The 72,089-nt window shown below is 43.5% G+C and overlaps 1 protein-coding gene across 1 annotated transcript; it reads left to right on the forward strand.

Annotated features, from left to right (window-relative positions):
* Nucleotides 1-14,169: 14,169 nt before the first annotated feature.
* On the forward strand, nucleotides 14,170-35,360 carry LOC137422202 (follistatin-A-like). Its single transcript, XM_068108963.2, has 3 exons — nucleotides 14,170-14,386; nucleotides 31,246-31,467; nucleotides 35,119-35,360. The coding sequence occupies exons 1-3, from the start codon at nucleotides 14,170-14,172 to the stop codon at nucleotides 35,358-35,360; spliced, it is 681 nt and encodes a 226-aa protein (XP_067965064.2).
* The last annotated feature ends 36,729 nt before the right edge of the window (nucleotides 35,361-72,089 follow it).

Genomic DNA, 72,089 nt, shown 5'->3' on the forward strand with positions numbered 1-72,089 from the left:
ATCATCCCCATCATTACACCACCACCACCACCACAGATCGCATCATCCCCATGATTACACCACCACCACCACCACCACAGATCGCATCATCCCCATCATTACACCACCACCACCACCACAGATCGCATCATCCCCATGATTAAACCACCACCACCACCACCACCACAGATCGCATCATCCCCATCATTACACCACCACCACCACCACAGATCGCATCATCCCCATCCTTGCACCACCACCACCAGCACCACCGATCATATCATCCCCATCATTACACCACAACCTCAACCACCTTCCTTGATGTCCTTTATCGCCCACCTCGCCCACCCCTCTTTCCTCCCTCCTAACTCTTTCCCCTCCTCTCCGTCCACTCCCCCCGATTCTGCGTTCCCGCGCACTTTATCTGCGTCGCCACCACCACCACGTCTCGGAGATCGGAGATGCATCTTCTTCCCTCCGTGGTGGAAATGCCTTGTCTTGGTCTCTTGGACTCCTCACCTTTCACGTCCCTCCTCCTCCTCTACCTCTCCGTTGTGTTCTTGTACCCAAGTCCTACCGCAGGTAAACAGTGTTCACGCCACTCCTGGGTGCAACGAGGTGGCTAAACTTTAAATTGATTGCGTTCCGCACATTGATCGATACCGGTACAAATACCTTGATCTGTTCGTATTTCTAATAGGGCTAAAGCTTTAATGACGGAGTTGATCTCTGACGTCACATTGAGAGCATCAGCATGATGTCCACCTGTACTTTAAGAACACAGCAGATCGCGTGTTAAAAAGTTACCACAAGCACTCTGTGCACTCGTCCGTGCATCAGGGGAATCCGTGCACTCGTCCGTGCGCCTCGGGACTCCGTGCGTCTCGGGACTCCGTGCACTCGTCCGTGCGTCTCGGGACTCCGTGCACTCGTCCGTACGTCTCGGGACTCCGTGCACTCGTCTGTGCGTCTCGGGACTCCGTGCACTCGTCCGTGCGTCTCGGGACTCCGTGCACTCGTCCGTGCGTCTCGGGACTCAGTGCACTCGTACGTACATCTCGGTACTCCGTGCACTCGTCTGTACGTCTCGGGACTCCGTGAACTCGTCCGTGCGTCTCGGGACTCAGGGCACTCTTCCGTGCGTCTCGGGACTCCGTGAACTCGTCCGTGCGTCTCGGGAGTCCGTGCACTCGTACGTACATCTCGGGACTCAGTGCACTCGTCCGTGCGTCTCGGGACTCCGTGAACTCGTTCATGCGTCTCGGGACTCCGTGCATTCGTCCGTGCGTCTCGGGACTCCGTGCATTCGGTTTTGTTCCGATCGTAGTTGTTGTTCAAACTCTTTGCTTTGACGGTCTCCTCGCTGTTCATCACTTGCATGTCTGAGTACAAAAGCAATTAGCACCCCCGGATCGCAGGCTCTTTAACCCTTTCCATAAGTCGTTCATTATACAACCATTTCCACCAACACACGTCCAATTAGTGTTTGTTCATTGAATGCTGGGAGTCTGGGACATCCCAACACTCGCGGTAATGCTGCATTGTGTCCGTGCATTGTGATAAGGGATGCAGGTGGAAATGGAAAATAACTTGAACGCACGATGTCTGCTCGCTCTGTCTGCTCGCTCTGTCTGTCTGCTCTCTCTGTCTGCTCTCTCTGTCTGCTGGCTCTGTCTATCCTATCTGTCTGCTCTCTCTGTCTGCTCGCTCTGTCTGCTCTCGCTGTCTGCTCGCTCTGTCTGCTCTCTCTGTCTGCTCGCTCTGTCTGCTCGCTCTGTCTGCTCTCTGTCTACTCGCTCTGTCGGCTTGCTCTGCTCGCTCTGTCTGCTCTCTCTGTCTGCTCTCTCTGTCTGCTCGCTCTGTCTGCTCGCTCTGTCTGCTCGCTCTATCTGCTCTCTCTGTCTGCTCGCTCTGTCTGCTCTCTCTGTCTACTCGCTCTGTCTGCTCGCTCTGTCTGCCCTCTGTCTGCTCTCTCTGTCTGCTCTCTCTGTCTGCTCGCTCTGTCTGCTCGCTCTATCTGCTCGCTCTGTCTGCTCGCTCTGTCTGCTCTCTCTGTCTGCTCGCTCTGTCTGCCCTCTGTCTGCTCTCTCTGTCTGCCTGCTCTGTCTGCTGGCTCTGTCTATCCTCTCTGTCTGCTCTCTCTGTCTGCTTGCTCTGCCTGACCGCTCTGTCTGACCGCTCTGTCTGCTCGCTCTGTCTGCTCGCTCTGTCTGATTGCTCTGTCTGCTCTCTCTGTCTGCTGTCTCTGTCTGTTCTCTCTGTCTGTTCTCTCTGTCTGCTCGCTCTGTCTGCTCTCTCTGTCTGCTCGCTCTGTCTGCTCTCTCTGTCTGCTCGCTCTGTCTGCTCTCTGTCTGCTCACTCTGTCTGCTCTCTCTGTCTGCTCTCTCTGTCTGCTCGCTCTGTCTACTCGCTCTGTCTACTCGCTCTGTCTGCTCACTCTGTCTGCTCACTCTGTCTGCTCTGTCTGCTCTCTCTGTCTGCTCACTCTGTCTGCTCTCTCTGTCTGCTCTCTCTGTCTGCTCGCTCTGCCTGACCGCTCTGCACACATTATACATGCCCGCTGTCCATGCCCGTTCTCTGTATCCTCTTTGCATGTCTGTTCTCCGCCCATTCTCAACACCTGCTCTTTGAGCCCACGGTCCATGCTCGTTCTCTGAACCCACTCTTTGTACCTTTCTCCTTGATCCACTCTCCGTGCTCACATTATGTGCTTGCTCGCTTGTCTCTCTCCATTGACCAATGTTATATCTCTATCAGGTGGATATTATATCTCCCTCGGGCGGATGCGACGTCTCCGTCGGGTGGATGCGAAGTCTCCGTCGGGTGGATGCGACATCTCCATCGGGCGGATGCGACATCTCCATCAGGTGGATACGATATCTCCATCAGGCGGATACGATATCTCCATCAGGTGGATACGATATCTCCATCAGATGGATACGATATCTCCATCAGGTGGATACGATATCTCAATCAGGCGGATGAGATATCTCCATCAGGTGGACACGATATCTCCATCAGGTGGATATGATATCTCCATCAGATTGATGCAATATCTCCGTCAGGTGGATACGATATCTCCATCAGGTGGATATGATATCTCCATCAGGTGGATACGATATTTCCATCAGGTGGATACGATATTTCCATCAGGTGGATACGATATCTCCATCAGGTGGATACGATATCTCCATCAGGTGGATATGATATCTCCATCAGGTGGATACGATATCTCCATCAGGTGGATAGGATATCTCCATCAGGTGGATAGGATATTTCCATCAGGCGGATACGATATCTCCATCAGGTGGATATGATATCTCCATCTGGTGGATACGATCTAAAGGTGGTTCATCAGGTGGATACGATATCTCCATCAGGTGGATACGATATCTCCATCAGGCGGATGAGATATCTCCATCAGGTGGACACGATATCTCCATCAGGTGGATGTGATATCTCCATCTGATTGATGCAATATCTCCATCAGGTGGATACGATATTTTCATCAGGTGGATATGATATCTCCATCAGGTGGATACGATATTTCCATCAGGTGGATACGATATCTCCATCAGGTGGATACGATATCTCCATCAGGCGGATGAGATATCTCCATCAGGTAGACATGATATCTCCATCAGGTGGATTCGATATCTCCATCAGGTGGATACGATATCTCCATCAGGCGGATGAGATATCTCCATCAGGTGGATATGATATCTCCATCAGGTGGATATGATATCTCCATCAGATTGATGCAATATCTCCATCAGGTGGATACGATATTTCCATCAGGCGGATACGATATCTCCATCAGGTGGATACGATATCTCCATCAGGTGGATATGATATCTCCATCAGGCGGATGAGATATCTCCATCAGGTGGACACGATATCTCCATCAGGTGGATATGATATCTCCATCAGATTGATGCAATATCTCCATCAGGTGGATACGATATCTCCATCAGGTGGATACGATATCTCCATCAGGCAGATACGATATTTCCATCAGGCGGATGCGATATCTCCATCAGATTGATGCAATATCTCCATCAGGTGGATACGATATCTCCATCAGGTGGATACGATATCTCCATCAGGTGGATACGATATTTCCATCAGGCGGATGCGATATCTCCATCAGATTGATGCAATATCTCCATCAGGTGGATAAGATATCTCCATCAGGTGGATAAGATATCTCCATCAGGTGCATAAGATATCTCCATCAGGTGCATAAGATATCTCCATCAGGTGGATACGATATCTCCATCAGGCAGATACGATATTTCCATCAGGTGGATACGATATCTCCATCAGGTGGATACGATATCTCCATCAGGTGGATACGATATCTCCATCAGGCGGATGCGATATCTCCATCAGGCGGATGAGATATCTCCATCACGTGGATACGATATTTCCATCAGGCGGATACGATATCTCCATCAGGTGGATCCGATATTTCCATCAGGCGGATACGATATCTGCATTAAGTGGAAATAATGTCTCCACAAGACCGGCATTCCTGTGTTAAATAGCATCACACACCTCCTTTTGCTTTAATACAAACATTGAGCAATGATCGATGGCTCAAGTCACAGAATATCCTCCCTGTCCCCTTTCCTTGCTTGTGGAGTCTGTTCTCCAGTAAATTAAATGCATTACTTTTTTGTTTTCAGAAATATACATGACTTTTCTCTCCACCTTCCTGTAAATGGTTGAACCACATCGAACTGCAGTTAGGGCAAGACAGCCATGGCATGCCCATCCCATCCCCATCCTCACCCCAACCTCTTGGACAATGCAATTCCACAGTAATCTCCGCATCCTCGCATCCTCACATACTCCAACCCTAGTACAACCAGAAAAACCTTAAACATTCTTTTTCACTTTTCTGCTCTGAAATTAAATGATTTGCTGACTGCACTCTGAAATAATGTTCGCAAATAAATGTAATAGTTACTTTAATATTTAATTGCATTCTTATTGAAAGATCACATACAGGCCTTTTCCATCCCTATGCCAGCATGACAGTTTATCATAAACAAACAGGACAAATTTGTTCAAGCCAAGCAGCATCCTTGGAGTGAGACGGAACACTTGTGCAAATGACTTGGTCTTTTTAAAAGCACTGCGGAAGGGTTCACACCCACAAACCCGAACGATTAATTGTGGTGTAACTGCAGGTTGCTCAACTACTTGTTATAGAATGAGGAACTCATAAAAGTTTACTTGGTGTCCTCTCTTCCACATGAAGATTCCAATAAGTCACATGAAGAATAGTGACATACCCACATCAGTAACCTTCGATGTATGGGAGGAGTGGGTGGGGGGTTTGTACCAGCACAAACCTGGTGAGTACGTGTGGGGAGGGGGTTCAGGGAGTGCGTAATGTATGGATGATTGTCATATTTATTGCCATTACTAGCATGGATCGGCTCGCTGCGTTCGCTCGCCTCTCAACACGTCGCTGCAGGGGCATAGGCTTGTTTTAACTGAGTATAATGACTGAACGTGTGTTGCTGTGTTATTATGATTTACATCAATCATAATACAAACATTTTTTTGGCTCAAATGTATTTGTAATATTGGGGATATTATTTATTTATTTGTAATTTATTTGTAATCTAAAAAGGTCCAAGTGGTCTCAAGCTCTAAATGGTCAAGGGTCCAAGCTATCTAATCTGTCTGAAAGGTGTAAGGGGTCTAAATAGTGTTCATGTCTAAGGGGTCAAAAAGGACCTAAGGGGTGTAACGGTCTAAAGGGTATAAAAGGTCTAAAGGGTGAAGGAATCTAATGGTGTCTAAAGTATTGAATGGGTCTTAAAGGTAAAAAGGGGTCTTGTGGATCTTGGGGTGTAATGGGGCTGAAGGGTCTTATTGGTCTTAGGGGACTTAAATGTCTGTTGGGTCTTATTTACCCAAATAAGGGGTCTGTTGGGTCTTCAAGGGTCTTTTGGTTATTTGGGGTATTTTGGGTATTCTGGGTCTTTTGGGTCTTTATGGCCTCCAGAGTTCTTAAGGGTCTTCATGGTCTTTGGGTGTTTGGGTGTATTTTGGGTCTTTGGGTGTTCGGGGTATTTTGGGGTCTTTGGGTGTTCGGGGTCTTTAAGGGTATTTTGGATATTTCAGGTCTTTGGGTTATTTTGGGTCTTCGGTGTCTGTTGGATCCTCTGGGGTATCTAAGGGTCTTCAGGGTATTTTGGGTCATGAGGGTCTTTGGGTTCTTATATGTCTTTATGGTTCTTGGTGGTCTTAAGTGTCTTGGGGGATCTTAAAGGGTCTTCAAAGTCTAATCACTAATGTGTCTCAGCAGTCTAAGACTCCAAAAGGTCGAAATGTGCATTACAATAGTACACAAATAATAGATTACGTAATTAATGGGCAGGATGCAACTGAGTTCAAATAGTACATAATTAATAGACGTATAGTCACATGGCTTCACGGACGGACGGACGGACCGCGTTTTTCCTTTTTACAATGTACAGTATATAGATATTTGTAGTATTTTGGCCAAATATTTTTCTGTAATTTTTGTATTTTATTTCAATTAAAACATTGATTCTGATATTCAAAAAAATAATTCATTTATTTTACTAGTACACCTATGGGAGCGGCCGGAAGGGTAATGTTATTATCCTCTCTGGGGTATATAGATTACAGTAGATCTAGGCTCAGGTTTGTTCGTCTGTGGGACACACAGGAAGCATGTAGTGCCTCAAGAATGTGGGGTTTTCTCCCTTTCAGTTCAATGTTAAACAGTAATAGCGACTGTTAAAAAGGTAATCATTCGTGTTTGTTGTTTATAATAAAAACCGCTTTGGGAGGCGGATATTTTTAATATTAATTTTGTTTTGTAAAACATGAATATTATGCTATCACAATTAGTGTATTTATTACCTCTGCCACCAAAGGTAGGCAGAAGTTATGTTTTCACCCCTGTCTGCCTGTTTGTGTTTGGTACTTGCGAAAATTGAGGATTTTTCAAGTATGTTGGTTGGTCGTGTTTGTTATTACTTGGCAAATTACATTTTGCCGTGTTGATTGGTTCTATTTGTTTGTTTGTCTGTCCGCTAGCCTATAATCGCCTATAGGTCACAATTTTAAACCGATCCTCACGACACTTCACCAAATGGTAGAGTTGGTTATAAGGAAGAAGTCTATTTATTTTTATGTCAAAAAGTCAACATCGGCCAAAGGTCAACAACTTTGCCGAATTTCCAAAATTGTCATTTTTTATCCGATTGCCTTGAAATTTGAAGAGGAATTGCAAATCAAGTCACTGAATTCAACCACCCATTATTTTTGAGGTCAACATATGCCAAAAGGTCAACATAGGCCAAATTTCTAAAATTGTCAATTTTCATCCGATTGACTTGAAATTTGAAGAGATTTGCAAATTTGGTCACTGAATTCAACTACGAATTATTTGTGAGTTCATCATATGCCAAAAGGTCAATGTAGGCCAAATTTCTACTTATTATTTTAAGGTCAAATTTGTTTCAATGATATTGTAAGTATCGTGCTCTGCACAACGTTTTCTTGTTTGTTTGTCTGTCCACTCACCTACAGACTAAACTGCTCAGCCGATTGTTCTGAAACTTTCGCGGATTGTAGGGTACCGTCCCTGCGAGGGCCCGCGACAAAGTTTCGTAAAAATTCGTCGACGTGTTATGACGTGAAGTTGCAAAAAACGTAAAACATGTTTTGGATGATAACTCTGGAACCGGAAGTCATATCGACTACTGGTCGACGCCAAAATGCTCTTCATTCAATTTCCGACAACTTTCTGATTTGAATGTTTGACATAAAACCAACAAATTTCCTAAGCATGTGGACTTTGGTAGAGTTGGTCATAAGGAAGAAGCCTATTGATTTTGAAGTCAATATGTCAACATAGGCCAAAGGTCACCAACTTTGTCAAAATTCTAAAGTCCTCAATTTTCATCCGACTAACTTGAAATTTGAAGAGGATTTGCATAGTAGGTCATTGAATTGAACTACTACTTATTCTTGAGGTCAACATCGGCCAAAGTTTAACAACTTAGGTGTAATTTCTAATATCCTCAATTTTCATCCAATTGACTTGAAATTTGAACATGATTTGCATATCAGGTCACTGAATTCAACCAACAATTATTTTTGGGACATAAAGGTCAAACGGTCAACATATGGTTAGTTTCTAAAATCGTCAATTTTCATGAGATTGACTTTAAATTTGAAGATGATTGTCATATTTGGTCTTTTAATTCAACCACCAATTATCTTTAAGGTCAACTAAGTTTTAGGGATTTTGCAAGTATTGTGCTCTGCATGATGTCTTTCTTGTTTGTTTGTCTGTCTGTGAACAGGATGTATCAAAAAGTTGTGGACGGATTCGGACGAAATTTGGTGTAGAGGTTGGTTGCAGACAAAGTGATTAGATTTTGGTGAATATCCGGATACCAGAATTTATTAAGTGATTCTTTGCCATTGAGACAGGGCCAAAAACGATATATAGCACTATATCTTGAAAGGTTATTGACGGATTTGGACAAAACTTAGTGGACAAGTGGGGTGTCTAACAAGGACGAATTGATTTGATTTTTGTGAAGATCTGAATCCGGATCCGGATCCGAGAATTTTTTTTATTTTAAAAGTGGTTCTTCACCATTGAGAGACAGGGTCAAAAACGATATGTAGCACGATATCTCAAAAAGTTATGGATGAGTTATGACAAAACTTGCTGGATGATTGGTTAGGTGACAAGAAAAAGCCGATTACATTTTGTTTCAGGTCGAGATGTCGATCCGGTCTCTCAGTGCGACATAAAACATAAACTGTTCATCCTGGCGAATGTATGCGCTCGACCAAGTGCCCGTTCTTGTTACCTTTGTTATTGGAAGTGGTCTTGAAAAAACACCATGGTAAGCTACACTTCAACACAGATTTCACCCAAGGCGAAAATCACCCTGGGGAGGGCGGCAATTTAAGTCGCTGCAACATCCATCGTGTGACACTTTGACCTCCTGGCAAGTTTGATTGAGTTTGGATAAGTAGCAATCGAATCAATCCTGGTCCGACAGATAGACACCAAATTGCGTATTTTAGTATGAAGTCTGATCCTATTAACATAACCTGCCATTTACTCTTCTATATACCGACCCCATTCTTGCATTGATTGTACGCTAACGTAACATTCACATCCATATTGAAAACCATGGCCAAGTGTGACCTCTGGCGCTTCCTGGCTTGATCTGCATCAACGTTTTGAGGACATGCACAGTCTGTAAGTTGGAGCTGGTTATTGAAGCTCATCAAGCCCAGGTAACCATCACTTCCTGCTTTCTATCTATTGAAGGTGTCCCCGGCTTGGGACTAGCGGTGGTGGGTTTAACACTTTGATCACAGGAACCCTCCCCTCTCCATCTGCAGCAACTGTCATGGCATTGCAATCAAGTGAAGAGTTTCTTCGTTCCTTTTTTGAACATCATATCCATACTACTTGACCTAAAATGTGTATTCTAAATCCAGCTCAGAATTTTTACCTTGATCCTTCCATCACTTCAATTTTTAGCAACCAGCCTGGTGAGCTACTGTAGCATGGGTTCTCTCTTTTAAGTCTATAGGATGACCAACCTGATCTTAATCATTCTCTTGTCGCACTATTGCTCAAAAGCATTGATGCTTCTGATCTTCAGCCTAATCACAGAAACTCCAATAATGTTGAGATCTTTATATTTCACAGAATCCCAGATGCAGATGTGATGTTGGGACTCCAGCCCATATGGAAGAGCAGTACTTCATTGAGCTTTTTGTCCCCCGTCGCACCGCGGAGCGAAAGGGGGACTATGGTTTTCCCCTCCGTCCGTGTGTGCGTGCGTGCGTGCGTAAGCGAAGGACCAACTTCTAATCTGGTGTGTGCATGTATCTAGGCATATGGAAGAACCCTATTTAAAATTATGTCGCCACGTCAAAATCCAAGATGGCCGCCGCCATGTATGTCTGAACCTTGTGAGTGAAATATCTTGAAAAATAAGCGAAGTCCCAACTTCTAATCTGGTGTGTGGGTGTATCTACGCATGAGGAAGAACGCTATTGAAAATTGGGTCGCCAGAGTCAAAATCCAAGATGGCCACCACCATATATATGTCTGAACCTTGTGAGCGAAATATGTTGAAAAATAAACGAACTACTAACTTCTAATCTGGTGTGTGGGTGTATCTTCGCATAAGGAAGAACGCTATTGAAAATTGGGTCGCCACGTCAAAATCCAAGATGGCCACCTTGCGTCTTCCACTTTGTCAACTCGCATCACTTCACCGACGGGGGACCTCGGCGTAACGCTTGTTTGTTACTATTGTACAGGAAGTTAATTGCCCACACAATTTAATAACTTTCTTTTTTCACTATTTAAACTATTTTGTGGATGCAACAATGGCTGCTCGTTAAGAAGTGATGAAATCATGTTTTCTCTTATTTGTTTGTCCATGTTGCAGCTGTAATCTATCTGATGTATCAGATTATGCAGATTTATGCTGCTTATGCTCCTAAAAACAAAACTTCATGGTATAACTTCATGGGAAAACTTTATGATTTATGTTTGTTTCTTCATGATATTCCCATTTACATATCGACAGCAACAGAAAAACTACAATATGAGATATGCGCCCTTAAAAAATCACTAGGACTATTCCACACCTGCCCACAGTAAACAAACATGTTACAATCAATCTCAAGTGGTTCTGTAATCACTTATAGTAATGTACGAATAGAAGGCTTTGGACCCCGACTTTGAAAGGAATACAAACAAGTTGAGCTACATTCAAAACACACCGCCCCATGGCAAATCAATAAATAAATAAAATATCCTCCAGCGCGCAACATTGCTGGGGACCTTCAACCTCAACTTTTCTCTCTGTCACCCTCTATCTCTCTCTTGTGATCTTTAATTTTTCACGTGACCTGTATTTGAGATCAAATGTAACAGTGAGTTGACATCTAGCGTGGATGGAGCCATATCCATCGACAAATTTGTGTCAAATTCAATTTTTTAAATACATCAATGAGGTTTCCAGGCCATCCCTGCATAGACAGTGCTAGAGCGGTCTGTGAATGTTAGCCCTATGCAATGGGAGGCAGGGTTCTGCAATCACGTGTGTGTGTGTGTGTGTGTGTGTATGTGTGTGTGTGTGTGTGTGTGTGTGTGTGTGTCGTTGGTTGTTATCTCCAAATGCGGGTTTCAGAAGGTGGAACGGAGCCCTCCCAGATCTTGATGTGTCCATCTTCGTGTGTCTGTCTTGTATATGAACAAAATGATTTTTACAGGACACATGACCTTTGACCCATTGTGCCTAAAATTGAATCATTTCATCATCAACATCATCATCATCATCATCATTAGGTTTATTGAGAATGACAAACACTGGACAAGGCAGTACAAATACTGATTTTTGTCAAGTTTACAATAATAAAATAATATTATTATATGGCTTGGACAGACAATGGTGTACTGGACCACAATGACCTACTCCTTACAGGAACCTCTGATATGCATGTCACATTACCAGATGTTGGTGTTTTTTTTTTGTGTACCAAGTCTAGGCTCGTATAAGAGCTAACACAGAACATATAATAAAGGGAGTGGGAGACAAGAGAGGGAGAGAGAGAGGGAAGCACAACAACAGCAGGGGACAGGGACATCGGGAGATCTGTGGAAGGGAGAGGGCTGGGGCTAGAGCGGGGTACACGAGATAAACAAGATGGACACTACAGTGATTTTCAAGAAGGAAAATGGGGAATATGAAGGAGGTGGGTTTGGGTTGGATTAACAGGGTTAGAAAAGATCAAGGTTTTGGATGGGAGAAGATAAGAGATGGTGGTGAACAGCTGTTTTGAAAACCTGGGGGGAGGAGTGGGATTGAAGAGTTATCTTAATTTGCTTATCTTTCTCTTTTGATAAAATAAGAATTTTATTTCATCTTTGTATTACTGTACATTCTATTGTGGTGCCAAATTTGTTTGAAATATTTTCAGTAGTTCACGAGTTTATTATTGCACACATTATGCATGTGTGTGTATATATATGAATGCTCTCCCAGAGAAGAAGGGAAGTCGGAAGTGAAATGCAAGAACAGAGGTGGATGAGATGGATGAGCCGTTGCAACAGGAGGAGGTCGTGGGGATGGTACAGTAAGGGAAGCATGGCTTGGGGTGGATGAAGCATGAGCGATGGGGAAACGCATGTGTGAAAGAGAGGAGGAAGATGGTTGAGAGGGAGGTGAGAAGAAAGGAGGAGGAGGGGAGATATGTGAAAGCAGTCAGACAGGCACAGCAAGGTGCTTGGACTAGGTGGGAATGTGTGCGGGTGACGACATTGAAGTGGCAAGAGATTTGGAGGATGGAGCCAATATTGTTGAGTTTCCTGTTGTGGGCAACGTATGATGTGCTTCCATCACCAGTAAACTTGAGATTGTGGGGGTTGTTGCAGGAGGAGAGATGTTCTTTGTGTGGAGGTTTGGGAACGGTGCAGCATGCACTGAGTGCATGTTCAGTCGCATTGGCAGCAAGAAGATACAAGTGGCGGCATGATCAGGTGCTGGCGGTGGTGGTGCAGATGGTGCAACAAGAGGTGCTGAGATCGAGAGAGAGAGAGAGAGAGAAGAGTGGAGAAGGAGACCGATGGGGGAGAGGAGTTGTTTGTCAAAGAGGGACAAGTGGTAAGAGGTAGAAAGAGGAGGAGGAGGAGGTGGAAAGCAAGAGGGCTGTCAGATGCTTGTGATTGGCAGGTGGTGGCAGATCTAAAGCCACAATTGGTATTCCCAGAGGAGATCTGTGTGACAAGGTTGCGGCCTGACATTGTCATCTGGTCAGGTGCAACAAGACAGGTCATCTTAGGGGAATTGTCTGTACCTTGGGAAGACAACATGGAGGAGGTGCATGAGAGGAAGAGAGGAAAGTACAGTGAGCTGGAGGCAGAGTGCCGGGAGAAGGGTTGGCGAGTTTCTTGTCAGCCATTTGAGGTGGGGTGTAGAGGGTATATTGGCAATTCCTTTTCTGCATTTCTTGCTCGGCTTGGAGTGTGTGGAACAGAAAGAAGGAGGATGTGTGCAAAGTTGCCCAAGTTGCCTTGAAAGGCTCACTTTGGATATGGAGGAGGTTTATGGAGGCACGTCGAACCGTGTTGGTTGTGCTTGTGGGTGGTGGTTCATTTCAGCTTCAAGGGGTAGTGACTAAGCGTGGAAGAGAAATGGAGATGTGTGAATAGTGTGTGTGTGTGTGTGTGTGTGTGTGTGTGTGTGTGTGTGTGTGTGTTGCAGGAGTGGGTGTGTGTGTTGCAGGAGTGGGTGTGTGTGTTGCAGGAGTGGGTGTGTGTTGCAGCGGTGAGTGTGGTTTTGCATGAATGTGTTTTTGTTTGAGTGGTGCATGTTGTAAGGGTGGTGGTCGGTTGTTTTTTTTTGTTTTTTTGGGTGTGTGAGTGAGTGGATGAGGGGCTGTGTATTCTGGGAGTGGACACGGTTTTGTTGTTGTAGTCTGTGTTCTCACTGGCTGGAGGTGGGGTATGTACGCATCTGGGTGTAGAGGCGTATGTGCCCCTGCTGGCCCACCTTAGCTGACTGTATCGAGGTTGAAGGGCCAAAACGGGATGATGCTGAGGAGATCGACTGAGGACCCGGTCAGTGAGGCACACTTGTGATCAGGTGTGTTTTGAAATTATATATATATATATACACACACATACACACACACATTGAACAAGGCAGCAATGTACAGTTCGAGTCCCATCACAACACTTCCTACGCAACCTGTTAGCAACTAGTGTCATCACAACATGAACACATTGTTTCTGACCCACTGATCACCAGTTAGGAGGTTTGCAGTCAGAATATATATATATATATATATATATATATATATATATATATATATATATATATATATATATATATATATATATATATATATATATATATCTATATCTCTATATATATATATATATATATATATATATATTATATATATATATATATATATATATATATATTATATATATATATATATATATCTATCCACTAAACCATAAATTTATGCAACATAATCAAATCAAATTATTGTTGAATTCTTGCCTCCATCATTTCACTTTCCAGTAGTGTTTCCTGTTAGCAACTCTCAAATATTTATTCTTTAAATGGTCTCCCAATAATGTCACCATCCCCTGCCACCCAAGCGGGCAATTGCTGGCTGCAGAAGGCAGCCAATGGCCGATGTCGGGGTCTTCTGCAGAGTGGGGTTAGTCGCGAAGAGTGCTGTCGTCATGGCCGTCCTGGAGATGCTTGGACGTCCCAGGAGGTGTCATCTGGACTGCTCTTCCGCTGGCTCGTCTTCAGCAAAGGTGCTCCTGACTGTATACCCTGCCGAGGTGAGACCATTTTATCCCTGAAACAATTTACTGTGCGCAATCACCAGCGAAGTAAAGTCACCTGGTACCTTGATTTTAGGGCTATGTTTTAAAGTGCTGTTGGACCCCGACATTCAAGGGGGATACGTTCCTGGAAAAAGCTGCGAATGTTGAAACTGCGAATGTGGGGGCATTGTTTTAATGGGGAGAGGAGGATAGGTTCCCACCAGTTCCTGATTCATAGGGGAACATTTTAAAAGTTTCGAAATTTTTGGACAGCGAATGCACAGGATTACAGTTTTATAAACAAGTGAATAAAAAAAATTAATGCTAAATTAAAAAGGCAATGTAGGGATGAGAAACTACAGTCTAAAAAAGGTCCTAAACAAGATAGGGATGATGTTGGTTTAGAGAGTAGCTAAGAGTATTGCCATCACATATCAATCCCTACATCACTGCCTCATTTACACTTCAGTTATTGCTTCAAGCTTCTACAAACTCCACTGGTTACACCAGTACTTGATTACTCCTGTAGTGCAGCCACATACTGAGACTCTACAAATAACAAATTAGCAGCCCAAGTACAATGTTATAATATCAGTACATGATCACCAACTTCTTACAAACTGCATGAACATCTCTAATAACAGCATTCTATAATTATCTGCATTTGTGATCAGTTACTCTAAGTTGATAAAAAAGAAAATTGGGAAAGACAACTGAAGCTGCAAGGAGTCCCTGAAATTATATAGCAGCTATTATACCTATGCAGAAATGAAATGTAGGAGATTCTAATACTTTTATCTTGGCCTAGCCCTAGACAATAGTCTGGAGGCAGTGATGTTGGGATTGTTATGTGATGGCAATACTGTTAGCTACTCTCTAAACCAACAGCATCCCTATCTTGTTTAGGACCTTTTTTAGACTGTAGTTTGTCATCCCTACATTGCCTTTTTAATTTTGCATAAATTTTTTTATTCACTTGTTTCTCCAATTTTTTTACAATGTGGAATAACACAATGGTATAGTACTCGGACGATACCCAATCTTGGAGCAAAAGTTCCAAGATATCTTAGTCAGCAAAGTCAAAAACTGCATATGTTCCTATTGTTGCGGGTCCCGGGTTCGTCGACGTACTAAGGGGGGTTTATGCCCTGCTCCCCCTCAAACTCCGGGTCCACTGAGGCCACCGTCCACGACTAAGTTTGTGGTTGACGGATTCCTAAGCAATTCCGATCGCCAATTGCCCAGCTACGCGTCAAAGAGTTTACTGGTCAATATTCCCAAATACCTTCAAGACACGTGACCGGAGAAACCGGGGATCGAACCCTCGCTTTCACACACATTATTCAATTGCGTGCCGAGCGGATTTGCACGGTGTGGAAAGCGGCGTTACCTCACGAGATTTATGGACCTGAATCTAGCCAAATTCGGTCTCAGATGATGCTAGGCCAATGGAGAAAGGACGTACCGAACAGGTTGGAAAGTAACCAAATGTACAGCCTTTTATTTACAAGGCACAGAGAATAGACAAAAGATACAGCTTAACAATTCTTACCTATCATAAACCCCACAGGCATATCATAAACCCCCTATCATATCATAAATTTACCAATTACCTTCTTATTCTTTGATGAGTATAAATCATTATTGGGATTATAATCACTCATATCATAAGAATCTATATCTTCTTTAAGATCATTATAAATATCATCAGTTTTTATCTCTAATATAAAACTATCAGTATCCATATACAATAAACATGCTTCATTTTCCTGACTTGTTTTCCAAATATATAAATGAATGATTTTTTACCCATTTGGGAAAACAAGATAAAATTTAACAAACATAAAAATCTTCCAAATTCATTAAGATGTCTAATAGTTGGTTCAAGCGGATGTGGAAAAACCTGTTTGCTTTTAAAGATGCGTCTTACCCCCAAATTTTAAGATTATGATAATTTAATAATTTTCACAAAGTCAAGTTTTCAAGCCGAGTATCAACTACTATCACAAGGTTTTAATGCGGCTCTTCAAAAAGAAGATATAATAGGTCTATTTAAACTTCAAAACAAAGTAAATGATTATAATATTGAAGATATAATACAACTATTTTGTGATATAAAAAATAAATCAAAACATAAACCCATAACTTGTATTCTCAGTGATAATACGAATGATATACCTACACCCCAAGATTTAGATAAATCAAAAAGGAACCTTGTTATCTTTGATGATTGTGTTAATGAGAGAAACCAAATGGTTATGGCTACTACACTGGTTATGGTTGTGGCTACTACACAAGAGGGAGACATTCTTCTTGTAATTGTATTTATCTCAGTCAATCATACTTTCAACTCCCTCGTCACTCAATAAGAAACAATGCCAATACTTTTATTTTATTCAAGTTAAATTCAATAGATGTAAATAATATTTGGAGAGACAATTGTTCTACATTATGTAGTAAAAAGGAATTTGAGGCTTGTATGAAACACATGACTGGAAAATATAAATATTGTTGCAGTGGTTCAAAAATCCCACTCCTTGACAACAATTTTGTTGTGTGATTCCCCTCGGTTAATACCGGACAATCACGAATACCTTCAAGGTGCACACGTCAAGGTGCACACGTGACCGAAGACGGCGGTCGAAATTGTCGCTTTCACAAACTTTATTCAACTGTGTGCCGAGGGGATTTGCACTGTGTGGAAAGCAGCATTACCTCACGAGATTTATGGACCTGAATCTAGCCAAATTCGGTCTCGGATGATGCTAGGCCAATGGAGAAAAGACATATCCGAACAGGTTGGAAAGTAACCAAATGTACAGCCTTTTTATTTTGAAGGCACAGAGAATAGACAAAAGATACAGCTTAACAATTCTTACCTATCATAAACCCCACAGGCACCTTCACACTCACTCTCACACAGGGGAAAAAACACTGGTTATTATCGTACCGATGTACGTGCTTGGATTGCCTCACTGGGGGCCACGTGGTCTGGTGTGCGCAGCTCGCAGTTCAATACCCGATCCGGACGTACAGCCTGAATAAGGTAAGGTCCGAAGAACGAACCGCCGCCTCGAAGTTGGCACGGACGAACTTCAGCACAGGTAGATGAACTTCAGCGCAGGTAGATGAACTTCAGCGCAGGTAGATGAACTTCAGCGCAGGTTGGCCAAGCTTGCAGGTCAGCCGGATGACGCAAGAGATCGGCGAAGAAGCGATGGGTGTCGGGCGTCGACGCAACAAGCAAGAGAGTACAGAGCAGGAGGTCGTCGACGTGGCGAGGCCAAATGCAAGAGCACTATCGTCGGCGAGGCAGAGTCCAAGAGGGGTGTCGTCCAGGTGGCGAGGCGAAATGCAAGAGTTCAGAACAGGAGGTCGCAGCGCAGCAAAATCCCAAAGCAAAGAGAATGAAAATGCGCTGGACAGGGGTTTATCAGACCTGCCCACGCCCTTCAAAATGTTCCACAGCCTCCTATTGGCTGAGGTTGGTCACGTACCGGGGACTTGTCCCGCCCTTCATTGGTCACGTGGGCTTCGATTTTGGCCACGCCTCCCTGCTCATTAGTAATGGCTTCTCCCAGCCACACGAAGGCTTGACATCCTGCTTAACTTCAACACATATTGGTCTTGATTACTACACAATGGGAAAGGGCTAATCTTTACATTCAATAAGACATATCTAACTACTGCAGGCTACATGCTGTCGTGCAATTTAACTATAGAGTGTTTGCCTTTATGGCACAGCCGCAACACTATATTGTTGTGAAACAAGATGAGATACTAACTGATATTTTATTTTATTTTATAAATAATTACATACATAAATGAGAACTATTATTATTAATCTTGTGGGTAAATCTGCTTCAGGAAAAAAACCTTTCATAAATCTAAGCTCTTGAATAGTAAAAATGAAAAGATTGTAAGTTTTTTTCAAAAACACCCTATGATTCGTATTGTATCTACAACAACCAGAGCAATGCGACCAGGAGAGGTAGAAAGTGAAGATTATTACTACATTACAATGGAGGAACATATGCGATTGAGAAACGAAGGTCAAATATTTGAGGAGGTCTCTCTTGGCACAACAAAATATTCACATTGTAAGAGTGAGTTAAAGAAACTAAAATCTGGTGGTCTTGGGATTTTAGAAACTAATCCAGAAGGAATGAAACAAATCATGAAACATCTGAGTGGTAATGGAGTTAAGATTTTATCATTCGTTTTTGATGTTGATGAAGAAACTCAACGCCAACGTATGAAAAGCAGAGATACTAGTATTAGTGAAGAAGAAATTACAACTCGTATTAATGCTACGAAAGAATTTGATAAAATACTTAAAGAAAAGGATTTATTTGAACACATCTACTTTAATGATAAAGTAAAGGAAAATTTCCCCATTGACCTTTACAATTCAGTAAATAATACAGAAAATGAATGTAGAAGAAAGAGCAAGAAGGTTGAAGGAACATCAGGAGTTGGTTTCAAGAGTTGTTAAGCAACAGGAAGACATCAAGAAGAAACGCAGACAGAAACTAACGGGTGAAGAAGCGTTTGAAAGAAAACAAGATAAAAATTTTAAACCGCTTTTATAATCTTCCCAACCCTCTACAATTCCCATGATGGAACACACTCCTGGAAAACTTCAAATGCTCAAAGATTTTAGCCAAATGACAGAGCAAGAACTTGAAAATATAGGAGAATTAGAATATGATGATGAAGGATTCATTCAACAACAGAAAAGGTAAATCAACCTCCCCAATTTTATTGTGAAGGCTCTTCAAAATAATGAATATTCAACGAATACAAAAACCTTAGCGGGTCTCATTCCAACAGAAGAAACAGCAGTGTTTCATCTTGTGAAAGAAAAGGTATTGATACATAATGACGAATTGGTGTTCTTAAGCTCTGCTCAGCCAAATGTTAAATTGACCCCCAGATGAATGTTTCTTCTAACAAAAGATGGAAGCCGAGGAACAATAGGTCCTGATACGAATTCAGCATATTTCAATGAACCGTTGAATATGAAAAATGAAGATGATAGAGTATATATTGATTTACTAAACTCACTTGATTATGGGGTTTATGTTGCTGGTAAAAGAAAGAAGAATGGGAAGGAAAAACATATTATTGATGCTTTAAAAAGCCTTGGTTCAGGTGTTAGTTTTCTTTGAAATGACCCATCACAATTAGTTAATAGGCTATTATTGCTGTTAGGTAGTAAGAAGGCTGGAAACAACAATTGTTTTAATGAAGCCTCAGCCATTTTAGACCAGTTGATGAATATGAAAATAATTAATAAATGTCAATACAAAGATATTTTATTACATATCAAATAAGATGAGAAGCACAATTCTTAGTTTTAATTTCACGACAAGTGATTACACAGCTTCAGTCCCTTACCCACTACAACTTGTCCCCGCAAAAGAATATGAGGCATCTTCATTGTCAATGGAAACTTATAATACCTTGTTTAATATCATGGAGAAAAACAACAAGTTTAGTTATAATCTGGGAAGTGGATATAAACTATAACAGGTTTACCCGGAGCATATGAGATTTCACAAATATCTTCTGAAATTGCCCGTCTTATGAAAGACCAGGATGATGAACCGAAAAATATTGCAATAGATATTCAAAAACATACTTCAAAATCAACGATTAAACTTAAAAATAATTATAAAGTTGATTTCACGATTGATAATTCATTCAGAGAGCTATTGGGTTTCTCCTCAAAAAGGATTTAAACTAACGGGATGTTTTACAGTGATATTGTCATTCAAATATTCTCCGGTATAAATTCGGTATTAATCCTATGTGATTTGATTGATGGTGCTTATAACGATGGAATAAGAACAAATACATAATTTTCATTCAGCGCATACTCAACCCTGATTGGTTATAAATTAAATATGGAACCAAAAAATCTTGTCTATTTACCTGTCAGGAAAAACCATATACAGAGTAAATTTTAGGATAACCGATCAAGATAATCATATAATTTCCTTTAATGAAGAAATTATATCTATCAGAATTCACCTACGTGAAGTTTTCCAATAAATAAATAATGATTATTGTGAGGAAACAGGAGTTGGGAAAATATAAAATAATTACAGGGGATGTGATGTTCCTTTCACCATACTATAAGGGTGAAGGTATGTTTCTTGGTAGAGGATACTATAAACCTTAGAGACAACGGGGTGTAGGACATCAATTTAGAAATAAAGGAGATGGGATAATTGATACTCTAATGGGTATTGGTTCAACCATTCTTAAACATAAAGACCTAATTGGTTCAACTGCTTCTGCCGTGGGAAATGTAGCGGGTGCTATAAAGAGTATAAAAGACGCTCAAAAGGAGTCTCATAAATTACAATCAATCAAAGAAATTAAGAAAAGCAAAACTCAACGATCTCCACAAGAACGACAAAAAAATCATTCAAATACTTGGGTCAGGCTTTCAAAAGTTTTAACAACTTTTTTTTTTTTACTAAATAAATACAAGTATGGAAGCATTCGATAGTATCTATGATTTGGATGATACAATTATCATCTCAAACTCTACTAAAAAGGAAGACTATTTTAAGATAAAAGCTATAACAGGAACAGGCTGGAATTCAAACGGAACTAAAAGTTTTGAAATAAATAATCAACAAACTTACTTTAATCTAGCTGATAGTTTCTTGTTGTGTAAATTTAAGTTCACTAAGGCTGCGAATAACACCAATGCTGCACTCATAAATGATTTCTTCCGGAAAATGTTTGATAGTGTCCGTTTGTATATTGGAACACAAGAGGTTGAAGCGGTTGATTATGTCTCTGCTACATCTGAAATGATGAAATTTACACTATATTCGTTTAGTGATAGAATGGGTAAGGGAGCTGTTGAAGGTTTTATTCCTGATATGTCAACGGGAACAAACACAGACCCTGGTTATAGTCAAAGAATGTCAATGTATAACAATGATACAAAAGCAGACAATAGTTTTACGGTAGCAGTTCCCCTTAAGGGTATATTTGGATTTTGTGATTATGATAAAGTTTTGTATGGTCTTAAAATTAGATTTCAACTACATATAAATTATAATGAAAATAGATTGCTTTTTAGGGCTGAACATGCTTTCGGGGATCAGAATAAATTTGTTATTAATGAATTGTGTTGGTATATTAGCGAATATACACCTAATCTTAAAATGGAAAGATGTTAAATAAAAGACTTAACTGAAAGAGACCACTAAATGTATCATACCTTAAAAGAAGATGCCAACACGTTAAACTGAACCAAACTATCTACACGTGGAATTTGGGTGTGCTGGAAGGAAAGCCACGATACCTATGGCTCATTTTAAAGAAACTAGATGGAGATGAAGGTACTGATAAGAATAATGCACTGAGTGATAATGCTAAGGTGAAACAACTTCCTTAGCATTAGCTTCCCTAGCCTTAACAACTTCCTTCCATCTCTGGATGGTACATTTTACCCACGAGATAGATTTGAAATTGATTGGGATAAAAATGATTATGCGGAAGCCTGCAAGTCTTACCAAAAGGTGTGTGAAAGCAACGGTAATAAAGATCCCATTTTGGATATGGTTGCGTTTCAAAAACTTTATGCAATCTACGCAATTGACTTGAGTTCTCAAAAGGAAACTATAAAGTCTAATAGAGTGGATACTTCTCTATACATTGAAAGAGGGGAGAATGAAGAAGTTGACACATATTGTTTGCTTTTGGAAGAAACAGAATTGCAGATTAATACAGATAATGGTGTTGTGATTAATATCACATATATTTTTCTAATAAATAAATGAGTAGGAAAGAACCAACTGGGGTATATATTAATCAAATCAATCTTTAAAATCTAATATCCTGTATTCAAAATCAAAAGCCTTGTATTATTAATGTTAATACAATTCAAAGAAAAGGAGCAAAAATAATTGATGTTTTGCTCACAAGAGAGCAGGTGAAAACACTAAATGATGCTGGCTCACTTAAATATAAAATATCAAAACCTATGTTAAAGAAATGTTCAATAATAGAGACGAGAGGAGGATTTCTCCCATTTCTAATTCCTTTATTTGCTGGTTTAATTGCGGTGGGAGCAATGACGGGTGGTATTTCAGCAGCGGTAAAAACTGCTAACGAAAGGAAGGCACAACTAAAAGCTCAAAAAGAATTGGAAAGACATAACAAGGAGTTGGAGAAACAAATTAGTGGAAGTGGTGTAATTGTAGATTTTGCTGAAAAGCTTGAAAGCCTACCTGATAAAGCGAGATTGTTTGTTGGAGATATGCTTTCTTCTATCGCACAAGCAGGTGTAAAACTGACTAAAAGGGGTAATGGATTATATCTTTCTAAAAAATAAATGGATAAATGGTTTAAACAATTTGGAAAGAATACAACGTCAAATATAGAACTTGCTAAATATTGTAAAAAATAAAAAATTGATAATGTGGTTATTTGTATGAGAGATGAATTAACAAAGTTGTCTGAAAATACAAATAATACTACTATTAATTTAGAGGATAATAATGGGAATGGTTCTCATTGGGTTTGTATTTATAATAGCCAGTAAAAAAATTATTTTGATAGTTATGGTCTTCCACCACCCCTTGAAGTAAAAAAAAATTTCTTACAGAATGGTCTTTATCAAACATTTCAGGTTGGTCTTATGAGTGTACATTTTGTCACGATTTCTTGCGATGTACGAGTGGCGAACTTGATATAGACATTCCACATGTTGTTGCCCCTGGATGAAAACATCATCCTTGCGTATTAAAAGTTATATTTGGAATTCCTGAATATTCTCCACCTATGGATTACATTTTTCCTTTTCAGAGGTATGCGTCTGACACGACACATTTTTTCCAGTCTGTGCTGAAGACTCCTTCACTTATTTTCTGGCCCCAGTTGAAGTAGTTGCTTTGCAATTGTTCAATTTTCCTTATTCTTGTAAATACAGAAACTATATGAAGACATCACAACTCGGCCAATATTTCTCTATCATGAGCTTATTCTATATGAGCTATTATGTCTGTTTAGTCGACATTTTAGTTTGAAAATAATTAGCATTGCGTGTAATTGTTTTTCTCGACTGGGTCATACTTATAAGTTGACTTGTACATGAAGCATATTGCGTTGGTTGACCAGTTAGTATGCATGCATGTATGTATATATATATATATATATATATATATATATATATATATATATATATATATATATATATATATATATATATATATACATATATATATATGTATATATACATGCATGCATACCAGGGCAGTGACACATCAGGGCAGTGACACATCAGGGCAGTGAGGTGTTTTGAATTATAAGCACTATGCATGTTTTTGCTACATGCATGTAACCCGGGTTATTGTTTTTTATTTTTGAGAATGATTGAGGCAGCTGTCAGTTGCCTATACACCATCCAAATAAAGTTATGTGTCAGAAGACCATGTTGCATGCTCAGAACAAGATCGCCTGTAGGGCAGGTACTCTGCTAGTAATAATAAATTATTGAAGTAATCAATACCAGTTACATTAAGCTAAATTACAAGAAACCACAATAAATGTTGCAAATTCGTGAATATGTGAATTTTTTTTCATCAGCTTGTTTCATTGCATGAAAGTCCATGAGTGGTTTCAGAATGGCACCAAGAAAGCAACTTCAACAGAACAGCGTGTGAAGATCCAAACTCTGCGAGAAAAGGGGTACACTATGAAGAAAATAGCAGAAAAGCTGAAAATCTCATACAATGGGGTGAGGTACACTTTGTAACGCCTAAAATAAACAGGCTTGGTGCCGGTACAAGACAAGAAAAGGCTAGGAAAACCCAGAACAACCTCCTCGAGACAAGACAAGGACCTGGAATTGCTCAGTTTACGCAATATAATAAAATCAAATCAGCAGCTGACAAATGAAATGAGCGCAGGCCTGAACATAAATATCTCATCCAGCACAGTGTGCAAAACGCTGATTGCAGCAGGTCTCCATGGTAGAGATGCAGCAAAGAAACGAATGTTGAGACCAAAGAAAGTGAAAAGAGTGAAATTTGCAAAGGAAACACCAAGATTGGGTGAATGTACAATGGAATCAGGTATTCTGGTCTGATGAATCGAAGTTTTAGCTTTTTGTGTCCAAGAGATGCCAGTTCGTACTGTTAAACATTGGGAGGCTCTGTGACTGTCTGGAGTTGTATCACAACTTTTGTTGTCGGAAAACTTGTTAAAATCAATGGGATGCTAACAAAAGAAAAGTACAAGCAGATACTGCAGCACCAGGCAGTTTCTTGTGGAAATCATTTACTCGAAGAGGATTTATTTTCCACCAAGATAATAATTCAAACACACTTCCGATGTAGTAAAATAGTAATTGGAGAACAAGGTTTCAGCTGGTGTGCTCCAAGTGATAGAATGACTGCCCCAGAGTCTGCACATGACTCCCATCGGGGCCATATGGGATTACCTGGAAACAGAGAACAAAACTAACCTGACAGAACTGAGAAATGTACTTGCACAGTTCTGTAAGGTTATTCTTTTATTTGGCACAATATTCCTGTAATAGTGCTTCGTTCATATACAGAAAGCATGGGTAAAAGAGTGATGACACTGACTAAGGCAAAGGGTGTACACAGAGTATTGACGGATATTATAAAATGACACTGTTTTTGTTGTTAACTGAAGCTATTAGTTTCATTTTAATTTGTAATGGCTGTTAATTTACAACATTAAACATGTATGTCTGTTATCATTGATAATTTGATGAATTTACTCTAAAGTAATGAATATCATTGGAATTACCCAAACTTTTGCAAAGTGCGACGTGTGCATATTAATTAAATTATCAGACCTGGATAAACGCCTGACCCATCACAACGACGTTATCACTGCAAACCCCGAGAAGGACCTCTAGCAGTACAAGAATGTCAAGGTAAACTATAGACAGGTTAATGTGTGGCTGGCAGGCATTTCCGGTTGGTTAGGATGCATGCAGCAATAGCTGTTGTGGCACTTGCTTTCTCGGGCCCACTAGAGTAATGAGGTCTAATCACGACTTAATGTCTTGTAAAATTTCACCAGTTCACTCTGGGGAAGAGCTTCTGCTCCACGCTGATGAGTGTCATGGTGACATACTCCTATTGAGGAGTGGTCCAACTGTATGACCATGCATTCTGACCCTTAGGGGTTAGAATGTGTGTATAATTGACCATGTACTTCAGTATTCGGGCTGAGGTGCATGTGTATGTTCACAGGACAGTCTTGTTGGACTGTGTACTTTGGCAGTGGGGTCAAGATGCACGTCCCAAGCTGTTTAAATGTTTGTTTTTACCTTTTTTGTATAAAAAGGCCGCCCTCATAAGGCGAGGGCCAACAAGCCTGAAACGCGCGTCCATGAATGTTTCCTCTCCGGGATTGACTGGTCTATAAAATTGAGAATTACATTACCTTCCTGTTCACAGACAGACAAACTGGCAGACAGACAGACAGGGATGAAAACATAACCTCCATCCACCTTTGGTGGCGGAGTTAGACATGCCCTTAACAATATTATGTAGAAGTTTCTTTGTTATTTAAACGCTTGAGATCAGCTTTTGATCTGCATTAGATAATCACTCTTAGGCGATTGGCCATTAACTTTGAAAGGGTGATCATCGCACGATTATTGATTCTATACAGACGTCTAACTTTTTAACGCCTTTCGTAAATTCGGCCCTGTAACTTTCCTAAATTTGGATAATTCCCATTTCCTCATGATCAAATAAATTCTTTATATACTCATTGTGTGTTCATCTCCACTTTGAGTGTATAACAAGAGAATTAGATCACTGGTGTTCAAATCCAAGTTGTTTATGTTCAACGAGAGTGTGCTCCGTTAGCAAGTGGCTCGCTCTCGCTTGCCAAGCCAGCCAGTCCGTATCAACTACTTTGCAAGCCGCTTGCTAAGTGGAGCAAGCAATTAAGAGGGGTGCTTGGCGAGCAGTAAGTGAGCTGCTTGCGATCGGAACGGAACACCTCCGTATGTTAGCAAAAATGGCTGCCGTAGTGCCATTTGATGGTTATTTCTAAACGATTGATGGTTATTTCTTCAGTTTTGCTATCACAGAGGATTATATTGAAACGTGAATTTCATATTCTGCTAACGGAACACACCGCTGATCAGAAACATAATTGCAGTATATTTTGTTGATGGTGAATCTTGATTAAACAAGATGGAACATTACAGAGGTCCAAACATGGCTGAGTAATTTGGGAGAAGCTTTGAAGAAGCCCCAAAGTTGATGTACAACACACTTGGAAAAAAAGCAACTGAGATTATAATAAATGAGTTCGGAGGTTTAAAAATAATTCTTATGCTAGAGTGCTATGTTTGTTTATATGCATGGTTGTGCGATTCATACCACAGTCTGTTGAAAAAAAAATAAAAAAATTAACATGCCTCAGATTCGGATAGGTGAAGAGAATAACTAAGTGGCATTGTTAATCATAAACAGGGATTTAATTGAACCAATGTCGAATTTAATGCAACCTCAATTTATTAGCAGTAGTTGAGGAGAATGTTATTAGCTGCAGTGAAGTTCTTTCAACTTTCACTCACAATTGGAAAGATGTTTCGAATTTCAGCTGCAGCAGATTCCCGAGTTGCATGAAGCATTCCCGAGTTGCATCAAACATTCCCGAGTTGCATCAAGCATTCCCGAGTTGCATGAAGCATTCCCGAGTTGCATCAAACATTCCCGAGTTGCATCAAGCATTCCCGAGTTGCATCAAACATTCCCGAGTTGCATCAAGCATTTCCGAGTTGCATCAGGCATTCCCGAGTTGCATCAACCATTCCCGAGTTGCATCAAGCATTCCCGAGTTGCATCAAGCATTCCCGAGTTGCATCAAGCATTCCCGAGTTGCATCAAGCATTCCCGAGTTGCATGAAGCATTCCCGAGTTGCATGAAGCATTCCCGAGTTGCATCAAGCATTCCCGAGTTGCATCAAGCAATCCCGAGTTGCATCAAGCATTCCCGAGTTGCATCAAGCATTCCCGAGTTGCATCAAGCATTCCCGAGTTGCATCAAGCATTCCATAGTTGCATCAAGCATTCCCGAGTTGCATCAAGCATTCCCGAGTTGCATGAAGCATTCCCGAGTTGCATGAAGCATTCCCGAGTTGCATGAAGCATTCCCGAGTTGCATGAAGCATTCCCGAGTTGCATGAAGCATTTCCGAGTTGCATCAGGCATTCCCGAGTTGCATCAACCATTTCCGAGTTGCATCAAGCATTCCCGAGTTGCATCAAGCATTCCCGAGTTGCATCAAACATTCCCGAGTTGCGTCAAGCAATCCCGAGTTGCATCAAGCATTCCCGAGTTGCATCAAGCATTCCCGAGTTGCATCAAGCATTCCCGAGTTGCATCAAGCATTCCCGAGTTGCATCAAGCATTCCCGAGTTGCATCAAGCATTCCCGAGTTGCATCAAGCATTCCCAAGTTGCATGAAGCATTCCCGAGTTGCATCAAGCATTTCCGAGTTGCATCAGGCATTCCCGAGTTGCATCAACCATTCCCGAGTTGCATCAAGCATTCCCGAGTTGCATCAAGCATTCCCGAGTTGCATCAAGCAATCCCGAGTTGCATCAAGCATTCCCGAGTTGCATCAAGCATTCCCAAGTTGCATCAAGCATTCCCGAGTTGCATCAAACATCCCCGAGTTGCATCAAACATCCCCGAGTTGCATCAAGCATTCCCGAGTTGCATCAAGCATTCCCGAGTTGCATCAAGCATTACCGAGTTGCATCATGCGTTACCGAGTTGCATCATGCGTTACCGAGTTGCATCAAGCATTCCTGAGTTGCCTCAAGCATTCCATAGTTGCATCAAACATTCCCGAGTTGCATCATGCATTCCCGAGTTGCATCATGCATTCCCGAGTTGCATCAAGCATTCCATATTTGCATCATACATTCCCGAGTTGCATCAAGCATTCCTGAGTTGCATCAAGCATTCCATAGTTGCATCAATCATTCCCGAGTTGCATCAAGCATTCCATAGTTGCGGAATTCCCGAGTTACATCAATCCTTCCTGAGTTGCATCAATCAATCCCGACTTGCATCAAACATTTCTCAGTTGCATAAAGCATTCCTCAGTTGCATCAAACATTCCCGAGTGGCATCAAACATTCCCGAGTTGCATCAAGCATTTCCCAGTTGCATCAAGCATTCCTCAGTTGCATCAAGCATTCCTCAGTTGCATCAAGCATTCCTCAGTTGTATCAAGCATTTCTCAGTTGCATCAAGCATTCTTCAGTTGCATCAAGCATTTCTCAGTTGCATCAAGCATTCTTCAGTTGCATCAAGCATTCCTCAGTTGCATCAAATATTTTTCAGTTGCATCAGACATTCCCGAGTTGCATCAAGGATTCCCCAGTGGCATCAAGCATTCCTGCATTACATCAAGCATTTCTCAGTTGCATCAAGCATTCCTGAGTTACGTCAAGCATTCCTGAGCTGCATCAAGCATTCCCTAGTTGTGGTATTCCTGAGTTACATCAAGCATTCCCAAGTTATTCCTTCTTTTCTGTTCACAATATTTCCCAAATTATATTAAGAATTAGAGTTATCTAATTATTATTAGAGTTATCTAATCCTACTATTAATTTGCAATTGGTCACTTGTTTTGACACCAATAAAATTTTTTATTATGGACCCTCTAAGCATCAAAAAGCTACATATATTGAACAAACAATTTCAAATGGAGCACCTTACTGCCATTAGAGCATTTAAATTGCATCAGATGTGGCAACAAGTGTGACTTGTTGCTCCCAGCTTGCCGGCTCGATGACAGAAGATGCCATTTGCATTTTTGCTTCCTTCATCCCTACCCCATTTAGAATCCCGTGCTGGCATGGATAGCTTGATAGTATTGATAATTCCAAGTTGTATCAATGATTCCTGAGTTGTATCAATGGTTCCTGAGTTGAGTCAATAATTCCCAAGTAGCATCAATAATTCTGAAGTTGTATCAATGATTCCCATGTTACATTCATAATTCCCAAGGTATATCAAGAATTCCCAGGTTGTATCAGTAATTCCCAAGTTACATCAATAGTTTCCATGTTATATCAAAAACTCCCAAGTTGTATCAATAATTCTCAAGTTATATCAATAATTCTCCAGTTGTTTCAAGAATTCTCAAGTTATATCAATAAATTCCCAAGTTGTATCAATAATTCCAAAGTTATATCAATAATTCTCAAGTTATAACAACAATTCTCAAGTTATAACAACAATTCTCAAGTTATAACAATAATCCCAAGTTGTATCAATAATTCCAAAGTTATATCAATAGTTATCAAGTTCTATCAGTAATTCCAAAGTTGTATCAATAATTCCCAAGTTGTATCAATAATTCTCAAGTTATATCAAGAATTCTCAAGTTATATCAATAAATTCCCAAGTTGTATCAATAATTCCCAAGTTGTATCAATAATTCCACAGTTGTATCAATAATACCCAAGATGTATCAATAATTCCAAATTTGTATCAATAATACCCAAGTTGTATCAATAATTCCAAATTTGTATCAATAATACCCAAGTTGTATCAATAATTCCAAAGTTGTATCAATAATACCCAAGTTGTACCAATAATTCCAAAGTTGTATCAATAATTCTCAAGTTATATCAATAATTCTCAAGTTATATCAAAAATTCTCAAGTTATATCAATAATTTTCAAGTTATATCAATAATTCTCAAGTTAACAATAATTCCCAAGTTGTATCAATAATTCTAAAGTTATATCAATAATTATCAAGTTGTATCAATAATTCCCAAGTTGTATCAATAATTCCCAAGTTTTATCAATAATTCCAAAGTTATATCAATAATTATCAAGTTGTATCAGTAATTCCAAAGTTGTATCAATAATTCTCAAGTTATATGAATAATTCTCAAGTTGTATCAATAATTCTCAAGTTGTATCAATAATTCCAAAGTTGTATCAATAATTATCAAGTTGTATCAGTAATTCCAAAGTTGTATCAATAATTCCAAAGGGGTGCGGAGAATGCAAAAGGATTTTGAGGGAAGAACATATTCTGAGAGAAGGGGAAATGTTTTTGTTGTAGTTATAATGTAGGCGACTGGCAAGTGGTTTTTTTTTTTTTTTTTTTTTTTTGTATAAAAGATCGAGGCTCGTGAAAGAGCGAACATTTATCACACAGAAAGACAAACCGACAAACCGACACATAACCGACAAACCGACACATAGAACAAATAACATCGGGAGCGGTAGACAAGATGGGGAGAGAGGGGGAAGGACACAAACACAACACAACACAACACAACACAACACAACATTTTAGAGCAGGAACCGAGAGACATGGAGACATCGAGAGATCTGTGGGAGGGAGAGGGCTTTGGGGGGGAGGCATGGGAAAGGGGGTGGGAGAGGCATAAAACATATGGACACTGCCAGGACTACCAGGAAAGAAGTTGGAATTACAAACAAGGTGGATCTGGGGTGAATTAGTGGGGGTAGAAAAGATCAAGGTTTTGGATGGGGGAAGATAAGAGATGGTGGTTGGTAGAATTACAGAACAAATTGACTTCAGTGTTTGCTTAAAATTACAACCAATGGAACCATGGCGAAGCACTTAATAAACATGTTGCTTGTAAAGTCATGGTGTAATTTCATTAATTATATAAATATCGAGTCAATGCTATTTTAGACACGAGGTTGGCATGCCACATTGCCTCCCGTGCTAAACTCATGATACAGACTTGGCAACACGTATACACAGATTGATGTGATTCAATGTTCATCATTATTATTGATATGTGAGTTACCTCCATAATGGTTGTGTTGACTTTCCCGGCAGACTCGTGCGAGGGTGTTCAGTGCGGCCCAGGCCGACGGTGCAAGACGAGTCGCAGAGGTTCGCCACGCTGTGTCTGTGCCCCGCTTTGCAAGAGAGGTCAGCGCAAGGGCCCCGTGTGCGGTGCCGATGGCCGCACGTACCGCCATGAGTGTGCGCTGCTGAGAGCACGATGCCGCCTGAGACAACCCGACCTTCACGTCCAGTATGCCGGCCATTGCAGGAGTGAGTTGAGTTTTTACGTCAGTCGCAAAATTTGACACAGAATAAAGTGGGCTTACTTTATGCTACTTAAAAGTCAAATATAAAAATCATTGCTGAAAGCTCTCAGAAAAACAATAAGTAATGTACATCAATCATATTTATAGTTATATTATATCTTACTCTGTTTACTGCTGAAGAAGAGTGACTGCTAAAATACTCCATGGGAGTGCATTCGTTTTGTATTAACTAGGGGGGGGGGGGAGAGGCGTGGGCGTTTGGTCCATTGGACCAAATTTTCATTGGTCTTCACCCCCTTGTAGCATACCAGCCTGCTGTATTGGGGGCGGGGAGATCTTTTGGGTCCTCAGAGTCTTTTGGGTGCTTGGGGACTTTTGTGTCTTCAGAGTCTTTTGGATACTCTGGGTCTTTTGGGTCGTCGGGGATTTTGCATCCTCTGGGTCTTTTGGGTCCTGAGCGACTTTTGGGTCCTCAGGGACTTTTGGGAATTTGGGGTCTTAAGGATCTTAAAAGTCTTAAAGGGTCTTCAAAGTTCGAAGGGGTCTCAGCAGTCTAAAGAGTTAAAAGATAAATTTCAATAATCTATAATACGTAATCAAGAGCATGATCTTCCCCACCACTGCCAAACTCTGGAACTCTTTACCTTCCCATGTAATGTCTTTCCAAACATTACGACCTTCCCCTTTTCAAAAAGCAGATTTTTTACGTCCTCAAAAACTCTTAGAGTATTCTCTCTTTCTTCACTTTTCTATCAATGCAGCTCTTTTGTTTTAAGGCCTAGCCGCAATGAGGACTATATAGTCCGTGACTGGAGCCTTCCACATAAAAAAGAAAAAAAATTAAAATACGTATGTAATTCATAGACACAAATGTATGCCTCACACACAAACACACGACTCAGCCATTTATAGTAGAATATCCATCCACCTTTCGAGGCCATTTTTCCTCGCAGAGCAGGGTTTGGCCTCTTTTGGGCACCGTGGTCCCCTTTTTGTCCCCCGTCGCACCGCGGAGCGAAAGGGGGACTACGGTTTTCCCCTCCGTCCGTGTGTGCGTCCGTCTGTCCGTCCGTCCGTGTGTGCGTGCGTCCGTGCGTGCGTGTGGACGTGTGTGCGTGTATCTACGCATAAGGAAGAACGCTATTGAAAATTGGGTCGCAACGTCAAAACCCAAGATGGCCGCCACCATATACAGTCATGTGAAAAAGTAAGTATGCCCCATGTAAAGTTTTGACTTTTTCAACATATTTCAACATACAGCTATTTGATCTTCATTTCAATAATATTGATAGATAAAGGTGATATAATATAACAAATATCATGAAACATTTACATTTTGTAGTCCATTGTATAATTTAAATAAAGATAAATGCAAATTTCGCATGTGGAAAAAGTAAGTACACCCCTACATTTATCACTACTTCAAATACCTAAAATTAGAATCAGGTGCAACAGCTCAGGTGCAAATGATTAGAATATCGTTAGAGAGGATCTTGGAGGAACCTGTCTTATTTAAACCTCAGACATTTAGTTTGGTTTGCTCTTTGTTGTTGAAATGTGCGCTGTCACCATGCCTAGATCAAAAGAGCTCTCTGAGGCCTTCAGAAAGAAGGTTATAGATGCCTACGAGTCTGGGAAGGGATTTAAAAAGATCTCCAAACAATTTGAAATCTATCATTTGACTGTCCGGAAGATCATCTACAAGTGGAGAAGATTCCAAACAACTGCCAACTTGTTCAGGCCAGGCCGCCCCAGCAAGTTCAGCCCGAGAGCAGACCACAAGATGCTGAAAGAAGTCTCTAAGAACCCCAGAATGTCATCACAGGACCTACAAGTAGCTCTTGCCACTGTTGATGTCAAAGTGCACGAGTCTACCATTAGAAAGAGGCTGCACACATTTGATCTTCATGGGAGGTGTGCCAGGAGGAAACCTTTTCTGTCCAGAAAGAACATCAGGGCAAGACTAAAGTTTGCCAATGAACACTGAGGCAAAGACCAGCACTTCTGGAACCATGTGCTCTGGACAGATGAGTCAAAGGTAGAGCTATTTCGCCACAGTACCAGAAGACATGTTTGGCGAAAACCAAAGACAGCATTTGACCACAAGAACCTGATACCAACTGTAAAGCATGGTGGTGGAAATATTGTGGATTGGGGCAGCTTTGCTGCATCAGGGTCTGGGCAGCTCACCATCATAGAAACCACTATGAATTCTTCATTGTACCAGAGGGAGCTTGAGGATAATGTGAGGCCATCTGTCAGAGAGTTGAAGCTCAACCGAAGGTGGACATTTCAACATGACAATGACCCTAAACATACCAGTAAATCCACCAAGGAATGGCTGAAAAGAAAGAAATGGAGGGGTCTGGAATGGCCAAGTCAAAGCCCGGGTCTAAATCCCATCGAGATGTTGTGGGGGGATTTGAAACGAGCTGTGCATGCAAGAAACCCCTCAAACATCACAAAGCTGAAAGAATTCTGCATGGAGGAGTGGGCAAAAATTTCTCCCAGTCGATGTCAGAGACTGGTAGACAGTTATAAGAAATGCCTACTTGAGGTTGTGTCTGCCAAAGGGGGCAATACCACCTATTAGAGCCAAGGGTGTACTTACTTTTTCCACATGCGAAATTTGCATTTATGTTTATTTAAATTATACAATGGACTACAAAATGTAAATGTTTCATGATATTTGTTGTATTATATCACCTTTATCTATCAATATTGTTGAAATGAAGATCAAATAGCTGTATGTTGAAATATGTTGAAAAAGTCAAAACTTTACATGGGGTGTACTTACTTTTTCACGTGACTGTATATGTCTGAACCTTGTGAGCGAAATATCTTGAAAAATAAACGAACTACTAACTTCTAATCTGGTGTGTGGGTGTATCTACGCATAAGGAAGAACGCTATTGAAAATTGGGTCGCCAGGTCAAAATCCAAGATGGCCGCCTTGCGTCTTCCACTTTGTCAACTCACATCACTTCACTGATGGGGGACCTCGGCGTAACGCTTGTTGAAGCAATGTTTTATGGCCGGATGCCCTTCCTGCCGCCAACCTGTTAGTCGCCTCTTGCGACACACAGGGAATTCCCAGTGAACTGGTACTCAATTTGCCAACCTCAGAAGAATGAAGGGCTGAGTAAACCCCCTGGCGTTAATTCAGTGATGACCGGGATTCGAACTCCGGATCCTAGGATCCAAAGCCGGCACCCTAACGGCTAAGCCAACACCAGGCCAGCCAGGCTTATAGAAGAAGATGACGGTCAATAAACGGTCGGACAGGTGCTTCAAAGGCACAACGTATGCCGTCCATCAGGTTGGCTTCGAGGTAGGGACTGTAATCTTCTAGTTGTAGCTGGTGGACTTTAAATAACGCAAACTGTCTTTTGCTAAGAGTTGTTGAGTTATTGCTGCGCTCTGAATGAAGTACAAATTCCTGCCCAAATCACTTTCAGTCGAACATCAGGTTTGTCCAGCTGGTTTGGGAAATTCTTGAACCCAACTTCCCACTCGGCCAACAGGGACAAGGTGGGAATAGGGGCTGCTAATGAAAGCGCATGATCTCGAGTAGTAGGCATGATGTCCTACTGATGATTGTACAGTTACTAAAATATAGCGTTTTATTAATTACCCTATTTCCTCCTTTTTTCAGAATCTTGTCACGACATAAATTGTCCCGGACCGACATCCTGCCTCGTCGACCAAAATGGCGATGCTCACTGCGTAGAATGCTCACGTCGACCTTGCGCCAGGCGAGGAGATGGCGGTGGGAGCGGTGCCTTGTGTGGGGCGAACGGACGCACGTACCGCAATCTGTGTCACCTGCGGCGTGCGGCGTGCAGGCATGGCCACGCCATTCCTGTGACCCATACCGGGCCTTGCCAGTCCACCTAGAAGTTAACGGTGTCCTCGGCATGCGTGCCTTCCGTCGGAACTCCATGCACGTTTGCCAATTTGTGCTTCGTCACGTTAAAAATTTCCTGTGATGTTTGCAACTTTCCATGTCAAAGCCATCCACAAATTGTCTCCTTCATAACATTGTTAACATCAACCTTCTCTGTAACCCTCAGGTGCTTCAGTTGTGTTGTGCTAGGTATATGATACCCATTCCCTGGGATCACCTTTCCTTTGTTGTTGTATTTGTTTTTTAAATGAGCGTTAAAAAATCACTCCATATGTTTGGCTTTGACAAAAACGCTTTACAGTCGTTTACATTGTTGCCCAAAAGCTTTCGCGTTATTTTCAAATCACGATCAGAAATTAGTGTGAGCTCTTTGTGGTAAAGTTTTGGTGGAGTCGAGGACGCTGTCTGTATAGCAATTGGTTGTCAGGTTAAAAACAAAACATGGAATTTTCAAATCAATATTACTTTCGGACTGGTGTACGTGTCGATGACTTCAGGGCGTCAAGATTCACCCCAAACGCCGATTGGAAAACTGAACACTTAGTAATCTGATTGTGTCAGTGTGAAGATTTAATAGAGGGTGAAATTATCTTTCAACTGCTGGGGCTTGTGATGTTGAGCTTTCAAAGTTGTAGATAGTTATTCATTCATTGGATAGGATCCGGTACCAGGCGGGGTAAAAGCCAAAGCAGTCTTCTTAAAACCTGAAGAAGTTGTGGTGTAATCTGAACCAGTTATGGTAAGCCGAAACCAGTCATAAAACCCGAACCTGTTGTGGCAAAACCCGAACCAGTTGTGGTAAAACCTGAACTATCTATGTTAAAACCCAAACCAGTTGTAGTAAAACTCAAACCAGGTGTAAAACCCGAAGCAGTCATGGTGAAATGGGAACACCAGTTGTGGTGAAACCCGAACCAGTCATAAAATCTGAAGCAGTTGTGGTAAAACCCGAAGCAGTCGTAAAACCCGAACCAGTCGTGGTAAAACAGGAACCAGTCGTGGTAATACCAGAACCAGTTGTAAAACCCGAAGCAGTCGTGGTAAAATCGGAACCCCAGTTGTGGTGAAACCGGAACCAGTCATAAAATCTGAAGCAGTTGTGGTAAAACCCGAAGCAGTCGTAAAACCCGAACCAGTCGTGGTAAAACAGGAACCAGTCGTGGTAAAACCAGAACCAGTTGTAAAACCCAAAGCAGTCGTGGTAAAACCCGAACTAATCATGGTAAAACTGGAAGCAGTCGTGATGCCCAATCCAGTTGTGGTAAACCCGAAGCAGTTGTTGCAAAACCCAAAGCAGTTGTGGTAAAACCTGTAGCAGTTGTGGTAAAATCCGAAGCAGTCATGATAAACCCGAACCAGTTGTGGTATAACTGGACCCAGTCATGGTAAAACAGGAACCATTTGTGATAAAACCCGAACCAGTTGTGGTAAAACCGTAAACAGTCGTTAACCCAGAACCAGTCATGGTCAAACCGGAAGCAGTTGTAAAACCGGAACCAGTCGTGGTAAAACCGGAAGTGCACAAAAATAACAAAACTTTCACAAACTCACTTAAACATCCACCGAGTTTGCTTTGTACACATGCTGTACATCGCATGCAGCGTCTCCACAACTACGAGTCGGTGAAAGTTTTAATAAAAGTATTTATGTTTTATTTTTCTAATAACAGCGCATACATCCAGAAGTTGTGTTCAAAGTTTCTTTGTGTTGAAACTTCTGTTTTTCCTTTTGCTATCATTTCAGAGTATACATTCACCATACATGCTTTTAATTTATTTAAGGTAAAGCGTTTAATTGTAGTATATGTATATTGGTTACTCTACCTCGACATTTACTTTTGTCATTATTTTGATGCACATTGCTTACAACTTGTATCGTGCTTTGATATTTTGTGACTTTACAACTTCAATCTTTAATTGAAATGGAATAACTATTAAAGTGCCCTTTACTTTACGGTAAACACTAGACTTGATGTGTAATTCAAATTATTTTCCATCACTCATTTGTGCCACTTAAACGTTTGCATATATAGGTGACCTCATGACGACTTGTTTTTTTTTCTTTCATCAGATGTGAACAAGTGAATATATTTGGTTATTTTGTTAATAAAGTATTCCTTTCAAGAGAAAAACCGTTTTTCGACACCAATATTACTTTAGGATATAATATTACCATACTTAGGTAAGTTGCACATTTTTCTGAATATATCAACTTTTTATTTTGGTTTCAATACAGTATGCACTGCAGGTTTAGGTTATTATTAAAAACCTTTTATCACTTTATATATAAATTCATAAAATCTTGCTAACTGTGAATATCTATTTTTTTTTTTTTTTTTTGTATACTGAATCGAGGCTCGTGAAAGAGCTAACATTTACTTCACAAACAAATCAACCAGACAAACAAAATATATAAAAAGAGGGAGCGGAAGACAAGATGGGGAGAGAAGGGGAAGCACACAACCACAACATTTGAGAGCAGGGAGATGTGTGGAAGGGAGAGGGCTTGGGGGGAGGAGGCGTGGGAAGGGGGTGGGGGGGGGGGGGGGGGGGAGGGAGAAGTATAAAACACAAGGACTTCCAGGACAGAAGTTGGTATTTCAAAAAAGTGGAATTGGGGTGAAATTAGCGGGGGTAGAAAAGATCAAGGTTTTGGATGGGGGAAGATAAGAGATGGTGGTGAACAGCTGTTTTAAAGACCTGGAGGGTGGAGTGGGATTGAAGAGAGTGAGGGAGTTTGTTCCAGAGGCGGGAGAAAAGAGGAATGAAGGAGTGAAGGTGAGCAGAGAGTCTTGATTTTGGCAGTTTAACCATAAGAGGGTTGCAGGCAGATCTTGTGCGACCTGTAGGAATATTTGCGGGACGGAGCCCAGAGAGAGCTGGGGGGGGGCAAGGCCAGAGAGGAGTCGGTAGAAGACAGAAAGACCACCAACCTGCCTGCGGTGAGTGAGTGAGAGGCCCTTGGAGTTAGCTTCATCGCGGGAGATTCCAATGATTCTGAATGCTTTGGTTTCAACAGCGTGAAGACGAGCTGGGTGTGAGGCAGGAGCACCAGCCCAGAGGGGAGAGCAGTATTCCATTGCAGTATTCCATCTATACTGAAAGAGAGATGTTTGTTTGTCAGTGTCGCCATTTTTCTCAGAGATGGTTGAACGGATATTCATCAAACTTTCAGAAGTTCATCAGTGAGTGCCGGGGAGTGTTTTAGGCCAAACAAATTTTCTTTTTTAATTCGAAAAGGAAAATTGGATTTTTCTTTAGTCGCTCTATATATACTCCATAGTGTAGTATTACTACCTATGTAGCCATGTGAAACGTAATATTTACATGATCTCTGACCTCATTCCATAGTGGTGGAAGTGGTTTAGGCACCCACAGAAAAATAGAAAAAGAACAAAATTTGATTTCTCAAAATGCCACCAGGATTAAAACAGCACCGGGCAATGCCGGGTACCCCTGCTAGCATCTTATGAAACGTTGGAGTTTCTTGTACTATTGCGAATATCTCGTTCGTCTAACTTCTTGAATGACCTTCGTACTTTTGAAACGACAACATGTCGGTATCTTCAAACTGCTCAGTTTCACATGTGAGGATTACTTGTGCTCTGTGTAGAGGATGTGGTTATATTTTCTCTTGGTACAAATTACTTATAGAGAAAAAAATGTACTCAAACCTGTGAATTTGTTTGTTTTGCCTTGGTACGATATCCCCACGAAGTGCAGCTTAATATTGTCTTTTCGGAAAACATTTTGTACAACTAGACATGCTGCTCTTTCAGGTACCTTGTGATGCAACACCCTGCCTGTAAAGTACCAATCCAACAGTTCATAGTTGGGTCAAGAATCGAACCCAGACTAAGCTCAAAAGTAAGTGCGCTACATCTACACCATCCTCTCAAACTAAGCTAATAGTGTCATTACAGTGGATATTGACCTAAGAGTGACATAAAGGTGCACGACCATAGATTTTGTATACATAAAGAGCAGAGATTGAAGCGGGATGGACAAAGGAAGCACAAGGATCGCAGGCTTGCATTGCAGGTGGTGTGTGACAGGGTAGAGGTGACCTTAGTTTTGGAATCAAGAAATGAAAAAAAACAAAAACTGTAGAAACTGAATTTCCAGTCATGAAAGTATGTAAAGAGTGATTGCGATGTGAAATAGTAAATCTAATTGACGACAGGTAAACAAATGTCTTACGACACAGACTTCTTATTTCTAGCATTGTGTTGCTTTTGGTTGGTGGTGCAATCTGCATTCTAACAGGACAAAAGTAAGTTGTTTTGTTAATATCTCCTTATCATATGCTTTGAAAAAATACAAACAGGAACAAGAACGTTAAATCTTTAATTTAAATGGAATAAACCATTCAACGAAGCATTACAACAAGGAATTCTTTTTAATTAACACCACAGGAAAAAGGGGCAGGGCGGTTAAGCCTAAAAAACAAGAGGGGCCAGGCCCCACTAGGTGGAAAAGCAAAGAAAGAAGAAGGGAAAACATAATAATCAGGATTGGGGGAAGGAAGCACAGATGATTGGCCCACAGTAGAATAAGGAAGGGGTGAAGGACTTCAGGGAACTTTGCAGACAAACAAGGCGCATTCTCGATGGCACCGACATTGAAAACTAATGGCCTCGGAAGATCTTCCAGAATCCCGTGCTCGGTAAGGCTCCAGTTCCGAACTGACAGAGAAGGGGACCAGGGATTATGTGCCAGGTCATGCGGCAGCCTCCTTGGGTGCAACACCCGGGTTCGGGTCTATAGCTTTCTGGTGGCAAACCTATGAGAACATCAATTCCAAAGGTACCCTTTAGCAGGTGTGCAGGCACTGCAGAAAGGGTAATGAAACCCATGACAGAAAAAACTCTCAAAACCCCACAAAAGACCCATCTGGCAGCCTGCCACAAGAGCTTGCAACAGATGCAATGTTCTGCTCGTGGTTTCAATGGGGCAGGTGGTGGTACCATCCTGGGCGGCTGCGAGCAGCCTATCATAGCAAGGAATGAACTTGTTAATGCTAGATTTAGGATTGCCAACAAAAAGAATAGTTTGAAGTTGAACAAGTTTTGCTCACCATGAGGAATCGCTGAAAGAATGACTGGGCCATATCTCAACATGTCTGGGGAAGCAAAGAGAGAAGGAAATATGATGGAACTGGATCAAGTAAAGAAGTTGTTTTCTTTGAGAGCGTCTACATGTGTGCATACATTTTCTTTTTTAAAATCTCCTTTCCTTCTCTTACCCTTCCCATCCCTTGACTCCTTCAAGTCCGAACTACTGAGGCTATTATGATCATAGTTTCCTGGGTCTCCTGATCTATTGCAGGTGTGTCTCATTATATCCTACAAGAAGATCATTTCAGATCAGAGTATGCAGGCCTGTGCTTGTCCCTGATGAAGACCAGATCTGAGTGTGCAGGTCTGTTCTTGTCCCTGATGAAGACCAGATCTGAGTGTGCAGGCATGTCCTTGTCCCTAACAAGACCAGATGTGAGTGTGCAGGTCTGCGCTTGTCCCTGACGAAAACCACTCTGTGACTGAAACATAAAAATTTTTGAACTTTTGTCTCTTTCAATAAAGTTAGGAGTTCACTGTACTTTTGCATTTTCTGCTCCAAATGTTTTTTTGTGAATATGCATTCAAACCAACTACATACTGCGCTTCAATTATGGAAAGTGTATTTTCACACTGCCAGTCCTATAACTAACATTTTAAACATTTAAAATGAGCTTTCCAAGTTCTAATCAAGCAAACTTGCCCTTTGGTTGCTATTGCAGACAAGGAAATATCTCTCACAAAACAAGGCCGCACATTTGTAAGATGAAAGCTTTGGGATTTGAAAGGTGAAACCTGGTTAAAGTTGGGAACACATTTACAGCTCGTTCCCTCTGTTGGTTTTTGGTGCCAGACGTGAGCTTTTCTTCACAATGCAACGAATCTACCGGGCATACAAGTTGCGTCCACCATGTTATAAAAAGATTAAAAGGTGTTATCGGTGTCTGGTGCAGTAATCTCTCTGGGAAGGAGAGTAATTTTCCATATTTTAAAACTCCTTTTAATATCACACTTTCACTTAAAGCTGCTGATAACATGAACAAGAAAGTTGAAGGGCCTTCATTAATATATATATATTTTTTTGGAAGATATATGCTCCAAATAACAAGTGATGAAGTCGAGTATGAGGATGTGTGATTGAGGTGCACACCGATTACAAAATAAACAAGAAAAACAGCAATCAGAGATTGCAAACCCTTGCCAGGATGTATTTTCAGTGGTTTTAAGGCTTTTGTGTTAAAACAAATATGGCGGCCGAACCACGTGACCTATGACATCATGATTTTTTTTTTTCTCCACCAATTTATGCCTAGATTATGCTCAAGAAATTTCATCTTGATCGGATGGAGTTTTGTACTTGTCGAATTATGACGTAATAATGGAGGCACCTATGACATCATCATTAACATATTTTATTCCCCATGGAGAGTTCTTTACAATGAGCCATGTCTCAATTTTTTCTATTCAGCGCTTTCGGAGATATAGAGGTGCAAATGTTTTCGATTTTTCCAAGATGGCGGCCGAATCACGTGACCTATGACGTCATAATTATCATTTAAAAATTATACAGGTGGAGTTGCACCTATGGTGAAAATTTCCTGTTAATCAGACCAACAGTTACAGAGAAAATTATATTTATTCTGTGCAGACAAACAGACAAACAAACAAACGGACTCAAATGCAATACCCTCTTCTCTGGCGAGGGAAATGAGATGTTAAGGAAGTGTTGGACGACAACAACTTATGAAAGACGAGGTGTAAAGATAATGGTGTATCCGCAGGATGTGCAGGTTACCAGGTGACCCTGGGTCACCACTCGCTTTACCTTATGCACCTATTTTGGGGGGCAACCTCTCTCACTTGGGGTTGTTGCAAGTGTTTACAGACTTACGACACGCCATCGCATAAGCTCCCTGGAACTACTTTTCAGGTGAGCTTAAAAAATGACATCCAGCATTAGGTTGTTGATGCTTACCTATAATCATACATAAAGCTTCGATTCAACATGTACCTACACACTTATTGCTTACAAGGTGTAAGCATACCCCACTAATTGTATATATATATATATATAGATATATATATATAGATATATATATATATATAAAGTCGCATCTTCTTCTAGCCAAAGAAAGCAAAGAAATACGCATAAAACAACCAAGAAAAGCTACACATGGTAAGCCCTTTGCTGTTTCAAACTCCACCCGCGTTCCTCTACAGCTGCAGATATTCACAAGTAGTACATACATGAGAATCCCAGATTCCCAATGCTACATGCCCCCTTCAGCCGCCAGATCACTTTCTTCACTTGTTGGCGAATCTTCAGTGACAGCTTAGACAGAAATGTGCACCACCGAGGCTCTCAGCATGTTCCACATATAATTCCACTCGCAGGTAACATATTGTTATGTTTGTGGGGGTAGGCACGAAATACCTCATAGGAAAGTTCAGAATGTGTAGGTTGTAGTATGGACCGTGTGACACGAAGAAGAAGAAACCCATCTCGATGGACATAAGCAGGGTAAGTGTTCAGGTTAAGAGTGCTTGCATGTCACCATAAGGGGCGTGGCTTTTGTGTTAACTAGTTCCAGGGCATAAGATTAATAAACCCCAGTGTGTAATTGGCCCCTGTGATTTTTCCCTTTGTTTTATTTCATCAAAAAGGGCCACCACTACAACAACCATAACTGCCCGACAGAAACTCGAACATTTGCCGATCAGCAAAGGAACCCCACCCAGCTGAACATTCCTGAAGGCTAGGCTCCACCTCGGAGGACCGGAGTTGACAGACTACACCCCGAGCTTCGTCATTGGGCATCAAGAATGGCCGTGAGGCCATGCCCCGGGGGATGATTGGTTGGGACGATTCGACGGCGCTGGGCGATGGGTCAAAAGGATGACGTCATCAGGACGCTCGTAGAAAAAGCAAGAGGAGATGACATTTTCTCTCTCTTCTGGTCTTAGTGTTCGTTGGAGGTGGTTGCATTCTCTCTTTTGTGCTGGCTTTCGAAAAGAACGGCGGCGTTTGCTTTTTGCTATTGTCCTGCTCTTGATCACGGCGGTCGCTGGGTTGTTTTGCGTGGGAGGATGACGGGAGCTCATCTGTGTGCGTGGGAGAGATCATCGGAGCCTTGTTAGCGAAAGAGGGCCGCTTGCGTGGATTACCTCATGGTCGGGGTGCGATGAAAAAGCATCTCCATGCCATTGTTGGAGCGGGACCCGAGCGCGGCTTCAGCCACCTTGGAACTGCCGACTCAATCGACGCCCTCGCTGGAAGAGGAAAAGTTGCGTTCGGCGGATTAAAAAAGAAACATTATTCTATTTTCTTTTATCATTCCCCTGTCTGTATATGAGTCGGAGAATAGGATCCTCAACCTAGGAATTTTAGTTTACCTCACCTTTCGTTGTTTATTACATTACTGTAAATAAATTTATATTTGTTGAATTTTACTTTTCCGTCCAGTCTCGTTTCTTTGTCCTGTGGGTTAGGATTAACCCTGTGTCAGTCGCCCGATCAGGTAAGGCTTCGGGCTTTCCTGCGCACGCGATAAGATAATCATGCCAAGGTTTGAAGTACGCCTCGGAGTTAACAACGTTCAGCTTTCTGTCGCCCTGAGGTGTTCACCACAGGACTGACATGACAATATGAATAACAAGACCCAACCAATCATGTCTCTCACCCGTAATTAGAGGGAATAACTGGTTTTGGTTATTCCTTCCAACTACGGGTGAGATACCTGATTGAGTCTTGACGTGCATATATTATATATATATATATATATATATATATATATACAGTCACGTGGAAAAGTAAGTACACCCCATGTAAAGTTTTGACTTTTTCAACATATTTCAACATTCAGCTATTTGATCTTCATTTCAACAATATTGATAGGGTAGGTGGGGGTAATATGGACCCCCTAAGCCAAAGTCCCGATAGAGGCTATACAAATAGACAAGGAAAATTTCCAAATAATGGTTTATTTAGACAATAAGACAGACTACATCCCCGTGCAATTTGGGTTGAATAAAATCAAAGACATATGATTGAGGGGACAAATAAAAATATGCCATCAGTGTCCATATTCCAAACAACGTGGGGAATATGGACTCCACCCCCTCCCCCCCCCCCCATTGGGGTAATATGGACCTCGGGTCCATATTACCTCAATGTGGTAAGTCCAGTTTCTTTTCGACAAATGTTCCATGGGCCAAATGTTACTTTCCGATTTTTCAGTGAACAACAACCTTAGCGACACTCGTCACAGACGAAAGCATCTATACCCTCATAGTCAGTTTCGTTTTCGTGGGCCCATTGCTTGCATTCACTGCATTGGATCAATCTGAAAAGCCAAATCACAACACATCTTCTTAGTCTTGTCAGACCACAAAAACACCTTCGACCTAGCCGTCAAGTATCAGCTGTTTGTCAACAGCCGATATCATACACCTTCACATACACAGAAAAACACAGCCTTTACTTGTCTCTACCTGCCCCTACAGTGACCAATTACAAATTTTATTCAAAATAATTAGGCATAACAATTAAGGTCAGATTTGTTTATAGTGGAATTACGTTGAAATTGTGTTGATAACGCTTTTTCGGGGCGAGTTAAATCTCCGACAGTGCATAGTCACTGTCGGATTTTTATACAGAATCAAGTGTACATGTTATCGGATGTTAACCAACAGCCGATACTTGACGGCTACTTGGACCATGCCTAGTTTTGCTTCGTCACATATTTTGGTGCAGAAAAATTTATTTGATTCAAATTTTGACAGTGAACATGCTGTTTTGTGGACTTATTCTATTAGCTTCCTGTGTGGGGAATATGGACATCGACCGCGGGGAATATGGACATGGGTCCATATAAGACACTACCAAAGGGTCCATATTCCCCACACCATGCCTCTCGATCATGTCAGCATGCCCAGTACATATGGGCTGGGATGGAGTTTTCTACACACAGTGGTGCTGTAGACAGCTCTCACGTGTACTCAGCCAAGGACACCACTCATCAAACAAGCTAGTGACTACATGTACATACACAGTACTGCATGCTTATGAATTGTAAAATTTGAGATGAAAACTTTTGGAAGTTTGCACTTACCGTCATTAGAGAGTTTGAATCAACTGCAGTTGTTCAATTCCTGGTCGGCTATACTTGTTTATCCCGTGATATGGAGAAGAGGCTTGATGCAGTGCATCATGGGAAATTCAGTGGGGTCCATATTCCCCCGGGGTCCATATTACCCCCACCCACTATATATAAAGGTGATAAATATAACAAATATCATGAAACATTTACATTTTGTAGTCCTTTGTATAATTTAAATAAACATAAATGCAAATTTCGCATGTGGAGAAAGTAAGTGCACACCTACATTTATCACTATTTCAAATACCTAAAATTAGAATCAGGTGCACCAGCTCAGGTGCAAATGATTAGAACATCGTTAGGGAGGATCTTGGAGGAACCTGTCTTATTTAAACCTCAGACATTTAGTTTGGTTTGCTCTTTGTTGTTGAAGTGTGCGGCATCACCATGCCTAGATCAAAAGAGCTCTCTACGGCCTTCAGAAAGAAGGTTATAGATGCCTACGAGTCTGGGGAGGGATTTAAAAATATCTCCAAACAATTTGAAATTACTTCATTCGACTGTCTGGAAGATCATCTACAAGTGGAGAAGATTCCAAACAACTGCCAACTTGTTCAGGCCAGGCCGCCCCAGCAAGTTCAGCCCGAGAGCAGACCGCAAGATGCTGAAAGAAGTCTCTAAGAACCCCAGAATGTCATCACGGGACCTACAGGTAGCTCTTGCCACTGTTGATGTCAAAGTGTACGAGTCTACCATTAGAAAGAGGCTGCACAAATTTTATCTACATGGGAGGTGAGCCAGGAGGAAACCTTTGCTGTCCAGAAAGAACATCAGGGCAAGACTAAAGTTTGCCAATGAACACTTAGGCAAAGACCAGCACTTCTGGAACAATGTGCTCTGGACAGAAGAGTCAAAGGTAAAGCTATTTGGCCACAGTACCAGAAGACATGTTTGGCGAAAACCAAATACAGCATTTGACCACAAGAACCTGATACCAACTGTAAAGCATGGTGGTGGAAATATTATGGTTTGGGGCAGCTTTGCTGCATCAGGGCCTGGGCAGCTCACCATCATATAATCCACTATGAATTCTTCATTGCACCAGAGGGTGTTTGAGGATAATGTGAGGCCATCTGTCGGAAAGTTGAAGCTCAACCGAAGGTGGGCCTTGCAATATGACAATGACCCTAAACATACCAGTAAATCCACCAAGGAATGGCTGAAAAGAAAGAAATGGAGGGTTCTGGAATGGCCAAGTCAAAGCCCAGAGCTAAATCCCATCGAGATGTTGTGGGGGGATTTGAAATGAGCTGTGCATGCAAGAAACCCCTCAAACATCGCACAGCTGAAATAATTCTGCATGGAGGAGTGGGCAAAAATTTCTCCCAGTCGATGTCAGAGACAGGTAGACAGTTATAAGAAACGCCGACTTGAGGTTTATTTTGCCAAAGGGGGCAATACCACCTATTAGAGCCAAGGGTGTACTTACTTTTTCCACAGAAGGAAATGGCATCTTTGTTAATGTTTTGTTGAATAAATTATTGCAAAGTCAATATTTCATTGTTTTTTGTTCAATTAGATCACCTTTATCTGTAGATACTGTTTAAATGAAGATCAAATAGCTGTATTTGGAAACATCTTGTAAAGTCAAAACTTTACATGGGGTGTACTTACTTTTTCACGTGACTGTTTATATATATATATATATATATATATATATATATATATATATATATATATATATATGTATGTACAGTGCATTCAGAAAGTATTCAGACCCCTTCACTTTTTTCACATTTTATTATGTTGCAGCCTAATGTTGAAATCGTTTAAATTCATTTTTTCCCTCATCAATCTACACTCAATACCCCATAATGACAAAGGGAAAACAGGATTTTAGAAAGTTTTGCAAATTTATAAAAAAGAAAAAACTGAAATATCACTGACATAAGTATTCAGACCCTTTGCTATGACACATGAAATTTAGCTCAGGTGCCTCCCATTTCTCTTGATCATCTTTGAGATGTTTCTACACCTTGATTTGAGTCCAGCTGTGGTAAATTCAATTGATTGGACATGATTTGGAAAGGCACACACCTGTCTATATAAGGTCTCACAGCTGACAATGCATATCAGAGCAAAAACGAAGCATGAGGTCGAAGGAACTGCCTGCAGAGCTCAGAGACAGGATTGTGTCGAGGCACAGATCTGGGGAAGCCTACAAAAACATTTCTGCTGCATTGAAGGTTCCCAAGAGCACAGTGGCTTCGGGACAACTCTGTGAAGGTCCTTGAGTGGCCCAGCCAGAGCCCTGACTTGAACCCAATCGAACATCTCTGGAGAGACCTGAAAATGGCTGTCCACCGACGGTCCCCATCCAACCTGACAGAGCTTGAGAGGATCTGCAGAGAAGAATGGCAGAAAATCCCCAAATCCAGGTGTGCAAAGCTTGTCGCGTCATACCCAAGAAGACTCGAGGCTGTAATTGCTGCCAAAGGTGCTTCAACTAAGTACTGAGTTAAGGGTATGAATACTTATGTCAATGTGATATTTCAGTTTTTTCTTTTTAAATTTGCGAAACTTTCTAAAATCCTGTTTTCTCTTTGTCATTATGGGATATTGAGTGTAGATTGATGAGGGGAAAAATGAATTTAAACGATTTCAGCATAAGGCTGCAACATAACAAAATGTGAAAAAAGCGAAGGGGTCTGAATACTTTCGGAATGCACTGTATATATGTATGTATATACACAGTATATATATATATATATGTACACAGTATATATAAACAGTATACATATATACCAGGCTCGGTGACATAATGGTTGGAGCTTCCGCTCCGATTCCGGAAGATCGGCGGTTAAACCCAGACCGAGTCATACCAAAGGCTTTAAAATGGTACGTGCTGCTTCCTTGCTTGACGCTCAGAATTTCAAAGGATGGAGCATGGACAAACAACGCTAGGAATAGGAAGGCAATGGCAAACCACTCAGTATGAACCTTGCCAAGAAACTGTTTCGGCAGCATTAACGCTCTGCAAAGAGGACGGTACATCATATATATTTAAACGATTTCAGCAAAATATATATATATATATCTACATATAATGTGCATGTGTGTGGTCTGGTCACGCACTGGACCATTAAAGTGATGGCTGGGAGTGTAATTAATATGCGCTTGAGAATGACGCTGCTGAGCGAGTAATGAATAGCTGTGAACAGAAAGGCTGCAGGTCATTAGAGTTCCCTTCGCCACATCTTCAAGGTGTTGCATGTGAAAACAATGTGCCTTTGCGATGGGGAATTCAAAGTTCTTCCTTACATCTGGGCCTGCAGTCCACTCCACCTGGCTCCCTTGTCGTGGTGAAGGATGATTTCGGATTCCTCGAATGTGTCTACTTGTGGAAAAGAGAACCCAAAACCAATGAGGTGTTGGGTGTTGCAGTTGTGGCTAAGGAAAGTGGTCGGAGGTCGATTGCGGGTGTGATAGTTGGGACATTAGATCCATTACAGGTGGCCATGTGCAAAGCAAAGAACGGAGAAGGTGAGTAAAGTAACTCGAGAGCGAGTGAGACGTTTTACTGAACGGATACCATACCAACAGACTGGTGTGAGGTTTCTACCTCCAGGTTTACCAAGTATCAAGAGAACTGAAATGATTTTTAACATCAAATATATATTTCCCAATATCTGGCTGGAATTGCCGATGCCAAGATTACTACACGATCGGCATATCTGAGCGAGTTTATCAAACAATCTCTTGTTGTTTTATGTCCAGCATGATGATTTCACAGGAAACTAGAACAACACTTGGTAGAGAGCATACTTCCGCCAGGCTGAACTGGATCTGGAGCTGAACCAAAAGCTAATCGACCAAAAGTAACCCAACTCATCCACCAAGTTTTGTCTTAAGTCATCCACAACTTTTTGAAATATGCTCCATATCGTTTTTGGCCCGATCACTCAACTTCCAGAAGGACAACCATCACTGCAACACTCCACCGATCTGGGCTTTATGGCAGAGTGGCAGTGGCCTTCCACTATAACTTTGTAAATTAAAAAATTATCTGATCCGGATCAATATTCGGATCTTCACCAAAATTCATTCGATTCTTCCTTATCACGCACCCAACCTGTCCACCAAGTTTCGTCCGAATCCGTCCATAACCTTTTGAGATATCCTGGTCACAAAAACAAACAAACAGACAGACAGGGGTGAAAATATAAGCTCCGCCCAGTTTCTGTGGCGGAGGTATCTACCGGAAATAGAAACTGCATTCATGGACCGTGGCGGACCGGTTTGATGACTCCTTGGCAGTGCTTCCTCAGGACCTCTCATCCATTGAATCTGCAAGATGTCCAATGAGCTATCGAGGTCCAAGAGTCACCTTGTGTCATTAATGCGCATCTTCATTGAGGAAGGACAGTACGGATGCCGCATGGAATAGACCACCTAAACTACACAATCTAAGCTCTCGAACCGATGGTGTAACACGTCTGGTTATATCAATTTGATTCTGCTCATACATATCCTATCGTTACCCGCAATCTTCTCTACCCCATACCTTAAGTAACCTTTTTACTTTTTTTTTTTTTTGGAGAGATTCCCAAGTATTCGCCAGCCTTCCAAACTTCGTACAATGACAATGAGGAACCTCTAACCTTGTTCAATGCTTGAAGTGAAAATGTTGATCTAGGAAAATGCAGGAAATGAGGTAGACAGACAAAGTCAATGAGATCGACTAATGGGGTCTGGGGAAGGGTGGGATTTGCCCTGATATGGGTGCTCCTGGTGTGTTTACCCAGTCCGTCCCACACGGGAATGATTGTCTTGGGGTGTGATTCGTTCCTAATTACCGCAGCAGCCTGGGGGGAAAACCCACTGGATGGTTAAAAACAACACAGGATGGCGGATCTTTTTTTTTCTTTTTTTTCAAAGCATTTGCTGCCTTGATGGCCGAGTTTATTGCCAAGGTCATGTTTGGCTAGAAAGGACAATCAATTCAAAAATAGTCATTGGAGCAAGTTATATATACATATATATATATATATATATATATATATATATATATATATATATATATATATATATATATATACACAAAGAATTAAGTTAAGCACCCCCCCCCCCCCCCCGTTTTTTTACAACCTCGCACATTACAAGTTTGTTGTCGTCAAAACAGTGTAATATACCCATGATATTGCTATATTTTCTGGAGAAGTGATATGGTCACATAAAAACATAACAATCATGCCGTTTTCAATATTTTATTCTGAATAATTTAAGGTGAAATTTTTTGGGAATTTTAGGCATATTTTCACCTCAATTTAAGTATGGAGCTATAGGTCCATCACGGACAGTGTGGATGACGTTTATGTTTTCTAACGTACAGTCATTGTTCTGAGAAGACCTCTAGCGATCTTTGCGTCAATAACGTGTGTAGGACCCACGTGATCGGATCACTGACTCAACCCTACGTCTCATAGACCCTGTAAGCCGTCGTATGCGTTGCTGTGGCAGGTTGTTCCATTCCCGATGTAATGCACGTTCCAATTCATCCAGATTGGCTATTGGAGGGACCATCTTCGCAATTTGTCGTCCCAACATGTCCCAAACGTGCTCGAGGGGGTTCAACCTGCCACAGCAACGCATACGACGGCTTACAGGGTCTATGAGACGTAGGGTTGAGTCAGTGATCCGATCACGTGGGTCCTACACACGTTATTGACGCAAAGATCGCTAGAGGTCTTCTCAGAACAATGACTGTATGTTAGAAAACATAAACGTCATCCACACTGTCCGTGATGGACCTATAGCTCCATACTTAAATTGAGGTGAAAATATGCCTAAAATTCCCAAAAAATTTCACCTTAAATTATTCAGAATAAAATATTGAAAACGGCATGATTGTTATGTTTTTATGTGACCATAATATCACTTCTCCAGAAAATATAGCAATATCATGGGTATATTACACTGTTTTGACGACAACAAACTTGTAATGTGCGAGGTTGTAAAAAAACGGGGGGGGGGGGTGCTTAACTTAATTCTTTGTGTATACATACATACATACATATACATACATACATACACATATATATATATATATATGTATATATATATATATATATATATATATTGCTGCGGTTTTGAGATTTGTACAGTGAGCTTAATAAAGGTTAAAGGTTTGCCCCCCATAGATAGTCACACAACCAACATGTAGCCTCATTTGTAGTATAGTTATGTCTTAGTATATGTGAGAGTCGGCCCCTTCCAGTGTTAATCCTGCGTTGTGTAAAGACAGGAGGATAGGCCCTACTTCTACAAACCATTCCACGTCCATAGGCTCGATCCATTGCGGCTAAAAAGCCCTGGTTGTGTTGGGCGCGAGTTAACACGAGGTGGGCCTCGGAAGGTGGAGGAGGGTTGAGGTTGGCGCAGCGGCGAGGCGATGACGGTAAGAATGAGCCACCAATCAGGGCTCACAGCGTGTCGCTGCAGCACTGCGTCACAGGGCGTGGTTGGAACATCGATCGGGCTAAGAGGGTTGGCAATAAAACCGATTGCGCGAAGCCCCCACCCCAGTTATGGGAGAGGTGCGCTGGAGTTGAGTTCTCAGTTATGAGAAGGGAGAGGCGCTTGAACGAGTTCTGAGAAGGGAGAGGCGCTTGAAAGGACTGGCAGAGGAGAGAGAGGACGCGCTTGAAGAGGATCACTCGCACTGTATGAACTTGGTTACGAGAGATACGTGGGCACAGCCAGGGCGGTTATAACTTGCGCGGTTCAGCGAAAGCGAGTGAACGCGGCTGAATAACCGCCAGCCGCGCTAAGTCCGCCCTCTACCATTCGCCCCGAGATTACCCGTTTTGTTCGAGCGACACGATACGAGTTCCTGCCTTCGCCTACCTCCATCTTCGTGGGACGTGCCGGGGACCGTGGAGAGCCGGACGGGGCCTTTCCTGGATGACCAAGCCGGCGCGTTTGGCCTGAACATCATCCTGCCCATCTGCAATCCCCGTGTGAGTGTGTCAGACGGGCCCGTTGTCTCTGGGTAGTAAGAATAAGACTGTGTAAGGATTTCCCTGTGTCTCTTCATCCTGAACTGTAAATACGTGCAATACTCATTAAATCTATTTGTTCTTCCTTTTCTTCTGAATTCGATCATTCCCGTGATTTCTCCATTGACTAAGCGTGGCACGAATAAGATCGCTCCAATTGGGTTCCATTAGTTATAAAGGCGCGGATCACGTGTACGCAAACCGCTCGGCGTATTACCATCACACGTGGTTCGTGCGAGGCTTATTTCCTCGCTTCCAGGGAAGCGCTAGTACTTAGGTACGAGCGAATTTGGTCACAAAACCCTATTTGGCGCTGTCCGGAAGGGACGTAATAGATCTCGGGTCACGCCAGGTCAGTAAAGACAAGGGGATTCATCCCCCCTTGAAAAGGGGAGAAGGCCGGCGACAGATCCGCAACTATATATATTGTTGCGGATATGGGATTTGCATCCATCCATATCCGCTTGTAAATATTCCCCTATTTCCTCAATACTTCCCAACTCTCCCCAATCCCCCATTCCCTAGTCCCATTTTCTGTAAACAACACTCTGTAGCCCCGACCTCCCCCTATTTCCCCCATTAAATGTCGCACCCAGGTTCACCACATCTCATGTAAGACAACTATAGGACATCTTGCTAGTTATTCTTAGTCTATGTCAGTTAAGGATTCGTTTCCATTAATTCTGACCCTTCGTTGCACCAGAATGTGATTGTATGGCACCGTTAGGAAGTTTAGGACCTCCCAATACCTCCCCGCAGCTCTTCCTCACAGTTCAGCAACAACAACAACAACAACAACAACAATGAGCGCAGGGAGTGTGCGTCCTCACTCCGGCTTGGTTGGTAGGGGTGGTGGGAGGGCACCAGGCCTTCCCAACGAGCCGCCATCGAACATGTGCTCGACGGGGTTACCAAACAGGGGCTCCCTGTCAGCTCCTCGTCAAGGGCGGAGCCCGGTAACCCCCGCACCCAATGGAAGCGGCAGACCGGCCCCAGTGGGGCGGAACCAACCAGCCGAGGGCGTGTCACTCCCCGCTGAGCATGCGCAGTGAGAGGGAGGTGACGTCAGATGTGCGCTGAGCTTGGAGCAAGCAAGACCACCTCCGAGCGCTGTGAGGCCTCCCTGCATCTTTTGGACCGTGCTTTATCCTGTCCCCGAGCCAAGGTGCACCTTGTGCTATCGACCTACCTGTCCCTTCCTGCCATCAATCCCTGTGTAAGTCTACCTTGTCCGTTTGTCCGTGGTCTGTCTGGGCTAAGATAAGACGGTATTTAAGTGCCCATCTCTTCTGTGTCTTTACCTCACTCTGCCTTGTAATCTACCCCCTTTTCTCCACCACTGTAATTATACCCTCCTCCGGAGGTCTTGAGAACTGTACCCCTTGCGTCGTTTCATCTATCCCAGTCGTCGTGTCCTTTCCATCATTGATTTAGTATAGCGCGATTTGGCCAACGTCTGGGTGAATCGGGTGAGTGTAAGGGAAGAAAAGGGGAGCAACTGTTCGGCCGCGGTAATACCACCGCTCGGTAAATAACATCCTAATCCGCGGTCCGTAACAATATATATATATATATATGTATTGTTATGTTTGTGGGTGTAGTGATACCTTAGTTCAGGTAGAGTGTATAGATTAGTGTGCCCCGACTGACGTGAAGAAGAAGAACCACCTCAATGTACCATAAGTAGGGATCCGGTAAACCGTGTGTTGTGGGTAAGCTTGTATCTTCGTCCCCATCACGAGGGGTGGGGCTTGTTAATTAATGAGGGATTATGGGTAAATAATCCCCTGTGTGTCATTGCCTCTGTAATTTATTCCTCTGTTCCTTTTGGCACCGCACTAGACACCTAGCCAGAAATCGCCATTAACCACACTAATTACTAAAAACCACGGGAAACTATGCATCAAGCACTACCGCTGACAACCCCGACTTGGTGAGCACACAGGACAGGCAGGGCCGTGGAGACACGACCAAAGAGCAGTGATTGGTCGAGGGTTTGATTGACGGGAAGGACTGGTAAGAAAGGAATTGCTGATTGGTGAAGCACGACAGATGACGTCAGAAGCTGGATGATAAAGGAACGTGCTGGCGGACATTTTTTCTCTCTTCCTTGGGCTGCTTCTCGTTCTCGATGCCATAGCGGATGGTCGTGGACTGACATTTTCCTCTCTTGCTCTCCTAATCTCTCTTCCTTGGGCGGCTGATTCTGGAAGCCATAGCGGACGGTTGTGTGCCGACATCTTCGCACGTTTTCCGATTTTTGACCCGATCGCGAATGGCTGTGTGGCGAGATCTCGCTGGTGGTCGTGAGGAGGAAGAGCTGTGGCATTCCAAGCAAGAACGACGGGTGGACGAGCGCTGCTTGCTTGCTGCAGCACGAGGTCAGGAGTGGGCGGATACGCAGTGAGGCCTAACCCACGCAAAGGAGCACACTTTCCCGCCAAGGACTGAGACTATCTTTGGTGATTCCTGGCGAGCCACACCAACCGAGTAGAGCTGAGGCCCCACAATGAATCGCACACATTTATTTTTGTTCTTTTATATTTCCTTTTGTCTGTGTGCAGGTCTGTGTGGGGGGGTCCCTCAATTTAGGATTTTAGTTTTATTGTGCTTTCTTTGTTACCGGCATTTTCTTTAACTAGGGCATGCCCGTACTATATATATATATCTAAAATTATATCCCCCCCCCTCTATTTACATGAAATGGTTTGGTCCAAAGCGAACGGCTTGCGAGTGGTGACAATCCCCCCCCTCTATTTACATGAAATGGTTCGGTCCAAAGCGAACGGCTTCCGGAGTTTGGTAAAGAAATCGCCATCGCGTACACAAACGCGCAGGAAAGCGAATGAATCGCAAATTCGTTTTTATTAGTTTTAAAACATCGTTTAACGCCAACATAGCGCCAACATAGTTTGCAAACGTGAAATAAATGAATACGCTCTCAAATGTGCCATCCGAGGCAGAGTGTGCCCGCCACGTTCGGCACACGCGATCGTTCGCTGCTCTCTGATTGGTTGAATCGTTTTTTGGACATAGCTCGGTAAGTAATTGTCCGATTAATATGAAACCTTGAAAAGGCACATCCTCGGGTCCCCAGCAATATACCTGGCAAGTTAAAAGTATATCGGACCCGTGGTTGTCGAGAAACAGCGGTCACAGACAAACGTACAGACGTACAGACAGACAGACAGAGATTACTGGAATTATAGATAGATAAACCTGCTTATTTTTGTAGATTTTAAAATCCGGTTTGTTTGATTTATTTATAACAGGGTGCAGACTGCTGGTGGGATCCGTGAAGGTAAGCACTCTGGTCCCCCCCCCCCCCCCCCCCACTTTCTCCCACGCGTATCCTCCGCTATAATTTTAACTGAACGCCTCGGAGTTAAAGCTGGTTTGGCAATCCGTTTCCTTGGACGGTTTTAATCGCGAGGAACACGACAACATGACAATAGGTGTGTATATCGGGCCATTAGGAGGGCCCAGAGGTACCCACACTCGTCTCTAAGCGATCTCGTCTGGGTTTGAATCTCGACCCAGCTATAAACTGCCATCCTGGTGTTTCACAGGCTGGGTGATTCATCAATGTGTGTGTCGTCCCTCAGATGGACGTTAAACTGTGTCCTTCGTGAAGACTACGCGACCCAAAACAAATTACAGTCATAACGTTAGTCAAACGTCAGCCTTAGCCAGCCGGTTCGTGAAAGACTTGGGCCAAAACTTCCCCAGCAACACCAGAAGAATGTGGGATAAATTCTGGCTGTTAAAGAAGAAGAATACCTAGGTGTATGCTGAGGTGTATCACGCGAAGTCCAGTCCAGTAAAGGCAAAAGGTTTAATCACCGATCAATGCTCGAGATCAATGCCATTGCGCCCGATCTCCCGCTCACCCCGCCCCTTCCTGGAAGTCCAAACTTGCTCCCGATCAGGAACGTCTGCCCGATTACGATTACTGTAAAGCACAATATGTTACATATATACATATATATCACGTGGACTTACATCCAATGACCAGACTGCGCACCCCCCCCCATTCAGCGCGTACACATCAAATCCCCACGTTAGAGAGCTTGTCCGCCATCACCATTCCGGGCAGCCGAGCTCGGAGAACCCGGATATGTTTTCATGTGAAAACTCTGTGGAAAGACTTTGCTTTAATCCACTATTTCTACATTATTAACTCGGCCTCCCTGCCTTTTTCACTATTACATGTATTTACATTTTCTGTTAAAGGCCCAGTCTAGTACACAGTAGTGAGTAGTGGGAATGAAAGAAAGTGGTGAAGGAAAGTTTGTAAATTAGGAATTAAATGATGAGTTTCATCGAATCCAATCCAATAACCCAGTGATTCCCAGTGAAATCCTCAATGTAAAATCATATCTAGCATGATGTGACGTAACACTCAATTTGAGGTAGAAATTATGAGATAATGAATTAATATTTCCCCCTTTTTATAATTAATTCATATAAAATTAATTGGTCCCCCACAAACCCCAGGTGCTTACATTCGCGTTTTGTTAAAAAGGCTTCCTAAAACTAGTATGACTTTCCAACAGGTAAATTAAACTCTAGCTCACCTGTACTAATAGTCCGTTGAGCTTATGCGATCGAGCAGTGTCCGGGGTTATGTCAGAGAATGAGTGAGTGAATGAATGAATTGTTTGTGAGTGAATGAGTGAGTGAGTGAATGAGTTTGTGAATGAATGAATGAGTGAGTGAATGAGTGAGTGAGTGAATTAGTGAGTGAGTGAATTAGTGAGTGAGTGAATGAGTGAATGAGTTTGTGAATGAGTGAGTGAGTGAATGGTGAATGAGTTTATGAATAAATGAGTGCGTGAATGAGTGAGTAAGTGAATTAGTGAGTGAGTGTATTAGTGAGTGAGTGAGTCTGTAAACACTTCAGTCGTTATCGCTTTAACCAAACACACGATTTTGATGAAACCTGGCCACAAACCTCATCACCAGTGATGTACCAAAATGTGTTCAGGGCATCAAAAAAAATCAGGGTCTAGAGCAGTGGTTCTTTACCTTTTTTGAGTCATTTATGCTTTTGAGAATCTGGTGAAAGCTACGGACCCCTCCCCAGAAAAATGCACACAAGCACATAAACACAAAATTTTGCATACAATGAATAAATTGTATTGCATAGGAAAATTATTTCCTGCACATACCGTCATAATCAGAATAAATAAAACAATCTTTACAAAGAATATATCTCACTTTTTTCATGCAAAAATCAATGACCATTCCCTGAATAAAATTAAATATATCCAAATTGTGCAAGTTAAACAAAAAATAAACTTCAATTCTGCTCAAAAGTACATTTCAGTGAGAAGGCTGTTGTTGTTTGGCTTCAATAAGAAGATGAAATTGGGGAGTGGTCTTTGACAAGGCAACACGCATGTCATGTTTGACACCCAATCGATTTCTACTTTTCGTTTTGATGGTAACAAGTGCTGAAAATCCTGACTCGCAAAGATTTGTGGTTGCAAACGGAATCAGAGCTCCCACAGCTCACTTTGCCAGACGAGGGTGGGCTTGTGTCAAGGAGCACCAACATTCTCCAAGACTTCGAGTTGAACTCATGTCGTATCATTTCCTTTGTCCTCAGGTCAATGAGGTCATCTTCGGCAAGGTCTGCATCATTAATACAGTTTATATCAGCAAGGAAAGGATTACGAATCCACGTTTCAACTTTAAGGTCATCTGAGCAGAAGTAATAGTCTAGTAGGAAGACTAGGTCCCCCTGCACCCCCCGGAGATATACTTCTAATCAGTGTTTCTAGATTGGAAAAAATGTGTAGAAAATGACTAGCTATGGCCCCAAGCTGAAAAGATGTCCCACATACCATTTTTATGCAAATTACTGCTGCAAATTTTATGCAAAATTATGCAAATTTTATGCAAATTTTTGATGAGGAGTAGAGTTGAGGGGTCTTTGAGGGCTTCATCGAGGTGCTCTCGGTTGCAAGACTGGGTCATTCTGAGAAGCACAGCAGGGTCAGAGATCATGATGTTCTCCTCCTCAGTGAATCTCTCCATCAACAGCCTCTCCATTGCCTCACACACTGTTTTGAGGCAAAAGAGGGACTTTGCGTAGGCCTTTCCACTGAGAACACCTTTGAGAGATCCACTTGTTACTAGTTGTGCCTCAAAGAGAATCTCTGCATATCCAGAACCACGCATCTTGTGTCCAGTGAGCATCCCGATGTAGTTCATGGATGTGTGGAAGGGTCCAATCGTTACTACATGACTAGCAAATTCATTTGGCCAGCGCCAGATGATGGGAAGGGCTTTCATGCAGACACCCAGATCAAATGTATTCAGGACCCATCTCTGACCCACCTCAGCAGTTGCTGCCTCGGAACGCTTCAGTAGCTCACGAACAACTGAACAACCTTCGAACGAGTTCTGCAGTGTTTCCAGGTGTCTGCACATTTCTGTCTGCAGAGAAATTGTCAGGGCTTTGTCTCTCTCGACTCCATCCTGCAGAAGCACTTCCTCCAGGATTGGAAAGTTTGCACAGTTGTCCGCCTCCAATCTCCTCGTCCACAGTGGCAGCTTGGCCATAAGAGCTTGTAGGTTTTCAGCAGCATCCATAATGGTGACGACTCTATGTTACCTGACTGTACACAGTATCATCCCATTTCAACCTACCTGACAGATCTACTAGTCTTCAGTAAGCAAGAATAAGTACATAACATCCTGTACATAGACAAAAAATAAAACTTTTTATAAAAAGCTAGCGAAAATAAATTTTAAATAATTTTTCAGCGCCTGGTTCACGGACCCCCCGAAGCCCATCCACTGACCCCAAAGGGGTCCATGGACCACAGGTTAAGAACCCCTGGTCTAGAGGGGTCTGCAGATGGGGGAATTGAATGACTGTTGCTCCTGATCCAGGTGAGCTACATGACCCGTGGTCCTGTTTCTTTATTTCTCCGATTTATTCACTTTAATGTTGAACTGAGGAATGATTTAAGCAACTCGTCGATTGTTTGGATTAAACAATGTTGATGTTTGTCAATGTACGACTACGGCTAACTTTGACATGGTCATGGCCTAGTAGTAGTAAAGGAAAACTAACTCCACGTTATCGTATGACGTCATGTACTCTACAATACGACTCACTCATGAAAGTAAATTCCACTGTTCCTCCTCCTTCATTGGTACAACCACAGCAAGCGCAGGTTTCCGGCAAATTTCAAGTACTTCAGAGTGGTTTCGATGCAGTTTTGCCCGGAATGATGATGGCGACCAAGCTTTGTAATGTGGCCATGATTTTACATAACGACGCCCTCTTGTGGTTGATATGTAACTATGATATATCATCATCATATACCATACTGCCTAACCATCCCAATTTGGGCGGGAAATTCCCGATTTGACATTACGAGTCCAGCTTTCCAACCGACTGCTCAAATGTCCCACTTTTCTTGTGAAATGGACAAAAGTAGATACAGAGAAATATATATATATATATTTTTTAACGACGTCACTCATGATTGACTCACTCAGAGCCCGCAGCGACACTCGTGTGACTGGCACCCACTTCTGCAACCAAAACTACCCAAGCAGCTGCAGCTGTTGCAGGTGTTGTTGTTATTGAAAGGTTAGTGTCGGTGGTTACTGGACACTTGTTCTCATCCTAATATCCAATGTTTTCGTGAGTGAGACTGTACAACAAAATGTAAACTGGAAATTTAAGGTCAAGTACTTTTTGGATTTGCCAGAATTATCTTATAAATATATGTATTTTTGCAATTACTAATCATACATTGTACAAGGGTTGAAATAATCATACTAGAATGTCTGTCTGTCTGGCCGTTATATATACACAAAGAATTAAGTTAAGCACCCCCCCCGTTTTTTTACAACCTCGCACATTACAAGTTTGTTGTCGTCAAAACAGTGTAATATACCCATGATATTGCTATATTTTCTGGAGAAGTGATATTATGGTCACATAAAAACATAACAATCATGCCGTTTTCAATATTTTATTCTGAATAATTTAAGGTGAAATTTTTTGGGAATTTTAGGCATATTTTCACCTCAATTTAAGTATGGAGCTATAGGTCCATCACGGACAGTGTGGATGACGTTTATGTTTTCTAACGTACAGTCATTGTTCTGAGAAGACCTCTAGCGATCTTTGCGTCAATAACGTGTGTAGGACCCACGTGATCGGATCACTGACTCAACCAATCACTTTTTTTCACTTTGATCACTCAATTTCATCAATGGATAATTGCTAATGTCATACCAATCATTATTTGATCTCACATACCTTAGAATATATGCCAATGTATACATATACACAAAGAATATATATTAGGGGGTGCTTACCTTAATTCGTTGTGTAGGGGTGCTTAACTTAATTCTTTGTGTATATTTGGTCATACTTATCCAATCTCATCCAAACTTGACAGGGCTTAAGGGTCACATGATGGAGGTTGTAACGACTTCATTGGCTCACCTCCCAAAGGTGGTTGTCCATCTTGGGCAAAGTCTCTTAAGATGTATATCTGAGTTAAGAGAGCTTATCGTGGCGTTTTTCCAAAGCCGTTTTCAATAACAAAAGTAATAACAACATTTTTGATAATAGCATGATATTAATGTTGTTACAAAACAAAATTACTACTTATAATATGCCTCCTCCCCAAGGGGTTTCCTCCTTGGCCAACCACCATGTTAACGAGTATAAATAGATTTTTGGGTATAAATAGCTTTTCGGGTAAGAATAGCTTTTCGGGTATAAATAGCTTTTCGGGTATAAATAGCTTTTCGGGCATAAATAGTGTCATGTGACTGCTCTCAGTTAACACCGGGAGAGTCACGGAGGGCAATCAAGCGTTACTCCTAGGCATTCAGTTCAAATGCAGATTTTATATATGCGGGGGAAGAAAGGGGAGGGGAAGATGAAGGGTCTTACCTGTTGTCCGCCAGCAGTTCCCGAACCTGCGAAAAGAAAAATAAACTCCAACAAAACGGGTTTAAATGTACAAAAATAAATGGGTTTATTAAAATGGATGCCGATACCAAGAAAACGCGACGGTAAACTAAATTTCTAAACGGGACATCCCCCACACCAGACTTGAACACAGACGAAGGGAAAGATAATTAAAATAAAATAACAGTGTGTTTTATCCTATTATGTCTCGCCTGAATTCTTCCAGGCCCCGGCACGCAGTCTCGACGCGGTTCTGGTGTTTGCAGGAAACTGCTCGTCATTTGGCGCATGCACGCTAAGCCAGGCCTCGCTGCACGGTCCGCTAACTCCCGGCCCGGTGCGTGAAGTGAATGAGCAGGCGTGCGATTCGCTCTTCCAGCCGCGCCTGTCTTCGTCGTCCTTGCGTGTCAAACTCTTGGCCGCTATGAAGCCTTCCCCATGAACAAAGGACCACCATCAGAGCAAAGAGCCAGGAGTAGAACCAAGAAGCGAGAGAGGTGAGGGGCAAGAGGAAAGCATGAGGACAAGAGGACGGCGTGAGAGGCAAGAAGAAGAGAGAAAATGTCAGTCCGAGTCTTCCTTTATTGATCATCTTGTGACGTCACCTGTGCCTCTCTACCAATGCCCGCAGGCTACTGCGACAATTGTCCAGCTCTCCACCAATCCACACGCAGTCCGCTCTCGTGATGCAGTCCTACTCACCCTTCCCTCCACCAATCAGCGAGTTGCTTCTTACCCCGGCCTTCCTGTTGGTCAACACCCGCCCAATCACTGTCCTTCTGGGCGTGTCTTCGGTCTGCTCGACCTTCGTGGTGATGTAGATGGTGGTGTCCTATCGGCAGTGCTCAGAACTGGCTTCCGGTTGGTTTTCATTGTTATTAGTGCAATTTAATGGGCACTTCTTGCGCTAGTGTCTATGGTGCGGTGCCAAAAGAGATAAAGGATAAATCACATAGGGAACGACGAACAGAGAATTACTTAACCTAATCGCTGAGCTAAATAACATGCCTCGGCCCCTCGTGACAGGGACAAATATACAACTTCATCCGACATTCGGGCTAAACAGGGCCTCTACTTATTACATGGTGGTGGTTCTTCCTCTTCATGACAGTCGCAGCCTGCTACCTACACAAATCTATCTGGTCTAAAGTATCCCTACCCCCCACAAACGTAACAATAGCTTTTCGAGTATAAAAATAGCTTTTCAAGTATAAAAATAGCTTTTCGGGTATAAAAATAGCTTTTGGGTATAAGTATCTTTTCGGGTATAAATAGCTTTTGGGTATAAGTGGCTTTTTATGGGGCAAGTCAAGGCATGTCTCAAACCAATATTCACATTGAACATGAATACCAATAGGATGGTGTTGTGTCTGTGGTATTGGGTCTGTGACAAGCTTCTTGCAGAGGCCAGCGATGTCGTTGCTGACAATGGCAAGGTCTGGGTTGTAACTATAGTCCTGCAGCTAAGCTAAATATAGCATAACAATTGTGCATTTTGTGAGGAAAGCACCAAATTTGGCACACTAGTAGACTATCATATTATGAAAAGATCTGGATATTGGGCCATCTCAGATTCAGAGATTTGATTTTTGCAAGATTTGCAGATTTTGCAGATTTGCAAGCTGAGATTGCAACGCCAGGGACGGCCGACTCCTTCCTGCCGCACAAGCCCACATCACCCGCACAAGAAGAGCTCATCAAATCACTGCAGCGGCACTGCACATCCTGCAACACCGTGCGTATGAACGCCACTGTATGACATATGCTGATGATGCAGAAGACCTGCCTGAGTTCGAAGACTGGTGTCACCAGAGAGGAGAAGACATTTCCAACTTTCAGTACTGGGCAACTGTGCTGGAACTAGAGATGTTGGTACTGGTCTACGTGCGTTCTCTGCGGCAGGCTTCATTCACGATGTACCTTGATGCCCTGACGGAACTGGTCCCATGGTTCCATGCCTTAGACCACACACACTATGCCAGGAGGGTCCCTGTTCACCTGAGGGACATGGTTGCACTCCCAATGAAGCACCCAGATGTAGCCAGAGAATTCAGGGCTGGCAACTTCACTGTACAGAAGACGAAGAAGGTGTTCTCTTCGATCCCAATCGAATCGAAATCTTGCAAAAATCAAATATCTGAATCTGAGATGGCCCAATATCCAGATCTTTTCATAATATGATAGTCTACTAGTGTGCCAAATTTGGTGCTTTCCTCACAAAATGCACAATTGTTATGCTAAGTTGCCCCACTACTACACTTCCAGCGGGCACTGTGGAAGGAGGCTGGCAGTTTGGGATTGTGGATGAGACTAAGCTGGTTAGCGTCCATCCATTCTTCGACTGCTTCTCCATCATTGTTTGACTCCTTGTACCCCCATTGGGTACTGTGGCTATTGAACTCTCCAATGATGATGTGTAGTTTTCTGTGCAGGTTGGGTACAGGGTTAGAGAAACTGGAATCTGTGCCAGGTGGCTTGTACACTGAGGTCACCACTACTTTGCTCAGCACTACAGTTAGGATTTCGATGTTATCCTCCTCTGTTTTAGAAGTGGCTTCAACAACTGAACCAGCTCAAACAAATATAGCACGACCATATTGTCGATGAGGTCTTTCAATAGCCAGGACCATTCCTGGTATTTTTGGGCAGTTGTCCACACTTCCTCTATGTGTCTCCTGCAGGCAGAGGACAACGCACTGCAGCTTATTACTCCCGCCAGGGAGTAATGCATTCGATCGTGTCCGTGTGTGTGTGTGTGTGTGTGTGTGTGTGTGTGTGTGTGTGTGTGTGTGTGTGTGCGTGTGTGTGTTCGTGTGTTTGTAAACAAGATATCTGGAAAAGTTCTGAACGGATTTGGATGAAGGTTGGTGGTGTAGCGGTTACCTTATTCGCATGTCGCGGTTAACTTATTCGCATGTGACGGTTACCTTATGTTTGGTCATAATCCACGTGCATGGGCCTGTGGGGCTTTTGGTTTGTTGGACGTGACGCACGCGCGGTTGTCGGAGCCACGCCCTCCGAAGAGGGTTTTGGCTTTATAAAAGCGGTACGACTTCCGTTCGCGTTAGAGTGTGCTGGAGATTTCTGTACGAATAAACGAGCTTCGAACCCTACGAAATGGCCTCGTCTTCTCACCTTCCGCAACTCATAAACTGGTGACCCCGGCTGCCCCCGAACGGATTCGGGGGCTGCAAACGAACACGGCAGTTTCGATCGAACTGCCGGAGTTTTGGAAACGACGAGCGGCCATGTGGTTCGCGCACCGCGCTCGGCTCCTCCTCTACAACCGGAGGGGCGAGCCTGCTCCAGGACCCTCCGAAGGGACGCAGTTACGAGATGTGGGTGGCACTGCTGCTCATCTCTTGCGCGCGCACTGACGTTGGCGGCACGGCTGCTTCGTTACCTTCGCGCGCGCTGCTGCTCATCTCTTGCGCGCGCACTGACGTTGGCGGCACGGCTGCTTCGTTACCTTCGTGCGCACTGCTGCTCGTCACCTTCACGCAACTTCACTCTACAGCTACAGCTCGCGTGTAGAAAGCTGCAACTTGCGCAACTACTTCTCCGACTCTGCAACCTCGGGAGGCCCGCGAGGACCTCGGCAGCCTCCCCCGAGGACTTGACCAGCCCCTCGGTTGGCTCAACTGCTTTTTGCGTGCACCGAGGCCGAGCACTGCTCGAGCCTTCTCGGCACTGCACCCGCAAACTGCAACCTCGGGAGGCCCGCGAGGAACCTCGGCAGCCTCCCCCGAGGACTTGACCAGCTCCTCGGTCGGCTCAACCCCACGGCAGCGTTTTTTCACGCGTACCGAGGCCGAGCACTGCTCGAGCCTTCTCGGCACTGCCGAGCGCGTCTGCGAACTACGTACATGCCCGTGGAGTGCATTCTGGGGGGGCGCATGTAGCGGTTACCTTATTCGCATGTCGCGGTTAACTTATTCGCATGTGACGGTTACCTTATGTTTGGTCATAATCCACGTGCATGGGCGTGTGGGGCTTTTGGTTTGTTGGACGTGACGCACGCGCGGTTGTCGGAGCCACGCCCTCCGGAGAGGGCTTTGGCTTTATAAAAGCGGTACGACTTCCGTTCGCGTTAGAGTGTGCTGGAGATTTCTGTATGAATAAACGAGCTTCGAACCCTACGAAATGGCCTCGTCTTCTCGCCTTCCGCGACTCCTAAAGTGGGATGATTGCCCTTTGGATAAGGAAGAATTGATTAGTTTTTGGTGAAGCTCAGGATATTATTCCCGATCCAGGAATATTTTGAAGGATCGTTTACCATTGGAAGATAGGGCTCATTTTTTTTTAACATTATCTTCTATATATTCTATATTTAACATTGTGATATGAAAATAGTTTTCATATTTGTTGTAAATGTAGTTTAAACTCGTGGTTATGCGTTAGAGTGGTGTATTTTGTTAGCAGCGTCATCGTCAAGGTTCTTTTTTTTTTTTTCTTCTTCTAATAAAGACATATTCTGTCATTTTAAAACGACCAACGTGTGTATTCGGTTTCCCCGTTTCATAAAATGTATCGTTTGATACGTATAATGCTTTAAAACCTTTTTTTTTTTTTTTACTTCAGAAGAGATATCAACATTTAGTAATTTACCACAGCGAATGTCAATCGCGGTGTCAGTATTTGATGAACTTATAAAGACTTAGGTGAGTTATAAGTGTGACAAGCATGTGCACGGGATTCTTCCCAGAAGAATGAGTGGTCGCATTAGCTTGTACGACATAAAATGAGCGAGTTTTGTTTTGACGTTTGGGCCAGTTTTACATGTTGTATCCCTAAGGAATGAAACGAACGTTTTGTCTGGCTTACAATTTTATTTGAAGTCTCACATGCTTCAAAATACACTCACTTATATAGAATTGAACGCTGAATCCGAAAATGTAAGTGAAATTGCCTTGTTTTTTTTTTTAACATAGTCTTCTATATATTCTAAATATATATCTGTGCAGTGTCTTGTCTTGTGTTGTCTTGTGTTGTCTTGTCTTGTCTTGTGTTGTGTTGTCTTGTGTTGTCTTGTCTTGTGTTGTCACTGAACTACTCCCTCAAACTTTTGTGAAATCGTACCATTCCAACTTGACCCACGGCGGGAGTATGCGCTCTACTGAGTGGCGTTCTAGTTACATAATGTGGCAAGAATGTTTCTTTAGCTAGAGAGAACCCTTCAACGTTAGCAGATATAACAGTCTTGAAAAAGACCCGTGTTTCTGACATCGACGACTACTTCCGTATTCAGGCATGTTGTTGGTACTTGATCAAAATCAGCGTTACGATAATGTTGTATACACTACTTGCTGTGCGTGGTGGTGGTAGAATTGGTTGAAACAAGGACATAATGATAATGATAATGATATGGTGTAGCGGTTACCGGAAGCATTACACAATCTCCTTGCACCGGCAGATGACGTAACCGGCGGGCGATCACTTGCCCGGGCTCGTCCGGACTTGCCCGGACTTGCCTTGCCCGGGCGGACACTTGGTTTGCATACCACGCCCCGTTGAGAGGCTTGGCTTACCGATTTGCATACCACCCCGCCTGAGAGGCGTGGCTTTTGTGTGGTGAACTTTGGTTATAAATTGCCGCCCATTCTATCGGGCTTTTCAGTGCTTTTGAGTTGAGCTAGAAATAAATAGCTCAGTGAAACTTCGTTCCTGGTGTCGTCCATTTTGTCCGGCTTTATCGTGAGAGCATAGCTCCACAATTGGTGACCCCTTTTCAAGAACACGGCGATGGAGTCATCTGTAGCTTTGAAGCTCCCTGGCTTTTGGGAATCGCACGCAGCCGTCTGGTTCGCCCAAGCGGTTTCTCAATTCGCCCTGCGGAACATTACGGAGGACACGACGCGCTACCACCATGTGGTCTCCGCGCTCAACGCCTCCACTGCCGCCCGGGTCCTGAGCTTCCTACAGAACCCGCCGAACGCCGACAAATACGGCGCGCTCAAAGGCCTACTCCTCGGTGCGTTTGGACTCACGGAGACCGAACGCGCGCGACAACTGCTCGACCTCCTGGAGCTGGGTGAGGCCCGTCCATCCGAACACATGGACCACATGCTTGCTCTACTCGGCGACCACAGCCCAGATTTCCTCTTCCGCGAGCTGTTCCTCCGGCAGCTACCCGGGCAGGTACGATTAGCTTTGGCTAATTCACCCATCACGGACCCTCGCGCCCTGGCCAAGGAGGCCGATACATTTTTCTCGGCCAGGCGACACGTCGGAGCAGCCGCCTGGAACCCTGGGCCGACCGAGGCAACGCCCGCGCCACGACCGGCGCCACCACCGGCCGAGTTAGCACCACTGGCGGCAGCGGCCGCCGCGACGCCCCTCGACCGAACCCGACGCGACCACCGGAGCCTCCACCAGAGCGGACCATGTGCTACTACCATGCCAGGTTCGGGCAGAAGGCTAGAATGTGCCGCCCACTGTGCACTTTCGGCAGGTCGGGAAACGACCAGGCCGGCGCTCGCTGCCTGCCATGAGCGTCGGCCATTCAGGCAGCCTTCTGTTTATTACGGACACAGCGTCTGGGCGGCGTTTTTTGTGAGACACCGGTGCTCAGCTGAGCGTGATACCCGCCTCGGTGCAGGACAAACAGGCCGCGCTTTGTGGCCCCGCCTTGGTTGCCGCAAACGGCTCTTCCATCCGCACCTTCGGTTCGCGCAGCGTCGCATTCTGCTTCGGGGGCCAGCGCTTCAGGTGGGACTTCATCACGGCGAATGTACCCATGGCCTTGCTGGGTGCAGATTTTCTTTGCGCGCATGGGCTTTGGGTTGATGTCAAACGGCGTCGGCTCATCAAGGCAAAGACCTTCAGCTCGCTCGCTTGCTCATTGAGCGGCTCCGCACCAACCAAGCTAGCCTGCGCTCACGCGGCCACGGACGATTGCACCCGCCTACCCGCCGAGTTTCCAGCCCTCACGCAGCCGACGTTTTCGGCCGTCACCGTCAAACACGGCGTCGAACACCACATCCCGACCACAGGTCCACCGGTCTACGCCAGGGCTCGTCGCCTCGACCTGGCCAAACTCGCCGTGGCAAAGGTGGAATTCGACGCGCTGGAGCGATTGGGCATTATGCGGCGCTTGAATAGCACGTGGGCCTCGCCCCTGCACATCGTGCCCAAACCGGGTGGCGGATGGCGACCATGCGGCGATTACCGCCGCCTCAACGACGCCACCACCCCCGACCGGTACCCGATACCACATATACAGGACTTTTCCGCCTGTTTGGCGGGGCGGGTGATCTTTTTCAAGGTCGACCTCATTCGGGGCTACCACCAGGTACCGTCCGGCCGGCCGATGTGCTGAAGACGGCGGTAATTACACCTTTTGGCCTCTTCGAGTTCCTTCGCATGCCGTTCGGCCTTAAGAACGTGGCCCAGGCCTTCCAACGGCTGATGCACAGCGTGCTGTGCGACCTCACCTTCCTTTTCGTCGACTTGGACGATATTCTCGTCGCCAGCACTTCCAAGGCGGAGCACCTCATCCACCTGCGCACGCTTTTTGAGTGCCTCGGCCAGCATGGCCTCATCATCAACCCGGCGAAATGCCAGTTTGGCGTAACGGCCGTCGACTTCCTGGGGCACCGCATCACGAAGCGCGGGGCCGTTCCGCTGCCGACCAAGGTGGCGGCAGTCACAAGTTTCCCGCGCCCCCGCTCCATCAAGGCCCTACAGAAATTTTTGGGATTGGTAAATTTCTACCACCGGTTCGTGCCTCGTGCCGCCCAACTCATGCGCCCCCTGTACGAAGCCCTCTGGGGCAAGCCGGCCAAGCACGACGTCACCTGGACCAAAGAGATGGATGAGGCGTTCACGGGCGCTAAGCTGGCCCTCGCCAACGCGACCATGCTGTCGCACCCGGCGCTCGACACACCCATCGCCCTCACCACGGACGCTTCCGACTACGCGGTGGGCGCCGTGCATGAACAGTGGGTGAACGGGGCTGGGCAACCGCTGGTTTTCTTCAGCCGACAGCTTCACCCTAACGAGCGCAAGTATAGCGCTTTCGACCGCAAGCTCCTCGGCCTTTACCTGGCCGTTCGCCACTTCCGCCATCTTTTAGAGGGCCGCCCGTTCACGGCGTTTGTGGACCACAAACCCCCGGTCTTCGCCATGGCCAAGGTTGCAGAGCCGTGGCCACCTCTCCGCCGTGTCCGAATTTACGACGGACATCCGGCATGTCGCGGGCAAGGACAACGCTGTGGCCGATTGCCTCTCCCGGTCCGGCGCGAACGCCGTCCACCTCGGTGTGGACTTTGCCCGCATGGCGGCCGACCAGACCGCCGACCCCACGGTGCAAGCCCGTGGGGACACAGGCCTGCGTGGGGACACAGACAGCGGACACAGGCCTGCGGTTGGCCGACGTCACCTTCGAGGACACAGGCACAGTTCTCCTGTGCGACGTTTCCCTGGGCCAACCTCGCCCCATCGTGCCCACCGGATGGCAGCGGCACATTTTTGACGCCCTCCACGGCCTTTCCCACCCGGGCCGGAAAGCGTCGCAGAAGCTCGTGGCAGCAAAATTCCTCTGGCACGGGCTCCGTAAGGACGTCCGCGACTGGGCCAACGCCTGTGTCGCCTGCCAGCGCGCGAAGGTCCACCGGCACACCCAGGCCCCGTTGGCACCACTCGACGTGCCCGCGCAGCGCTTCGACCACGTCAATGTGGACCTGGTGGGACCCCTTCCCTCCTCACGGGGCTTCACCCACCTCCTCACGATGGTGGACAGGACCACCAGGTGGCCGGAGGCCGGCCCGCTGGCATCAACAACATCCGCCGATGTGGCGCAGGACTTCATTGGCACCTGGATTGCCCGTTTCGGCGCCCCCTCGGACATCTCCTCCGACAGAAGCCCGCAATTCACCTCTGAGCTTTGGGGCGCGGTCGCCCAGGCCTTGGGGGTCAAGATACACCGCACCACGGCCTACCACCCCCAAGCCAACGGCTTGTGCGAGCGGTTCCACCGCTCGATGAAGGCCGCTCTCAGGGCCAGCCTCGAGGACGACGGTTGGGCTGACAGGCTCCCGTGGGTCCTATTGGGCCTCCGAACGGCCCCTAAGGAGGACCTCCAGGCTTCCACCACCGAGCTGGTCTACGGCCAGCCACTGCGCGTGCCGGGCGAGTTCATCCCCGACGCCACCGGCCCCTGGTCCGCGGCTTGCCAACACTCGGTCCTCCAGGAGGCCGCCAGGAGGTTTGCCCCCGTGCCCATGTCCCATCACGGCTGCCCCCAACCCCACGTCCCCCCAGCACTTCGCACTGTGGAGTACGTTTTCATCCGGAACGACGCACACCGGGCGGGGATCGCTCCGGCCGCTGTACGATGGACCTTTCCTGGGTCCTGAAGTGGGACGACAAGTCGTTCATTGTGGACATCGGCGGCAAACCGGACCACATCTCCGTGGGCCGCCTCAAGCCGGCCCATTTGGATCTCGACCAACCTCCACGGTTGGCCCTTCCTCCACGACGGGGCCGTCCCCCGTCAACCAAGCCCCCCGCCCGACCATCCACTGCCACGCCACCTACCACCCCCACACGAATCGCCAGGGGTCGTTTCGGCCGGGTCATCAAGACCCCCCTCAAACTGACTCTCCCGGTGCAAGTTAATTCTGGGGGGGCGCATGTAGCGGTTACCGGAAGCATTACACAATCCCCTTGCACCAGCCGATGACGTAACCGGCGGGCGGTCACTTGCCCGGGCTCGGCCGGACTTGCCCGGACTTGCCTTGCCCGGGGCGGACACTTGGTTTGCATACCACGCCCCGTTGAGAGGCGTGGCTTACCGATTTGCATACCACGCCCCGCCTGAGAGTGTGGTGTGTGTGGTGAACTTTGGTTATAAATTGCGGCCCGTTCGATCGGGCTTTTCAGTGCTTTTGAGTTGAGCTAGAAATAAATAGCTCAGTGAAACTTCGTTCCTGGTGTCGTCCATTTTGTCCGGCTTTATCGTGAGAGCATAGCTCCACAATGGTACATAATATGAATGATAATGATGATAATAATCTTAATAATCTTAATGGTACATAATGGGAATGATAATGATGATAATGGTGCATAATAGGCATGATAATGATAATAATGATGATAATGGTACATAATAGGGATGATAATGATGACAAGAATGGTAATGGTACATAATAGGAATGCTAATGATGATAATAATGATAATGGTACATAATAGGGATGATAATGATGATAGGAATGGTAATGGTACATAATAGGAATGATAATGATGATAATAATGATAATGGTACATAATGGGAATGATAATGATGATAATAGTACATAATAGGGATGATAATGATGATAAGAATGGTAATGGTACATAATAGGAATGGTAATGATGATAATAATGATAATGGTACATAATAGGGATGATAATGATGATAGGAATGGTAATGGTACATAATAGGAATGATAATGATGATAATAATGATAATGGTACATAATAGGGATGATAATGATGATAATAATGATAATGGTACATAATAGGGATGATAATGATGATAATAATGATAATGGTACATAATAGGAATGATAAT

The sequence above is a fragment of the Myxine glutinosa genome, chromosome 2 (genome assembly GCF_964187855.1).
Source record: "Myxine glutinosa chromosome 2, kmMyxGlut1.1, whole genome shotgun sequence".
Lineage (NCBI taxonomy): Eukaryota > Metazoa > Chordata > Myxini > Myxiniformes > Myxinidae > Myxine > Myxine glutinosa.

Excerpts from the sequence above, each read along its gene's own strand:
- LOC137422202 (XM_068108963.2), top strand. The coding sequence starts at position 14,170 with ATGTCACCATCCCCTGCCACCCAAGCGGGCAATTGCTGGCTGCAGAAG. Across the intron at positions 14,387-31,245 it reads TGACTGTATACCCTGCCGAG|ACTCGTGCGAGGGTGTTCAG; the intron begins GTGAGACCATTT and ends CTTTCCCGGCAG. Across the intron at positions 31,468-35,118 it reads GTATGCCGGCCATTGCAGGA|AATCTTGTCACGACATAAAT; the intron begins GTGAGTTGAGTT and ends TCCTTTTTTCAG.